Here is a 71,728-nt window from a genome sequence, read left to right on the forward strand (position 1 = left end):
TATGGGTTCTACTAGTATGTGGGTTAGGTATGGACTTGGGTCCAAAGTCACAGACTAAGCACATTTTTTTCTCAAATTTATTTTTTTTCCTGCCTACATTTTTGTTTTCTGTAAACATTGAACAAAATATCAGTTGAAATAAGGTTAGAAAGAAAAACCTTCACCGGGCGGTGGTGGCACACACCTTTAATCCCAGCACTCAGGAGGCAGAGCCGGGCAGATCTCTGTGAGTCCGAGGCCAGCCTGGTCTACAGAGTGAGATCCAGGACAGGCACCAAAACTACACAGAGAAACCCTGTCTTGAAAAAAACCAAAAACAGGGTTTGGGGATTTAGCTCAGTGGTAGAGCGCTTGCCTAGCAAGCGCAAGGCCCTGGGTTCGGTCCTCAGCTGCAGAAAAATAAATAAATAAATAAACAGAAAAAAATAACTTTTATTCCAATACCTGGCCTATAGTTAGGCTGGCTCCTCCTATACAACCTGGAAGCCATTGGCAGAGTTAATAATTTGCATTTGTTAAAATGCCCGTACCAAAAGATGTTAAATCAATCCAGGTTGTCCATTTTCTTTGAAAATCACTTCCAAAAGGACTTGGTGTTCTTTCTAAAATATGATTTAAGCTCCCCGATGGTTAGAACATACTAGTTGAACATCTATTGTTTACAAAGCTAGGTGCTCTGGATTCAGAGGACATAAAGCAGGAAGGGGTCCCTTTTAGCTCAAAAGAAGATATAGTTAGATAAGTTTAATCAAAAACAAACTGACACCTGTTACAGAGGTTGAAAGGGGTAAAGAGATAGATTCATTCCAGCTCAGGATGACTAGGCAAGGCGCCTGAGAACATGGGGGACTTGAACTGGATTCAGCTAGTTAATACTGACAAAAACCGCATCCCATTGTCTCTTGACAGCAGCCAATTTCTTTTGCTGTTTGAGGATAGATTTGGGGACCCTGGGGAATGCTGATTAGTTCTATCACTAAGGCTGATTAGTGACAAATGTTGAATCATGCTGACTAATGTGTTCTAAATGGATTGACTCAACAATAAAGGGAACGTTGAGAGTCAAGAGTTCAGGTCGTGAATCTCACCCATGGGATGAAATGCAAATCACTTCGCATCGTTCTCTTCCTCTTTTCTTTTCTTTCTTTCTGTTTTTGTTTGTTTTGTTTTCTTTGTGTTTTTGGTTTTAGTCAATTAAACTGTGTTCATCCTGAGAATCCAGTAAGTTACCTTGACTAGTAAGTGCTTTACAGACCTCAAGAGTGACAGAAATGCTGAGCCACCACCAGCTTATGCAACCTTAGTTTTTTTGTAAGCCATGCTGAATGGGACTGTCGTCCATCACACGCTGCTCCCCAACCACGCAAAACCTCCATTTCCCCACATATGCCATGAGAACAAACGAAGAATGAACCGTTCTCACAAAACCTGACACGTAGAGGAGCTTTTGAAAAATCTTCCATCTACCTACTGGGGCGCCTGCGCCTCTGGACAACAAATGTCACCACAAAACTAAGCGCTTGCATTACACACACATAGCTCTTTCTCTCTTTTGACATTTCCCCAGCTAGACTGCTTGAGAACCTGGCCTTCCATGTCCAGATGTTTACTGAATTCTGAAGGCCCCCCAAAGGGCCCAAATTCTTTTGTTGCTCTTCAAATCATTTCCCACAGAGACTGACCAATGTCCTGAAGGAGCCCTTCAATAGAGAGGATAAATGAAGGCAGATGAAGACATGACCCCCCGAGGCTTGTCCCCATCCATTCTAACAAAGGGCCTGAGGCACAACCTTGTAAAGAGTGTTTTGGTCAGCAGCGTCCCTATGAGAGGCCAAGTCTCCCCCACAGGGCTGCTTTCAATGGCCATCCTCATAGTGGAAGTCCTGGGCATTTGTTAAGGGTTGTGGTGTGCTAGGTGTAGCATAAAACATCTAAATCATGGCTCCCGGCCTTTGTGAGAGTTTCCTGAGGCTACAGATGGCAGCTGGCTTTCTCAGGGGAGTCTTGGGGATAACAGAAACCCAAAAGGGGGCTCCTATGTCTTTGGGTGATCCTTTCCCAGGACAGATAGACTTCCCCTTTTGTATGTGGCTCCTGGCAATCAAGCCAGAGTTCCTGGGCCTTAGCCCTGACTGGGCCATTTCTGGATGTCTCAGGGGCATGCCATGGTTGGCTCTGTGGGAGGGAAATGCTGCTGCAGAAAAAAAGCTTTATTTAGATTACTAATGGGAAGCTAGTACATTTCATGACAGCATTTTCTTTTTAACGTTCCTTTTCTTTCTCTCTCTCTCTCTCTTTTTCCTTTCAGGCCAAGAGAGGCCATAGGGATACTGTGACCTTTGTCTGGAGCTGATGGGGGTGTGATCTGTGAAATGAAACAAGCCCAAGACGGGGGCTGCTTGGCAAAAGCAACCGGAAGCCAACATAATGAGGATTAATTGGTTGATTGCTGCTGAGATGGTAACTGTGATTTCAGACCCGGAAGGGAAGGTGAAGACGATGAAGCCTTTGTCCAGTCTCTGATGTGGAGGGCTGGGGGCTTTACCACCATGGGATGTCAGCGGCCAGAATAAGAATTTGCACTTACATAGCACCTTTCAACCATGCACCTCAAAGCGGTTTAGCCACATTAATTAATTAAGCCCCACAATCCCCCTGGGGAGAGGAGGAGGAGGACTAACAAGATTTGTAATTACAGAAGGGAACATTTCCGAATAAAGTATTGTCCGGCAAAGAAAAAGAATAGGTGTGAAAGAATTGGGGTCTCCAAAGAGTAACTGACTCACAAAGAAAACGGTGAAACCATGGGGGAAGCTGGAGGCGGGCATGGATGTGGGGGTCTGCTCTTGTGTCAGAGGGAGGCCGAGGCCCCAGAACTCACTGACAGGCTCGAACCTAACTTCGAAGCGGAGCAGGCATGGTATTAGTATTGTCTGGAAGGTCGTTATAACTATTGTAAGCGTGCATTCATGTTCCACTGGGATAGTGTGGAGCCTTGCAGAACAAAGAGCGAGATTCTCGCGGTACTTAATAAAGGATGAAGTGATTTCTTTGGAGTTGAAGCCCAAAGCTGGACCACTCAATTAGCAAATAAATCAATTGGTGACCCATGGGATAATCCCGTTCTTTGCCTTGGATGCCTGGCCCACCAGGTCCCACTGCCCTGAGGCTCTGAGGCAAAGTATCAGATTGAGCTGGTTCCATGCAGTGTTTGGGGGCTGAAGCCCCTTCAGAGTCAAGTACTGAATCTTCCTAGGGCTAGTAAAATGGCTCGCTGGGTAAGGATGCTTGGGTAAGGATGCTTGCCACCAAGTCTGATGACCTAAGGTTTGATCCCTAGATCCACATGTCAGAAGAAAAGAACCAGCTCCGCAAAGTTGTCCTCTGACCTCTACACATACACATTGCACACACCAAAGAACAGGAGAGGAAGAGGAAGAAGAAAGAAAGAAAGAATAAATGTAAAGTTGTTTTATTTTTATTGAGACATGGTCTCACTATGCAGCCCTGGCTGGCCTGGAACTTGCTGTACAGACCAGGCTAGTCTTGAACTCTACTTCCTAATTACTGGGATTCAAGACACACACACACCACCATGCCCAACTATAAAGTCATTTTTTAACAACCATCTTTCCAACCCCTGGCAACCTATCCTTAAAATTATTGGTGAGCCAAAGCTTTAGACTCACTGCCGGCTGACCCTTCAGACTGTAAATGTCATAGGCGGTAGGATAAGCATTATAGCTCATTCCCTGCCTCCGGTTGGTACCCAATAGGGTGCTATGCAAACGGGGAGGGGAGGGGACGAGGGACTGGCTCCGCTAACGACTCCGTTCGTAATTATTGAGTATAGACCAATATAAAGCGATAGAGCATAGAATCATGAGAAAACTCATTCCAATGACTATACTACAAAACAGAACCAAGTCTCGTGGTAGATGACGGTGAACACACACACACACACACACACACACACACACCGCTGCCTCAGGGGACAGGGAAGGACATCTTACTGGGCTAGAAGCGTGTTCCCAGCAGGCATGCCGGGCATGAGGGAGTCAGGGGCACTTGTGTAGGTCTGGCAGAAGCCGCCCAGGCAGCCGCTCCAGTCTGAAGCCGTGTGCTTCCTCTCAGCGAGGGGCATTTTTGAGAACTTGTGGTTTTCCATAGAATGCTTATGCAAACCAAGCTGATTAAATGTAAGTTTCTCGTACATTCTTATGACACAAATTGGCTAGCTTAAGACAACCAAAGGAGTATTTGAGATGTGATGAAGTTTAGTGGGCACTAGCCCCGTGTGTAAGGAAACAGCAGGAGGAAGATTGATGGCTTCCCCTCTCTCTCCCTTTGCCCTGTTCCCCTGAACAGGTCGTAAAACCTAGCCAGCTTTCCCCTAAAATCAGTCGTAAAGAAGTCCTCCCAGAGGTGCCCTCCCTGGGCCCGGAGGAAAGGAATGCTCTTATCTCTCAAAGGCACTCTGGTGAAGAGAAGACTATGACTCAGCCGGCCAGCTGTATCTGCCCCTAGCTTGCATTAGATCACACCTGCTTCTCCTCCAGTCAGACTTCTGCCCACTCTCTTTAAAAAGAAAAAAAAAAATCCACATGTTTTCCTGTTTCTTTGGGTCTCTGTGTCATATAGAGCACATTAGATAAACATCTATGCTTTTCTCTCCTTTTTTTTTTTTTTCTTTCATTCTGTCTTTTGTCATAGAGGTCTTGCCATGGGGAAAGAAAAAGTACCCATGTTTCTTGCCCACAGTTTCCGGTGCCCAGCACAGGGAGGCTGAGACACTTTACTCCAGCCTGTAGGTAAGATCCTTGGACAACTGTGACAAAAAGCCAGTTTGCATAAGAATTCTTATTGAGCCGGCTCCCCCAGATCTATCTGCAATGCCTGGTTGAGAAGGAGGTAGAGATCTCTTCTCATATGTCCCCAAATTGGTATTAGCAGAGCAACAGCATGTGTTTGGACTGACTTTCTGGCCAGAGCTAGCTGGAGCTGCCTATTCATGATGGCCCTTTCCTTCCCAGCAACACCTCTCTGCCTGTCTCCTTACTGCCTTTTCCAGTCCACAGTACTTGGCTCCACTTCCACTTATCAGGGTACCCAAGTAAATCGGTTTTGCATATGCAGGCAGCCATCTTCAGCCTGGAGAGCCACAAGAACATGGCCTAGTGATGGGAGCTCTCAGGAGGGTCTCTCTGTCTTCCCTCCTTCCTTCCTTCCTTTTGCCTTTCTTTGGGGGTGCTCCTGGGTCTTGGCAAGAGCTGCATCTTTTTGTCTCTCTTTTGAGGACACACTTCCTCCGATGTTTACACACACACACACACACACACACACACACACACACACACACACACACACACATTTATATATATTGTTTTGGGTTCTGCATCACCTAATAGATATCTTGGTTTGGAAGAAGAAAAGGGTAAGAACATATCTAAACCTTTCTCGTGTCGAGCTGTGCTTTTTTAGAGGAGAGTCAGCCACGAACATTGTAACAAGTGAGGAAAAGATAGCATTCTGTGCAGTTTAGGAAAACTGTTGTTTATTCTCTGCTGCTCTTACTTGGGTCGCTCTCCACTTTGACTGAATTAAAGGAGAAAAGTGAAGCACTCCATACATTCCAGTGGATCACTCAACAGTGCCTGGGAAGATGTTACAAAAGAAGCCATCCCCCTGACCTAAATGTGAATGACTGACCAAGTGACTTCATCCTGGAGACTCCTGTGGACTCCTTTAGTTAGTTGGTTGGTTGGTTGGTTGGTTGGTTGGTTGGCTGGTTGGCTGGTTGGTTGGTTGGTTTTGACCCCAAAAGACTCTGAGAACTCTATACTCAGGGGTTGACAAATCCACACAGTCCTCTCCTGCTCTGAGCGTCCCCCGGACCTTCTGCCACATGCTGCTGGGACAAGCCTGGGCACTGTGACAGCTCACACCAAGCAGTGCATGGTGTGTGACACACTTCCCACACTCAGTCGCAGTGATCCCTTCTGCAGTCTGGTGAGGTGGGTTGTCACAGTGTGTTCCCTCTGTACTAACAGAGGAGGGGGCAGACACAAAGATTGGGTGGGGATTTGGACCCAAGCCCTTTGCCCATGGAGTATTTCTGTTCACAGCTACTACAGCCTCTTATTCCTGCCCAGGTCACTAAAATACCCGGCACAGCACTATACATACAATTCTTTAGAAATAGTTTTCCACATAATTACAGAAGAAACACTGCTCGTTGGATCCTGTGCTCTGAGTAGTGGCTGCACAAGCCTGGGCCTGGGGCTGAGGAAGATAACGGAAGTGTCTCCGTTGCCTTCTTCATGCCCGTCACTGTTCAAATACTAGGAGACACGTGCAGGAAAGACACACAGAGAAGGCAGAGCTGAGAACGTGCCAGGCTGGTGCTACCCAGGATGCGCCAGCAGGACATCTCGTATTAGTGTTACTTTTTTTTTTTTTTTGGTTTTTCGAGACAGGGTTTCTCTGTGTAGCTTTGTACCTTTCCTGGAACTCACTTGGTAGCCCAGGATGGTCTCGAACTCACAGAGATCCGCCTGGCTCTGCCTCCCGAGTGCTGGGATTAAAGGCGTGCGCCACCACCGCCCGGCTAGTGTTACTTTTATTGATGATGTCATTCTATGGATACCTCTCTGTGGGGAGGGGTACTTTTATATGTCCTGTTGAGGTACTTCAGTCCTGGGGAAGATTCAGAAGCTCTAGATTGACCCAGAAATGCTGCACACTGTGCACACTGTCTTTTAATCTGTGTGCTGTGAGCAAAACAAAGTTGCCTTAGTCAGGATTGCAAAAGTTTGTCTGCTGGAACCTCAGATGGCTCAAGGATAATTCTAGAAACAGAGGATAAGGGTAGGGAAGAAGCGAGGACAGAGCATCTGATTCTGAGGACTGATCTTGGGTGTTAGCACCACCTGGGAGTATCCATCATTGCGCCTTTGGTTTCAGCCTCGTGGGCATCACTTTGTTCCCATAACTATGGAAGGACCACCCTTTCCCCTCTAAAGAGTTCACACTTCAACCCTGGAGGTCTCTTTGCAGAGGAAGGAAGGACCCATCATAATTCTCAGCCGAATATGCCAAGAGTGAGGAAAAATGCAATGCCTGGTTCGTTGGAACATATATTTTCTATCACCTCATACAGATCTGGGAGGAAAGAAAGTCAACAAGTCAACCAAGTATAAATCATGAGAGATTTGATTTTGCTGCCCAAATACCAGTGACTTAAAGTCTGTGTGAGCCTGGGAGACTCCGGACATGCTCCCATCCATGTGGTGACTCCATGTTGCACTTCAACATCCATGTGGTGCCTGTCCACGTTGCCACTTTGGTGGGGGATGGGGATTGAAAAGGTCATCAGGAGGCCTAGAAGATGGCTTAGTGACCAAGAGCACTTGCAGCTCTCCCAAAGGGATGCAAGTTTGGATCCCAGGGCCCACAGCAGGCAGCTCATCCTCACCTGTAACTCTAGCTCCAGGGGATCCCCCAATCTCTCCCAAGGGCACGAACACACACACACACACACACACACACACACACACACACACACACACACACAAACCAAGCACTGGCCATTATGTTCTCCCCACAAGAGATGACACACCCCACCCACTTTTCCCAGACTTCATGCTCAAGCAGCCGCCCCAAAGGGAGCACTCTTGGGGACAAACTTCCCCTAAGAGAACGCCACACTAGTGATGGTGCAAACATCTGCTTCCCTGTACTGACAAGGGTTTCCTTCCTCTCAAAGTCACTCTTTATGTAGACCCTCCCCTTGGATCGAGTGGCATACATCAACCATCTCTGGGGAGCAGAGCTGAGGGAGGGAGACCTCTTTGGAAAAAGAGACATAACCAAAGAGGACCAGTTAACTCGGTGCTTTTCTCTCTATGTTTGTAGCTACTAATAGCTCTGGGAAAGAAGAGTGAGTTAAAAGGAGTCATGGCCTGCTCTGCCTGATATTCTGAAGATAAAACAGCTAACTTCGAGCGGCCCCAGACAATCTCACTTCATGTGCAAAGGCTTCTGGAAGGTCTCCACTCCTTCCTTCTTACCAGACATGATTCAGATCCCCTCTGAGCCCTGTGACTTCCAGAAAGCAGCTCTCCCGGGGGGGAGGGTGGATAAAAACTTTCCCTTATTATTCCCAATAATGAATCCCTGCTCTGAGCGGATTCCGACCATGTGTTTTCAGTCAAGTGCCGATGGCAGCCTTGCCGGGGGACATTTCCAAGAGGCTGCGGACATAAGAGATGACGCCTTGTATTGACAAGAGCTGTCCTTAGTTTTCCATCCAGTTCACCCTTCCTGAGCCCTGAAATCAGAGATGAGAAATGATGAACCCACACAGTTGCCACACCCCTCTGCTTCCTTTGGGTAAAGAGATGGTTTCAGGGCTTCCCTCCACCCCACCCCAGAGTCATGGATCCTAGTAACTTAAGAAAGACTTCTTAGGACCCAACCATTTTTTTTGTAGGTGCCAAGACTTCCTTTCTTCAGGACCTAAGCGCGGTTTTAGCTTACTCTGACATCCCAAGAACAAAGAGAGAAATTGGGCCCTAACCTTTTCCTAGAGAAAGCCTCATTTCAAGTACACAAACAGCTTCCAAGTAAGCTACAGTGTTGGCTGTGTCTCTTAAGATAGCCAGCCTATGCATTCTTCGCAAAGCAACCTACCTCCGTAGACCGCATACACTCGTTGAGATAAGCTGGGCTCTTTTCATTCGGAAAACAAGTATAAATTCCCTCAGGTAAAAAGTGTACCATGTGTTGTTAAGGATATGAGTGACCCCTTTGGGATTGGAGGCATCCTGAGAACGCACTGTCCTGCCTGAGTGTCCTGCCGTCTGTAGTTCGGCTTCCCTGGGGCTTCAGTTTACGTGTGGTTGCTGTGCTTCAGCCTTTCAGCTGTGTCCCTCCCCTCCAACCCCCCCATCCCCACCCCCACCCCCCACCCCCCACCCCCACCCCGCAACTTGGTTAACATTCCTAAGAAAGAACTTGATTGCCCAGGCTCCTCTTATTGTTTCTCAGTACCACTGGCCACTAGCTAGCCTCAATTGTGGGCTGGAGAAGTTAATTGTACCCCAATAAAGCTTGCCTTAAGGATCAGAGGACATAGCCGGCCACTAGATTAGACATAGAGGCCAGACAGTGGTGGCACACACCCTTAATCCTATCACTGGGGAGGCAGAGATCCGCCTGGATCTCTGTGAGTTCAAGGCCACACTGGGCTACATGAGAGAAACAGCCAGGCAGTGGTGGCACACACTTTAATCCCAGCACTTGAGATCTCATGCCTTTGCTTGGGAAGCACACATGCCTTTAATCCCAGGAAGTAATATGGCAGGACACAGAAAGGTATATAAGGCGTGAGGAAACAGGAACTTGCTCTCCTTAGACTGGGGATTTGGTAGAGGTAAGAACTTGTGGCTGGCTTGCTCTGCTTCTCTGATCTTTCAGCTTTCACCCCAATATCTGGTTCTGGGTTTTCTATAAGACCTTTTAAGATTCGTATTACACAACCCCTTCTCTCAGTCACTTCTTCCTCCCCTTCCTGTCCCTGTAGACCTGTCCCTTATACCCTGTCACGGCCCAAAAATTTTCATCCTTCCTCCATCTCTCAACCCCAGATGTCCATATTAACATGGACCCTGTTAATATAAGTTATATAAGAATACAAGGAAATGGAGACGAAAATAAAACGCTTTCTGCCGAAGAAAACCCTGTTTCCCTCCTGAGGCCCCATACCTTTCCCCTCCCAGTCCTTAGAGTGATTTCCAACTCCTCAAAGTCACAAGCAAAAGAGAAGCTTCCACTCAGGAGCCCTGAACCGAGCAAATGGGGGATATCCTTGTCTCCATTCATCTCCCAGATATCTAGTGCCAGGTTCTTCACTAAAATCACCCAAACAATTTGCTTTCTGACTGAAGTCTGGAACACAACTGAAGGACTCGTTTTGGATAAAGTTTTTGCCATTTGTTTTCTTCTAAAATGCCCAAAACTCTTTGAAGTTATTCTCACATCTTCATGATTTTGGAAGACTAGTCGTGTGTGTACCTCTTTCAACTGTTACCAACTGTTCTCTGTGTGAATTCAGAGAGCCAAGGACTAGGGGGAAGTTGAACTGCAAGTCCTCAGTTTTCCCATTTAGTCTAAGCTAGACAGGATTATCTTTTGGACCTCAGCGGATCGACGAAAGTCCACTGCAGTTCGGCCTTCAAATTCTAGTATTTCCATATACTTGCAGTGTGGCCTTGGAGTTAGGAAATAGAAGTCGACCTAACCGAGCCCTGTCCTGGGCCATGGGTATGTCAGCACTGGTCATCAGTAAACTCTTCATGAGACTGACGCCTTATCTACCCACTAAAACGGCAGCATTCTCCTCACGGAGTATGATGCCAGCCAAGGGAACTAGCTGTGGGTCAAAAGCTGCTTGCTGCTCTGGGTTTGTAGAACCAGAACCTCTGGACCACTTCCAGATCCCTGCTCATCCCATTTAGAGTCTGGGGTTGATGTCTATTGCCATTGGCTGTCCTCCGGGACCCAAGAATCCATCTGGGCTTTGTCCAGCCTCTCATGCCAGAGATGCACCACCATCCAAACTGCACAGTCGTTTCCAATCTGACAGCGGGGAGGTTGATGCAGAGACAAGGCAGAAGCCAGCTTGGCTTTCTCCCAGTCCTCAAGGCCCCTCTGGGGTTAATCAGCAACCACCTATCTTTGTATTGATAGCATAAGCCTAAATAGAACACCTGGGAAGACCCACAGGAAGGGGGGAGAGGAAATGAAGTGTTGCAGTAATTATCCTGACCATCACTGTTTAAGCTAGACTCTGAATCTCTGGATTAAAAACGATCTGTTCAAGCCAATCAACCAGCTCTGGAGACCCGTAGCTCTGAGTATTCCTTCGATACGTTGGGCTTTGTATCTTTCATGCTCCATAGGCTCCTTATGCTGGGAACTTTAAGCCACGTCTCCCCATCGGCACACTGGGTTTAGTGAGAGGCTCCGAGTTCATGTTTCTTTATTGGCATCTCAGCCTTTCCGCCATCCTCAGCCCAAACTGGCACAACTGACCATTTCTCTTAGTAGCTCATCCAGAGAAAGGGGAAAGTGGGAGGGAGGGAGGGAGGGAGGGAGGGAGGGAGGGAGGGAGGGAGGGAGGGAGACACACACACACACACACACACACACACACACACACACACACACACACACGGATTGAAAGCATATAAATGGTAGCTCCCTGCTGTAGTTTATTCAGGCTAGCCTGGGCAAGTACCACAGACTGTGTGGTTTAAACATCAGAGATGAACTTTCTCAGAACTCTTGAGACTGGTATTCCAAGACGGTGGGGGTCTCCTGAAGCCTATGACCATGGTTTGCAGACAGATGAAGGCATCTCCTGAGGCCTTTAACCTTAGTTTGCAGATACATTGTTTCTCTTTGTGTCTTCAAATGACTCCGCTGTCTGTGAGTTCCCATTGTCTCCACCATTTAAAAAAGCACTGGTCCTGTTTGATTAGAACCCTACCTTTCTGACTCATTTACCTTCTTTTTTAAAAAATATTTTTTGCCAAGTGGTGGTGGTGCATGCCTTTAATCCCAGCACTCGGGAGGCAGAGGCAGGTGGATCTCTGTGAGTTAGAGGCCAGCCTGGTCTACAGAGCAAGATCCAGGAAAGGCGCAAAGCTACACAGAAAAACCCTGTCTTGAAAAACCAAAAAAAAAAAAAAAAAAAAAAAAAAAAATTATTGTATAATTATTTTAATTTTACATATCAGCCACGGATTCCCCCGTCCTCGTCCTCCCCACCCAAGCCTTCCCTCCCCAATCCACCCCCCATTCCCGCCTCCTCCAAGGCAAGGTCTCCCCTGGGGAGTCAGCCCAGCCTGGTAGATTCAGCTGAGGCAGGTCCAGTCCCCTCCTCCCTTCACCAAGGCTGAGCAAAGTTTCCCAGCATAGGCCCTAGGTTCCAAAAAGCCAGCTCATGCACCAAAGACAGGTCCCGGTTCCACTGCCTGGGGGCCTCCTAAACAGTTCAAGCTAATCAACTGTCACACTTATCCAGAGGGCATGGTCCAGAAAATATCATCCTGAGTGAGGTAACCCAGACTCAGAAAGACAAACATAGTATGTACTCGCTCATAAGTGGATACTAGATGTAAAGCAAAGGATAACCAGACTGCAACTCACAACTCCAGGGAGGCTACCTAGTAAAGAGGACCCTAAGAAAGACATAGGAATCGCCCCACAACAGAGAAATGGATGAGATCTACATGAGCAAACTGGGGGGAGGGGGTAATGGAAGGCAAGGGTCATGAGAAAGAGAGCTTAGGGGAATGGGAGATCCCAGCTGGATCAGGAACAGAGTGGGAAAACAAGGAAAGAGATACCATGATAAATGAAGACTCCATGAGAATAGGAAGAAGCAGAGTGCTAGAGAGGTCCCCAGAAATCCACAAAGATACCTCCACTGTAGACTACTGGCAATGGTCGAGAGAGTGCCTGAGCTGACCTGCTCTGGTGATCGGATGGCCGAACACCATGGCTGTCATGATAGAACTCTCATCCAGGGTCTGATAGAAGCCAAGCCCCAAGTGGAGCACCAAGAGTCCAATCAGTGAGAGAGGGGAGGGATTATATGAGCGAGAGATATCGAGACCATGATTGGAAAAAGCACAGGGACAAATAGCCAAACTAGCGGAAACACATGAACTGTGAACCAATGACTGAGGAGCCCCCATGGAACTGGACCGGGCCCTCTGGATAAGTGAGACCATTTACCTTGTTTATCTCCTTTAAAAAAAAAAATTCATTCATTTATTTGAGTGTTGTTTTGTTTTGTTATTTGAGACATGATCTCACCATCCCTGGCAAGCCTCCCACTATATGGCCCACCCAGGCCTCAAACCTGTGGTAATCTTCCTGCCTCAGCCTCCCAAAGTACTGAGGCCCCCCTCCTAGCTTATTTATCTCCTTTTAAAGATGGAAACTCCAACTAGAGCCACACGTGACGTTAGTGTTTCAGCATGTGAATCCTGAGGGGATGTAGTTTGATCTCTAGAACCATTAGTCGCTCTCTTCAACAGATTCTCCTGTCCTTGGACGCTGCCCTTCCCTAAGACGTGAAGGCGGGGCTGTGCAATTGGAAGACTGCTGGGGGCGGGGGTGTGTGTGCATGGGCAGGAAGGATGAAAAAATGGATGGTGGATGGCTGGATGAAGGAGGTTGAGTGACGTAACGCTAGTGGTATATGGATGGGAGCAAGGCAGAAGTTCCATGCTGCTGCTTTGGAATTGTAGCTTTCCAGGCACTATGGCTGAGGTATCTATGGGGTCACGGAGCTGTTGCAGACAGAATGGTGGAGGCTGACGGTGGAGAGAACATGCCTTGTTCAAGTCTACATCAGTACTAACGAAGACCGCCTGACCAAAACCACGTCGTCATGCTCATGGGAGCCTTCTTGGTACCTAGGCCCTAATGGTGGGTTCTGTCCTTGGTCTGATTAACTGTTTTACTAAGAATAGTGCAGTGTCCATTTATTAGAAGTTCCCTTGCTGGGAAGAGTGGCTCCCAGTTTTTCAGAGGCTGAGACAAGAGGATTGCTGTGCATTTGAGGTCAGACCCGGCTGTATTGTAAGGTCTAGGCTAGCCTGGACTACAGAATAAGACCTTACCTTTTTTTTTTTTTTAAGTTGCACATGGTAATTTTATTGTTACTCCCTATAGTTCTCAATAAACCTGTTGTATTTCACAAATAAATAAATTAACCCCTACCCTTGCTATCCTGATTATCTAATCAAATTCCCCATTTCCCAGCCTTGTTAGGAATCATATGCCTACTGCTTTCGGTAGGAATCATATGCATCCCCCACCAAGTCTCTTCTTATTAACTTTTCATCAACTGACCCCACTCCTTGGCTGCAAATTCCCACTTCTCTTTATTACATTTAATCTTTCTCGTCTACTGTAAAAACCTCACTACATTGTCCTTTCTTGAATAAGACCCTCCTTAAAGTTTCTAATAAGCGTGACTAGAGAAGCTTTTAACAGAACAAAAGCCACATACACTTTGTGGGATACTGACTTAGGGTTGCCCAGACATCTGATTTTATGAGAAAATTCCGAGATCTGAATGTAAATATATATTCAGATTAAATAAAATATCTCTTAAGTCTTAAGTAAATTTTGAAATTCAAACATTAGAAGAGACTGTGCAAGCCAGGTAGGGTTGTGCACACCTTTAATCCCAGCACTCTGGAAGCAGAGGCAGGTGGATCTCTGTGGGTTTAGGACCAGCCTGGTCTAAAAATTTGAGTTCCAGGACAGCCAGGGCTACACAGGGAAATTCTGTCTCCAAAAACAAAAACAAAACAAACAAACAACAAAAAAACCCAGGCAAAAAAAAAAAAAAAAAAAAAAAAAAACATGAAGACAAACAGACCTGTTCTCCTACTGAATGCACCCTGGAGGGAGCCAATTGTCTTCTCTTGGAAGCTCATGTGCCACATTATATGTGAGGATGGATAGATGTGGCTATTCAGGTCCTGGTCCACCACTTACTACTTCTGTACCCTTGGCCATTATCTACGTCACTCAGAGTTGTTGGACGGGTACAATTAATGGATACATGCTGGCACCTGGAACAGAGTCTCTCTGCCTAGTAAGAAAGTCAGAACTGACAGTTAGTGTTAGTGGCTAGTACCATAGACTTTTGACGTCCTCATCTATAAAATGAGAACATTGTCTTTCCCACAAGACTGTTGTGAGGGCAAAAGAAGAATGTGTATGAGAAATAATGTTCTCCAGCCATTGCTTCTCTCTGGCAGTAATGGGGATGGGCCCAGGGTCCCACACAGTCTAAGAAAATGCTTTACCACTGAACCATGCACCCACTTCCCACCCCACCCCCAATGTCCCCTCCTCTGTCAGTCATTAGCATTGTTACTGTCCCTGTGGGTGGAGAACGGTCTTCTGTTGTATGGTGTGACTCTCTCCTCTCCCACTGCCTTCCTGCGGCTGTTGCTAACACCTTCTCCAGAGCATGGCTGGGCAGCCCTGGGAAGACAAGGGTTGCGTTATAACTGAGACTCTGCCTAGACTGGTCTCTTAGGATGGCTTCTTCAAGGTTGGTGAGGGCCCTGAATGGTGCCACATGCCTTTAATCTTGGAATTTGGGAGGCAGACACGGGTGATCTCTGTAAGGTTGAGGCCAGCTTGGTCTACTTAGAGATAGTTCCAGGACAGCCAGAGCTACATAGAGAGACCCCAAAGTTAGTGAGTTTTTCTTTTCTTGCTTTAGTTTACTGTGAAAATTATAAAGAGAAAATAGTGTCATGAACACCCAAATATCCTTACCTAGATTTAATTATTGTTAATATTTGCCATGTGTGTTTCTGTTGGTGAATTCTCCTGGCAGATAGATGGGCTAGAATATGGCGGGACATGGTAAGATGTGCAGCGAGGAGAAGGACAAAGTTATTGAACCAGAGGCTAGCCACTAACTCCCTCAGCTACCCTGGTCTTTTTAAAAGGAAACCGAGAACAAACCAGGAGGGGATAAGAAAGGATTTTTCTTTTTAAAGACTAGTTTGTTAGAAATAGTACATTGTTACTGCTTTCAATAAAGTGATATAAACAGGATAACAGAACTGGCTTTATTATTTTTAAGATTTTAGCTTGGACATTGAGGTGCATGCCTGTAATTATAGCACTTAGGAGGAAAGAGGCAGGGATATCAGTAGTTCTAGGCCAGCCTCAGCTACATGGGTTAAGGTTAGAGTGGACTTTATGAAACCCTGTCTCAAAAAGCACTTAGTATTTTAATTTAGTGTTATTTCTAAAGTTTTAATTTTTCACTCATGGAATTTCTGGAGACTTTGGAAGGAAAAAAATGTCTCTATTGGGAAGATCTCAAACTAATACTGGTGGATTGTGCGAAGTCTGGTAAACTCAAGAGTGATAGAAATAAAAAAAAAAGAACAGCTTTGGAAATACAAATACTACTATTCAAAGAAAGTATATGTTCACCGTCAACAACTGCTTCCTGGAAAAGCACTTAAAGGGGTCTCTATTCTAATCCCGTGGCCCATTTCTCAACATCAGCTGTCACTGAATGTGAATGTTCCCACTGCTCCCAGGAACTGAGGCTGAGAGCTACTAAACTTAGCTTTAAAATGCTGTTCTTCCGAGTCCTCATTAATTTCAGTGGACATTCCTTCTCAACTGGGGCAGATCATCAAAGCTCTATTGTACTGAGAACCTCAAATCCAGCACAAAGGGTGTGGTATGGAGGAGGGAAACGTGGCATGGGACAGCGTGCTCCCGGGGTTGGGAGGGACCTGGGGAGGAAAGGATGCTGGAAGGACCACAGAGCGAGGCACTAAGGTATGTGGAGTGAGAAGACAGAGGCAGCGACAAAGTAAGCCTTCCACTGAAGGGAAGGGAGAGGCGAGCCCAGGGCCTTGAACTGGAAAACCATCCGCCTAAGGCTCATCCAATTAGCCTGGGAGAAACAAAGCCAGGTGACCAGTTCTTCTCCAGAGCAGAACTAATAAAAAAAGCAGCTCGTGAACAGGGAAAGGCAACGCGTCCTCTCTCTTCCTTCCTGGAGCTGCCTCAGGAATCTCCTTTCCTCTGGCCCTGGCCCTGCCAGGAAGCCCATCCCCAAGGCCCTCTGGCCTGAGCCCCAGACCTGGCTGAGGGTCTGTCTGTGTCTGGTCAGTGTCTGGCCAAGTCTCCACTCTACCCAGAGCCTTTTCAGGTGTATCCTCTTTCCCTGGGTGACTGGATGTGGAATATATGGTGTGGGATGCGCTAAGTGGAAAGCATCAGTCATTGTTGAGGTACAAGGCAGGGAAGGATCTTTAGAAATGTGAAGACGTGGTCTACGTCCACATACTTTCACTGACCAGCTATGATTTATAATTGGCACACAGGAAGATTTAGAAAGTGATTTAAGCCTAAGGAAAACTTTTGTTTTCCCTCAATGTATACTCTTAATAAATAAAATATCAATTTCCCAAAGTCTCTCCAGATGGTCTTTTTTGTTTTCCTCCATAAGAATAATCCTCAAGTACACAGGAAAGCTGCACAGCCCTTAGTGTCCAGCCACATATCGGCGACCAAGCGCAGGCGCTATAAGGACATAATGCGCAGCCTCCTATGGCCTAGCTCTGGGCCTTCAGATAATACTGTAACTCCCCAAGGAACAGTTCTCAGTGGTACAGGATGGAAGTCACCTTCCTCATCTGCCAAGAAACCCAAGCAGACCACAGTCCAAAAATTGAAGTTTCTCAGAGTTCCTCCAACCTCCCCTGGAGGTCGGAGCCTGGGTTCTGGGTTCTCACAGCGACCCATTCTGTTTTTTGACGTGACTCCAAAGGCCTTGTTCCTCTACCCTAAACACTGAAGTGACTACCTTTATACTCAGTCCCCAAAAGGGCACTCACCAGCACCTTCTTCCTTGTGTTTTTTTTTTCCCTGCCCAGACACTCCATGCTTCAGCCAAATAAATGGCTGCTTGTTCTTCCTCTCCCACCGTCTCCCCATCACTCCCCTCCCCTCCCCAAATGCTGGGTGACTCTCTCGCCTCTGTTATCTTCTCTGAGGAGCCCACCCTGCTTACAATCATTGCTCCGTGTTTATGTTCTGGAAACACTTATGGCACACAAGGTAATAAATAGCTTGCTGTGTTTACCATTCACTGGGTATCTCCCATGCTATTTATTATACAGGCTCTGACAGCAGCCATCTTCGATCCATTTGCTGATGTACCCGAGGGTCCTGCAGCCTTATCAGACATGTTAGGAACATTCAGCAAATCAGCTGGATCTGTCTTAGAATGCAGGATAGAAAGCCAATACGAGAAAGGTTACTTTAGTTGAAGGACAATGTAAGCTCCAGATCCTTCACCCCATCCCTGCGTGCTCGCCACAGAATGCCTGTAATTCTGATGAGCAGCTATGAAAACTCCAGATGCTGTCCTGCTGTGTAAAGCCGTTTGTGAGGCTCTGAAGTGCTGTGTAAGATGAGGTCTGAAGGCCTGGAACAAGGAACGGCACACAGTAGGTTCCCAGGTGGCACAGATATGGGGGGGGGGACAGACATGTGTTAGCAACTCCAAGGTAGAAGAACTGTCCCCAGGGTATTATATAAGTGACCTCACAAAATTGTCACTGTCTTCCCAATATCTTATACCAGTTACGACAAATATTAGGTGCTAGTCAGTGTGCATTTATCACCCTAGCAAACTTCTTTGAGGCAGGAATTAGCTCCATCTCAGCAGCCCCAAGGTTCAAGTTTAGGCAGCTTGTTCAGTTTTGTTCAAGTCTGTCTGGTTAATCTAGATTTGCGGGGGGGGGGGGCGCGGGGGCGTGGGGGGGGGATTAGACCATCTCTTGACGATTCCTCCAAGCAGACCTGTCTCTTGGCCTCACAGGACACAAGAAAAAAAACATTCTTCCTCCACCTGGGCTCACTGCCTCCCTTTGTGTGGTTGGCTCACCTGGAGGGCATCTCCTGTCTCCTTTTGATTAATGGCTCTCCCTTTCCCACCCCCACCTGGGCAGGACAACCCTGGAGTTAGAGCAGTTCATCTGGAGTCCTAAATCAAGTTCTAAAAGTCCTCGAAGCTTTGGGCTCAAATGTCCCCAGAGGGGCTGGGAAGATGATTCGGTTGGGGACTGAGTTCAGGCTGAAGAACTTACATTTAAAACAAACAAAAACCTGAGGTGGCTGTAGTAAAGCAAGTTTGTTTCCCCAGCCCTGGGAAGGCAGAGACAGGTGAATGATCTCTAAGGCTGGCTTAATGGACAACTTGGCAAGTTCTAGGCCAGTCAGAGACTCTGTCTCGAGAAACAAACAACAAAAAAAGGTGCTGAGAAATGACATCCCATCACACACATGCTAACGAATATTCACAGGTGAACACACACACACACACACACACACACACACACACACACACACACACGCAAATCTCCTCCAGACTTAAAAGTTTCTGTGAAGGTTATTTGCTTCATCAGATCTCTCCTTTAAGAAAAATCCAAGCCAGGTGGTGGTGGCGCATGCCTTCAATCTCAGCACTCGGGAGGCAGAGCCAAGCGGATCTCTGTGAGTTCAAGGCGAGCCTGGTCTACAGAGTGAGTCCCAGGACAGACACCAAAACTACACAGAGAAACCCTGTCTTGGAAAAGAAAAAGAAAAATCCAGATGGTATCTACCCACCCTAAAACCAGAAACTTCAAAGGGTCTATTTAATGTAGTTAGAATTCCTTCAGAGCCTTCACACTGAGTTTACACTCTGGCCATACCCAGGAAGCATCCCACTTGTATTTCATGTTACATGGATTGAAATCATTCATATCCAGCATGCTCACTGTGCTTCCCACACACGCACTGCTAACTGTGAGTTTATGTCCTCACTTTTGCTGAAATGTCCCATGCCACCTATGTACCATAATAGAGACAAAACAACCTAACACTTGTCCTTGACCCATCCCACAGAGGAGAGGCAACATTTGTAGCTCACCCTCCTAGAACTCCAAGCCCAGGAGAAGGCAGGTCCAAAATTTCATCGTGCAAGATTCAGTTCGCTCATGTGAAATTTAGAGTTTGTTTCAGGGTTACCTTTTAAGTCAAATGATGGTGTGCAGATGTCACATAAGCTTTCTCTTTGGGGATACTTATTCCGTGTAGAACTGTGTCCTAAAATTTGATTTTCTGCTTGATATTCCTTCCAGAGATTTAATGTTCAAAGACTCTAGATTGGGTCTTGCCAGATGTTTCATCATGTAAAGGAGCTTGTCACCAAGCTTTATGACCTGAGTGATCCCTAGAATCCATGTGGTAGAAAGAGAGAACACACACACACACACACACACACACACACACACACACACACACACCAAACACACAAATATATTTTTAAAAGACTCTAAGTTAGGATGCTTGAGTTTCAAATGACTAGTTCCATCCAGATTGCCTTATTACTGAAAAGCCGGGGTTGTTCTTTGGTAAATGTGGTTGTCCTGTGTAGGGGAAGACAGCCATCTTTCCAGAAACATTAGGTACACACCCCAGTCACTGTAATAGCCAGAAATGCCAGTAGACAATATTCCAAATCCCCTTCACTGATACATGGTGAACTGGGGTCATATAACCCTAAATTCCACCATCAGCAAGAGAGTCAGCCACCCTGGGGACACCTCTCCTCCTCCTGTGAGCTGCTTCCTGTCCTTGGCACCCTCAATGACCCTTTGCTTACTGTCAGTTCTCGTCCTAAGGAATATTCATTTTCATCTCTGATTTCTCTCTCATATACAGTGGACAGTGGGAACAGAAGAAGGAATATGGAAATATTCCCTAGGCACATATACTCCTAAGAAGAGTCTTGTTCTCTGAATGACTCTGAACTCTCTCCAGGTCAATGTTTAGGAGGGCTAACTACATATAGATTCCCAAGCCCAGTGATCAAAATTTGGGATAAGAGATAGAAAGGCGCAGAAATGGCAAGGCGTGGTGGCACATGTTTTTATCCCCACTGCTCAGGAAGCTTGGACAGGAATATCACAAGTCCAAGGCCAACCTCGTGTACATAACAAGTTCCATGCCAACTAGGCCTATGCAGTGAGACCCTGTTTCAAAAGGACAAAAAGAAAGAAACGGGGAAATAAATGGATTCCTCAAGACCCATGCCTGGGCTGCAACCAGCAACCAGGAGACTTCTTTTCTACCTTCACGCCATCCCTTGGGGCATTCCTCTAGATTCCCGAGTGCTGCTCTTCTGTCCTATGAGGCAGAGTGGGTTCTCTGTGATATCTAGAGATGCCACTCTCTCTGAAAGGTAAATGGCCAGAATCCTCACACCAAAGGAGAGCAGGAACCCTCTAGATAGGCTGTTGGCTGAGTCCCTGTGTCTATCTTCTCGTTTCTCAGGGACACAATTGCTACGCGTGCCAACACCCCCAGGCTCCCAGGCCCTCCCTCTCTTCAGCCCTGCATCCTGCCTGCTCCTCTTGCTGGAGAGTGCTCTCTGTGGCTCTGGCATCCTGTTTGTTCAAGCCCTTTGTCTTCCACTGGAGCAATGGGAAAGAAGATTCCTCTGCGTCCTTTACTTTTGGCTTTGAAATCAGATCCTGGCCCACCTGATTACTCTCAATAGCTGGAAATGGCAAGGATGTCCGATGGCAGAGCGCTCTTGTTTTAAGCGCTGGGGGCCAGGAAGGCCAGGGGTTGGGTCTCCTCCTCCTCCAGGCTGCACCAGAGGGGACAGGATGCTCTAGGCAAAAAAGCAAACTGTGGAACTGAAGGGAAGTTCACTTGAAAAGGAACCAGAACCAGCTGTCAAAGGGCATAGAAACCATCCCTGGGGACACAAAGCTGGGCCACACTCACACTCCTTCATGCGTATCCCAGAAAGGAACCATTGGGTTCTAGAAAACCTTGTCTAGGAGCTTGTGGGTTCCAGTGTCTTGCCTCTCATTGTGGTAGTTGCCTCAACTTTTTGGAACCTCATTGTTCTCATGCATATGAAAGTGGCTACTGAAAGGACCACAGGAAGCGATGCTTGATAAATATATGGCTGTTGTTCCTATGAAAAGGAAAAAGTCAGCACAAAGAATTAGGTTGAATGCAAGGCCCTTCCCAGCAGGGCCTTGCCGTGTAGTCTCCTCCCTCCGTCTTCCCGCCTCCGGGCTGGTATGGGTGCTGAGATCATCCCCTGTATGGTTGGCCCTCTAAATCTATCAGCTTTCAACATCGAACTTAAACATCCCCAACTCTGAGAGGCCTCTCCCATGCCTCAAAGCTCCCACAGCCAGGATACCTTTGTTTGAAATTGCGGTATGGCCACAATGCCTCTGCCCTGTCTGTTGGCTTTGCACTGAGCTGCCTGAATAGCAAGACGGGATCAGGGCTCTTCTGTAGCTGGCAGGCTCTGTTCAGTAAGTGAATGAAATGGATGAGTGCATTGGTGAATTCAGTTACCAGACTCCGACTTCGAGCCACAGCTGATTCGACAGCCCCCATACCCTAGTTCACATTCTGGGCATTTTGCTCACTGAAGTCCCAAGTCTCCTAACTAAAAGGTCTCAAAACTCCTCAAACGAAGCAGAGATGGGAGCAGAGAGAGCCTAGATGTAAACTTTCTTCTCACCAAACTTCCTGCAATAACAATTTCAAAGAAAACCCTGGGTGGTATTATTTCAACACAGTCCTTTCCCCCCCCTAGGTGTCCTGTTTAGTTGCATTCAGTTTCTTCTTGAAGCCTGCTAACATTCTTAAAGGCCTGTGCTTCTTGCCCAGCAAATCTTCTCTACTGCTGCGCGAAAGCCAATGCTGAGAAACAGCCATCTGGCTCAGGTGTTCTCACCCACACCCATTGTTCTCTCCTGGGGATGTTGACTTGCCACTGTGAAGACTCATCTTTAGTCACTGGACTTCAGGGAATGGGGCTTAGTGATGCTAATCTTCTGGGTGTGACTGTAATCTTCACTCTGAACTGGTTTGGTGCATGGTATTGAAAATGGGCACACAGGTACCCCAGTCAGAAAATGTGAAAGGCATTGGGGTGTCTGAGAGCACACAAGTCAGATTATTATTATTTCTTTTTGACATTTAAATTGTACCCCCTTAGAATTCACATATTGTGAAACCAATCATTTGGAAGAGCACAGTTTGATGGCATTTAGCACATTTACATCCTCAATCTACTTCTAGAATATTCTCACCACCCCTAACCATTGCACAGCTAATCCCAGCTCTAAGAAACCAGTCTACTTTGTCTTTTGGGGTTACCTGTTCTGGATGTTTCATATAGGTAGAGCAGGTCCAGCAGGTGATATTCTGTGTATGGCTTCTTCCACTAACAAGATTCATCACTTGGGGAGGGACACACAAGCCCCGCCCCTAGTGGAGGAGCTGCTGATAGTCGATGGCTACTAGGAAAGGAGAGGAAATTGTCTTTAGGGGTGTGATCCCTGACCACGTTCCAACGGATTTGCTCACACCCGTGTGGATATGGGCAATGCTAATTGAACTCTGTGGATTAGTTTGTAAGAAAGGAGGAAAGGAAGAAAGGAAAGGGGGAGAAAGGGAAAAATGGAAGAGAGAGAGAGAGAGAGAGAGATGAGATGGCTCAACAGTTACGAGAGCTTGCTGCTCCTGAAGAGGCCTCAAGTCTGGTTCCACAGCAGGCAGCTCACAACAGCCCATAACACCATTCCAGGAACTGGTACCCTTTGAGGTACCAACTCTCATTTGCATGCATGTGTGCATAAAACACACATAGATAATTAAAAATAAAATAAAAATAAAATTTAAGAGGCCATAAAAATGGGATAGAGATGGGGTTATTTGGAAAGAGTTGGAGGAGGAGTGTGGGATGAATATGATCAAAATATGCTATATGCGTGTATGAAATTCTCCAAGAATAAATTAAAATACTTTAAAAAGACATCCACACTGCAGCATAGATTCATGCAGTATTCCTTTTACAACTGAAAACTATTCCACTGTGAGGTATATTACACTCATCCATTCATCCATGAGTGGACACTGTGGGGCTGTTTCTAGCTTTGGGCTCTTGGGGATAAAGCTGTTATGAGTTTATAGAGGCATATTTATTTGAGCCCCTGTTCTACATTTTTTTTTGGGGGGGGGTATGTACCTAGGAGTTAGTTGACTTACGAGGTCATGTGGTGATTTGGTTTTTTTCAGTTGCTAAGAAACCAGTCAGTATACTATCTTGCACACTGATGGAACCATTCACATTCCCACCAGCAAGGTCGGCTCTTATCCTTCCAGGGGCTACCTCCTAAAGTGACACTCTCCAAAGGGCTGGCTTCCATGCGTGTAGAGCACACAATGTGTGTATAAAGACACAAATATGTGTACAGAAGGGAAAAAAGAGAATGCGGCCTTCAGCAAGAAGTGTCACAGTGGTTCAGAGAGGTAGCAACCTTTCCCATCTCCATTCTCTGCTAAGCAGGGGACAGACCTGAGATGTCATTGTCAATGTATGTGTTAGATGTAGCTATTATGACTCTCCAGTTAGTCACCAATACCACCTGTTCTCAGGATTGTAGGGTCAAAGCAACCTCCTTACCCTTAGGCAGGTCCCAGTGAACATGGGGAGGCAGAGGGCAGGGGTGGAGGGGTGACTCTCTTAGTGTATGATCCAGAGAGGCCAAATGTGTGTGAAGACTGAATTCTACACAGGATTTGTTGACATCTGCAAGCCAGAAATAGGAGGAATGCCGAAAACAAAAACAAACAAACAAACAAAACCACTGGAAAAAAAAGTTATTGTCTTAGTTAGGGATTGTATTGCTGTAACAAAACACCATGACCAGAGAAACTTGGGGAATGAAACGGTTTATTCAGCTTATGATTTCACATCACAGTTCATCATCAAAGAAAGTCAGGATAAGAACTCAAGGACAGGAACTTGAGGCAGGAGCTGATGCAGAGGGCATAGAGGGATTTTGCTTACTGGCTTGCTCCTCACGGCTTGCTTAGCCTGCTTTCTTATAGAACCCAGGACCACCAGCCCAGAGGTGGCACCACCCACAATGGGCTGGGCCCTCCCACATCAACCACTAATTAAGGAAATGTCCTACAGGCTTGCCTATAACTCAATCTTATAGAGACATTTTCCCAGTTGAGACTTCTTCTTCTCTGATGACTCTAGCTTGTGTCAAGTTGACATAAAACTAGCCAGCACATTTATTAATAGGAGTTTATTAATTTATTAATAGGAGGATAAAGAAAGGTCACCACCAGAGCACATTGGGTAAGACACATCAGAAGGAAGGGCTTGTCCCTTGAGTCCCTTCCAAAGGCATGGCTTCCATGCACACAGAACACTTTCATGAAACCCATGTTTCAGTCATGAAAGGAACTGAACCCCTTGTTAAAGTTTGTAGAATAGTATCTGACTGGAAGATTATGATTGTATTATAATCTTTTTACATCCTAGCTTGGTAGCTGCAGAATCATCACGGTGTGTGTGTGTTGGGGGGGGCAGCAGGTCATGGAATGGGGAGATGGCTAGTTTTATGTCAACTCAACAGAAGCTAGAGTTGCTTGGGAAGAGGGACTCTCAATAAAGAAAATGCCTTTTTAGCCTGTAGGCAAGTCCATAGAGCATTTCCTTAATGAGTGATAGATGTCGGAGGGCCTAGCCCATTTTGGATAGAGCCACCGCTGGACTGGTGGTCCATGGGTTCTATAAGAAAGCATGCTGAGCAAGCCATGGGAAGCAGTTCAGTAAACAGCTCCAGCTCCTGCCTTGAGTTCCTGCCCCGACTTCCCATAGCTATGAAGTATGACTTGAAAGTTGAAAGCTGAAATCAACTCTTTCCTCCCCAAGTTGTTTATGATCATGGTGTTTATCACAGCAATAGAAACTCCAGCTAAGGCAGGAGGCCTTCTAACAGGGGCCATGGATCTGCTATGAAAAAGTCAGTTCTAGTGCACATGGATCTCTGGGACTGAAAGAGGAGACATAAATGATCAGGCCAGAGCATGGGTCGGGAGACGTCTGCAAAGAGAGGAATCCTGGATGTCCAGACCTTTTCTAAGCATAGGGCCTGGGGAGGAGGGCGGATAGTGGAGAGAGGGTAAAGGGTCTGAACACCAGGCAATCGGTGCATCCTGGGGCCTAGCAAGAAGAGACAGACATAGCAAGTCCTCACAATCTGTTCACCAGCCTCAGGGGCAAAGCAGAGTTCGAAACCCCAGTGTATCTGGCTAAGAAAGGAGACTCCAGGATGCACCACCAGCTTCAAACCCACCCTTGGGTGCAACCTGCCCCTGTTCACAGGTTGAGAAACACTTATCTTCGCTCCCTGCTAATTGACAGTGGATGAAAAGCCAGGTTTCGCCATGAGGATGATGGGAAACTCCCTTTTTGGAGCCAAGTGGAAGTACAGGGATGTTGTCGTGGGGTGAAGAACACTTGCTGTGACTTTTTAGCCTTCATGTACCTGGATATTTTGTAGGGTTAGTGATGCATTCATTTAAAGAGTGATCCCCCTCCCCCAAAAATGCATCCCCCATCTTAACCCTATAACTTGTAAATGTGACCTTTTTGTATAAATGGTCATTGTCCTTGTAATCAAGCTAAGAGTCTTGCAGTTATATCATCCTGATATATGATGTGTCTTTGGTGAAGGACAAGTGCGCTTGTAAGAGACACACCAAGAGGAGGAAGAAGCTAGACCACAGAGGCAAACAAAGGCCTCAGTCTCAGGACACCTGGATCCACCAGGACCAGGAAAGACAAGAGTCTCTCACACCTCCAGAGGGAACGCAACCCTGCAGACACCTTGCTTTTGGTCTCTGGCTTCCATAACTGTAGAAGAATGCATGTCTACTGGGTTAAAACCATCTCGCTGGTGCCAATTTGTCCCCAAAGCCCTCGGAAACCAGCCTAGTGTGCCCATTCTGAGAGGTGACGTGGCTGGAGAGAGAAAAAAAAAATCTGGTTATGTCCAGATCTGTCCCAGGGTTTTCTGCTGGTGTCCCCAGTGGCCTTTCTTAATCTCTGTGCCACTGAGTCCGCTTCCCCCCACCCCTGCCCCTGGTGTTTGCTCTACAAGCGTGAGGACCTCAGTTCGGAACCCGACAGTTAAGTCAAAGCCACATACGGCCACATATATGTCCAACTAGGGAGGTCCGAGACAGGACAATCGTTGGACTTGCTGGCCATCAATCAGCCTAGTCAAAACACTGCAACTCCAAGGTCAGTGAGGGACCCTGATTCACAGAGAGCACTACAGTAGGAGATCGGACTTCCTCCTGTGGCCTTGGCATGTGCCCACAGTCAGCACACACACCTGTACACACAGGTGTATGTACTTTCGTGCGCTTGTGCATGCACATGGACACACACACACACACACACAAACACACAAACAAATAAATAAATAGCAACGCATGGCGGCAAAACATCTGCTTTCACAGGGAAATAGTCACAACTGGAACCAGCCAAGTTCCTCTTAGCCGCAATGCCTGAGGTCCTTTGTCCTTTCTCAGCCACCTGGGGAAAAAGACAGACTCTCTAGGCAAGTGACCTCTCTGGTGTGAAAAACTGGAGTTTCCACTGCTGTGTCTGTCCCCTGCTTTTCCGCTCACAGAGGACACGTCTGACGCGTCGTCTCTACAAAGCTCTGTCCCCAGTGACAGGAGTAGAGAGGACCCCAGCTGGAGAGGAAAGCTTAGGTTGGTCTTAGCCTGGGTACACTGACACTCTTTGGAGTCCCCTCCATGCAGGGTTGCACTCTGGGGGGGAGGGGGGGGACGACGACGACACATTTTCAGAGTCTTGGGAGACAGCTGGAAGTCTCCTTGCCATGGATGAGGCCGGGGTAAGGCCAACATGGCCGCTTCTCTCCACCCCAGGGAGAGAGACAAATGCAGCCCTGCCAGATTTCCTCCCACACAGACCTCTGTAGGAGATAAAGTCTGAGAGGGAACTGCCGGGGGACAACCACATGATAAATCCCCGTGGGCCTCCTCCTGGGTCATTGTTCTGTCCTGGTTGTTTTGAGTACAGTCAAAAGGAAGAGCACTGTGCTATCAGGCTGAGGAAAGAGGATGCTCCCCTGCTGCCCTTGGCCACCCTCGTTTTAAATGTGAGGAAACCAAAGGGCACCGCGCAGCCTTCCCCCATCTGCCGGGGAGGAGCAGTCAGCCGGCCTTCCAGGGAAGCAGAGCCTCCCTGCAGACCAGGACAGCACATTGGTGGCCCAGCCCTTGTCCCTTGACTCAACCCTGGGGACCGGTGGATGAAACAGTTCGGGGCAGGAGCTAGAAATAGGCTTTGGAGGGGCCGGGTTAGCTGTTGTCCATGCCCCGGGCTGAGAATTCCTATTAGAAATAATAGACCAGAAAGGGACATAAAGCCCTGAGTAATGCTGGCCCGCTGCCTGCCTCTCAAGTTAGCAGCTCAAGTTCCCGGGAACGGTAGTCAACTTTAGGAGCCCGGGCTGGGTCCCAGGTTCAAGTGCAGGCACAGGATGAACAGAATGCCGCTCTAACCGCCATGGCTGAATTTCTTCAAGGAACTGGAGATTTCGTGAAGCTGTGTGCTTCTGAAGTTAAAAGTGACAAAATGTGTGTTCCTCTTGAGTCGCCGGCTCATGCAGATGTCTGCCCTGCCCAATGCCCAGACTCTGACTGGACAGGTTCCATTGGCCAGGTCACCTTTGTCTGGGCTAGAAGGCCATGTCTGAGCCATCAAAGGGGCCTCAATGGGAGAAGACGGATGTCAATGTGCTTCCTCAACCAGAAAGGTGATTTCACTTTGGCCGCAGCAGTCCGACCAAACAAGCAAAAGCCTGTCAACTGAAAGATAGGGATTGCCGGGAGATCACACAACAACAAAATGGGAGCCATTATCAGGCTTGTCCCTGCCCGAAGGGGCAGAGCCTTTGAAGCCACAGACAGGCCGAACAGAACTTTCCACCTGGGAGACGCTGGAGATGGGGAGGTCAGGCTGCACACAGCCCCCACACAAAAATAAAAACTGATCAAAGCCTGCTGCAGAAGGGAGGGGGCACACAGCTGCAACCAGCTCCCCCCCCCCCCCCCCCCCCCCGCTGCCACGGGGCCGCCCAGGGCTTTCTGGAAGCAACTGGACTGCTTGTGCAGGGGCCTGTGGGAAAACCCAACACAGATGCAGTGTGCAGCGGAGCCGCAGAGCACGCTGGGAGAGGGAAAATAAACCCCTCAGTGGTCCCGAAAAGAAAAGCAGGGAATCAAAGCACAAAAAAACTGCCTAGACCACCCACCTGATGTGCGCCTACCTTTCGGAAACAAATAACTCTGGCTTCCAAGGCCCGTTTCTAAAGAACAAACGGGCTGAACGCTCGCTCGCCTCAAAGCTCTGTGCGCTGGGGGATTTGGAGGACGCGGAGGCCCCTCCGAAGCTTAAATTAAAGTGGTGCCTATTCAAGGACTTCCTTCCATCAACTCTGCTCTCCTCCCTGGAAACCTGAAGGGGGGAGAAGCCTCAGTTAGGGAGGGAAGGGGTCTTATGTGGATACCGGTAACTCGGCTCCTCAGACATCTATCTGTCTAGGTGCACCATCCATGCTCTGGTCCAGGGGAACGAGCCCATCTGTGAAAGGGCCATATCTTGGCTAGCTGTGAAGATCTTGCCCCTTCAGCTCTGTGAGAGCCTCCACACACCCTGCTTGCAGGACTAGCCCCCCGCTCCTGCCTGAAGCCCCCTTTGGACTGGCCGGCTCTTCACGGAGCAGGCAGTCTGATCTTTTTCTGAAGTGGCTACCACAAAGCCAAGCCACTTGCAATGGCCTTTCTCCTGCTCAAAAGGTGCAAGAGCTCTCTGCTTCTCTCTCTTAGGAGTGGGCTTGAAGGGAGGGTGGAGGCGGGGGGGGGGGCATCACTTGGAGGCCCTGGGATTGCTGGGTTGAGTGGGAAGAAGAGGCGGGGCAGGACGGGTTGAGTATTTGGGAGAAGCTGAGATGAGACCAGCCCAGACCCAACCAAGTGGTATTCTTATCAAAATGGGTTCAAGGCTAGACAGAGGACTTCGGGGAGGAGGAACAGAGGCCAGAAAGAGGTATCTCCTCTCCCCTATCTGGGGCCAGATCGTAAAGAGAAGAGAAGCCAGAAGCCACCCACTGCTCGCTACTGGCTAAATCTAGATCTTTATGTCACTTGACCTTGTGAGGCGAATAAGGTCACAGGCGACAAAACAGATTCAGAGGGGTGCCAGGGTCTCCAGCAACACGTGGGGCAGACTTAGCTCATAAGCAACCTGACTCTAAGGCTCACAGCCTTTTCTCCAGTCCTGATTGCTCCATTTCTTGGGGTTAAAAAGATATTACTAGATGCTCCATTAAATAAAATCAAAAGCAACTCATGGGAGTGGCCTCTCTTCCTCAGAGAGGGGGAATCCTTTCAGGTCTAGCTTCTGGAAAGGAAGTCTCTGAGGCAAGCAAATGAGATTCTGCTCTGAGGTACAAGGAGGCCTTTTTTGAAATGAATATCCAGTAAAATTTATGTAGCCCCCCCCCCCAAAGAGAGACAGAGGAGGTAGAATAACATAAAAAACAGGGTAGGTAGATAGTAAAATGCCACAGCTTTGCCTTTCATTCAGGAAATGTAAAGCCTTTGCAAGCTCTAATTACATCTTCATCCTGGCCCTTCTTTTTTTTCTTTTTCTTTTTTTTTTGGTTTTTCGAGACAGGGTTTCTCTGTGTAGCTTTGCGCCTTTCCTGGGACTCACTTGGTAGCCCAGGCTGGCCTCGAACTCACAGAGATCCGCCTGGCTCTGCCTCCGGAGTGCTGGGATTAAAGGCGTGCGCCACCACTGCCCGGCTCCATCCTGGCCCTTCTGAAGTTGCTGGTCCATGTAAACAATACCCCTTACATTAGGCCTGGCACATTCCAGTACCAAAAACTTCGGCAATTCTCCGCAAGTGTTCTGCAGACCTGGTGGGATGCTGCCTCTAGCCTAGGAAGCCGAGGTGTTTATTAAGATGCGTGGGGCCAGGGGTGTCAGAAGACCTAGACAAGAGTGTGAGCAGAAGTGAGCAGTTCGCTTTGCACTTTGGCCACACACAGTGTAAGTGCCCGCATGTGCATCCTTTGATCTGGGCGCGCTCCTCTGGGTGCGTCAGTGGGTTTGCTCGGGAACACCAGTGCTGAGGTTGAGTCCCTCAGTTCACATGATGCAACACTAAACAAGAAGCACCTCTGCTGAAAGCAGCTGGAGGAGGCTGGCTTGGGGGGTCCAAGTCCATCATGAAGGTTAAGAGGCCTCGGACCCTGGGATAAGGAGGCTGAGGATGCTGGAGGTGGAAAAGAGAACCAAAACCTTATTTTGCTAGATTCTCCTTCGATTTCAGTTATGTCATTTCCTGCTGGGGGCTGGGGAGGGGTGGGGTGGAGGGGAGAGGAAGAAGGAGGGAGGGAGGGAGAGAGAGAGAGAGAGAATATGAGTATATATATTCTAGTGGTTCTCCATTGCCAGATAACGCTGGGGTCCAGCTGTGGTATGGCTCCCCAGTGGGAGCTCAGTTTTGTTTCTTAGCCCTCTCCAGATTTCTCTAGTTATTCTCCATTGGTGAGCGGCAGACCCATGCAAGGCCAGGAGTGGGGTCACCAAGAAATCCATAACTACCTGCCACTCCAACACAAACACAGCCTGAACCAAGAGAATGCAAAATTCAATGTGATTTGAAAGGGTTATCAAGTCTCTAAGCAGGTTTTGTCACCGAAGTTCAGTACCCAAGAAAATACCTTCTGTGTGGTACAGGTTTTCAAACTAGTATCCAAGGGACCGCAGAGATTCCTTAATGTATGAGGGAAGGATTATTGTGGACCAGAAGCACATGGAACTCCCCTACACACACACACACACACACACACACACACACATACATACATACACACACGTATGCGCACACACACAGACACACACACAGATATGCACAGACACACACAGAGAGAAACATACACAGACACACACTAGACACATACATAGAGATACACAGACACACACACAGACACACACAGACACGTGTGTGTGTGCACACATGCAGATAGACACGCATAGATATGCACAGACACACACAGAGAAACATACACAGACACACACTAGACACATACACAGATACACACACACACACACACATTTCCTAACCTTGCTTTTGCCAAGCCTGTACACTACATTTTTTTTTTTTTTGCAAGATTTTCTTTGACCTCTGCTGGGGTGGAGAGTAGGGAGAAATTTACAAGCAAAGGCGGAGGGTAGAGTCCATGGACATCCAGCCAGCCTCTTGTCACACACAGCTCAGGGGTGTACGGGGAAGATAATCTGTCAGCAGCCCGGCCCCTGCACTGTGAGCAAGCTGGGCTGTGTATGGTACAACACAAGCTGTTACCTCTTGTCCGGATCGATACTGCAAGAACATGGACACATTAGTTCCATTAGGACCTGGGAGTCAAATCTCACGCGCACGGAAACCCAGCACGTACAGCATCTGCAGCTGTTGGGGAAGGGGCTGGGAGTTGTCTGTGTATCACTTTCCCTGTGGGTCCAAATTCCCAGGGTGGCAGTTGTCACTCGGAGCCCATTGTAAACTCTTCCAGTTTCTACCCAAACTCATCCTTGTTGTCTGCCTGGTGCCTGCCCACACCCAAGCTTTCAGGAGACAGTTTTCTCCAAGAAGTCTGGACCTATAAAAACAAGAACAGAAAAAGCCCAGGAAGTGTCTGATTGCAGAGATGCTCTAGCTGAGCCTCTGTCCTCCCAGCCTGGTCTCACAGAGGGCAAAATAAAGAGATCCTCCCAGCAGCCAGAGGGGTGCACGTAGCCTGTGGAGATGGGGTAGGATGCCATGTGACTGTCTGTAATCCTGAGCCCAGCTTCAGAAAGCCATCTTCTCAGACTCCAGGGAAGTGCCGCTAGCGAGGTTGGCAAACCTCTCCTGCCCTCCTCTGGGACTGCAGGCCTGTCATGGCTGTGCAGGAGCCAGATGGGATGTGGATCTGTGGGGGTGTGTATATGCGAGTGTGTGCGTGTGCGCGTGCATGTACACACATGGGGATGTAAACAGCCCTGGCTCCTGTGTGAGTTCCTTTGTACTTGGCGGGGTGTGTTTAGTGGGAGGAGAAATTCCATGTGTCTAAGGAGAAGAGGAGGGTGTGTGCACACTCGCTCGTGCAAGTGCACACATGCCATAGCAGTTAGGCATGTGGGAACTACGGGAAGGAAGTTCTGGAGAAAGGAGGTGCGTCCTGGTTAGGGGCAGTGGTCTCTGTTATGGGAAGAGGGGACCAGGGAAATTTTGTGTTTGTGGGTGTGTATGCATGCATGGCAGTGCCCTACAGGGAAGACACAGAGAAAGGTCTGGGAGCCTGTGAATGTTTTCAGGTAGAGGAGCCTGGCAGCTCCCCATCCCACAGGCTGGTACACACTGAGTGCGGGGTGAAGCTCATTTCCTGTGCTAATTACCAGCCCTGTGTTTACACAGGACACAAAATGCAGCTGATAGCAGAAACTCCAGGTCTCAGCAGTTAGAGTCTACGGTGACTCAGCAGGGCAGGAGAGTGTGAAGGGAGGTCCCTGCCTTGCTTCTTTTGAAGGGCACATGAAATCAATTTTCAACATGAATCTACAATTCCCACCCATCTGTGCCCTAGGGGGGAAGCTTGCTTTCTGTGGTGTGGGCCTGGAACTGAGGCTCTGGGCCCCCGTCCCCGGCCCTTTTTACAATCACATCCTCTCCCTTGCTCTGGAGCCATCCAAGCACTCAGACTGCTCCTTCGTGACAGCTTGAGGATTTTGTGGATGCATTTATACGCCTTTCAACTCGTCTGGCTTGCTCTGCTTAGAGTTGGAGTTTGTCAGCCCAGCCCCAGGAAGTGTTTATGAGCGTTTTCTCTGTTTCATCCTCTTTTGCTTCGTTTGGTAGGCGCAGAAGGGTAGAGCAGAGCTTGGCTAAAGTACCTTGTTCTTGGTGTGAGGGCTCGGGATCCCCAGCCTGGTAGCCCACACTGAGTGAGTAGGGAAGCTTGGCCACATGTGACAGGGACAGAGGACAGGGATTTCTGACCACCTCAACAGGGCGAGAAGCTGCATTCTGTGAACAAACTCATTGGTATATGACCTCTTCAGAGGCTGTCTTGCCGTGTTCAGGTGGTGCCCAGTTCACAGGGCACATGAGATGACCCCCCTTTAGTCACGGTGCACTGTGTTCCATGCAAGGGCCATGACTGCGATCCCAGCTCTGCACAGTACCCCCACTGTTTTAGCAAAGCTCTGGACCTTGTTAAATCAGGTGGCCCAAATGCCTACTTGGGTCCCTGGTTCTGCCTCTGTTCTTCTTGGTCTAGACTAAAAGAAACAATAGCAAACATTTCCTGGACACTGGGTTCAGTGAAACAGCCTGGAACCAAGTCTAGACAAAGTAACTTTGAAGACTGTACATGACCCTTGGTGTGGCCAGAAGCACAGGTACTAGAGAAGGCCCTGAGGGTCATTCAGATGTGAAAGCTGGAGGTGTTGTGGTTTATTTTCCAACATGCGAAACGCTAACTAACGCCTAACTCCACAGAAGGCCATAGCTAAGCAGAGTCCCAAGATGAGGGGGACTCAGATATTCTGATGGGATCATTTCCCAGGTTTTGCCCTGACCTGCTACAGAGCCATCATGGTGATGAGGGCTTCCTCAGTCTCTGCCCAGATGGAGTGAGTCCCTCTGTCACCCTTGGGCAGGCAATTCACAGTCACTAGTCACATAGAGACCATCAAACAATAGCAAGACTCTAAAGACTGGGCTTCTTTATTAACTGCTGGAACTCTTCTGCACTGATGCCTAAAGAACAAGGAGGAGTTTGCGAGGAACCCCAGGGGCCCAGGTGGAAACGGGTAGACAGTGAGGTCTAGAATGATGGCCTTTGGAGGAACGTCCAGCTCCTGTTAGCCCAGTTCCCTGAAGAGTCAGCCTGCCATGCAAAGCATTGTAGCGCCCTATTGATCTACGGTTCCAGGCCCAGGCATGAGCAGGGGACTGAAAACCACTGTAATGACAGCATGTGGTCCAGGCTGGGCTCTACCCTGCAGAAGTGGGCTCCAGGGCAGATGCTTGTGCACGCCAGACAGACTTTTCTTGTCCACCTGCTTGACTAGACCTGGAAGGATGCCAGTTAATTCCTACTTCCCTGCTTGTCCTCAAAATGATCCCATGAATCATTCGGCGCCACAAGCCTTAGAAGATCCTCACTGCCATCTGAACTGGAGTCTCCTCACTGGCGTTTTTGTTTTCAGGAAAGGCTAAGACTCACCCGCTCTGTCTGTCCCAAGCACCCTCAAGTGTACCTTTGTCTCCATGGCCATCCTAGAATCAAAATCTTCTCCCTGTTACCTAGGGGAAGACAGCTGCTTCTCCCTGAGATCCTGGATGCAGGAAGACCAGCATAGGACCTACAGATCTGAGAAGAGGATGCCCAACACTCACTCGCTGAGGGGCCTTGAGAGAAATGGTTTTAGGAGTGAGATCTGGCTGGTCTCATTCTTACCCCTAATCCTGCCCCTCCACCCCACCTCCCATGCAATAGCTGGTGCTATTTTCCTTTGCCTCTGAAATGAAGGCATGCTTGCCCAAGGCTGGCACCAGCACCAGGTCATTTGTGAACTGGCGTGTGTGACGGACACATCAGGGCTGTGCACCCTAGTCCCTGCATTATGTCACCTAACAAACAGGAGTGTTGTATGGCTCAGGGACCCAGCTCTTCCTAAGTGCTGTTTGCCACAGGAGCACTAGTCAGAGGTTTAAAGGGTGACTGTGTCTCCGAAACTGCTCTTCTCTCTGTGGATGCAAGAGGAGGGTTGTGAGGCCAAGTGCTCAGTGTCCTTACCTCAGTGGTACTGTCTTTCATTGCCATTGGTTAAATGAACACAGAGACATTTTCCTGCAGGATAATGTCTGGAAGGACCTGCATGTTGTGGGAACTGGAGGAATTCTAAATCTGTCCTTTGATGTCCTATACGCAGAGTGTCTGCCAGGGAAGAGTCAGCGGAATTCTGTAACTCCGGGTTGGCAAACTTTCACCGCAGCAGGGCGGAGAGTAAACATCTTCAGCTTTCTGCCACAACTATTAAAGCGGCCATAGACAATGCCTAAGGAAATTGGCACTGCTGTGTTCTAATAAAACTTTATTTACCAAGTCAGGTTGGGGGCCTGATCAGACCAGCGGACCGCGGGTTTGCTGCTCACAGCATTAACTTATGGTCGATGCCCAGCAAGAGTGTGGGGAGTTAATTTGTTGAAGGCTGGTGAGTAGAAGCCTCTGCTTATCCAGATCTTGGTTTTAGCTCTGTTTACACAGGCCCAAGTCCTGTGTGCCTGCCATGGGGTCAGCACAACAAGACCCTTCCTGCCTTTTAGCTCCCTTCCCCCAGCTTTGAGAACTCACAGGCTCATTCAAACTGGCTGCTTAATGGAGAGCAGAGATTCTGTACCTTCCAGGATGCGTTCCCCCGCCCCCGCTCCCCTCCCCCTCCGCACCCAGGGCCTTTCCCCTCCATCCCAACTTTGTGGGACACACAATTTGTAATCTCCTTAAAACCAAAGAAGCGAGGTTTCTGATTCATGTAGATTAAAATCAACTGCAACCTATTAATGGCCCAGAGCCCAAGACAGATTTTAGGAAACAAAAACACTGGACCAAATTAGACTGAACCAGCCTCTGTCTCCAGGGGAGGGAGGTGGAGTGCGAGGCTGGGGGTGGAGGGAGTGGCCATGTGGTTTTAATTAATTTGGATTCTCTTCCTAAAGCTAATTCCCCCAACACAAAGCATGTGTAGCGCCATGGCAGCCTCTAGCCTTAGAACCCTGCTCTCCCTGGTGGAAGAGCCTGGTCCTGTTGGGGAGCTGGGGCCAGTTGTGTGTCCGTAATTAACAAGTTTCAAAGTGGTTATTTTGGAAAAGAGAATTTCAGTGGCACGTTAAAGCCCCTTCATCAGCCATCAGCTGGTGTCCCAAGGCCTTCAGCAAGGCCCTTGCCACTTAAGGCTTCAGATAGCATGAGGTTCCCAGGGTCCCGTTGAGAACATGGAGGCTTTTGCCATGGTTTTCATGCGGCTGGTGGATGCCATGATTTTCTTAGGTTGTTCGGTTACTGGGATCATAAAAATGTTTCTCTCTAGAGTGAGGGAAAAGGAAAGCCCCTGCCTCATATATCCCTGTCATGGGAAAGGGGCCATGAGGCTGTGACAGGCAGTGCTTACATCCCACCTGGGGAAACTGAGGCCACAGGAGTCCTCATCTGAAGTGGTTCTGGAGTCCTGCACCCACTGAGACACCTCAGCAGATACTGTCTCTCTTCTTGGTGACTCTAGGCTGTGAAAAGTCGATACAAGTGGAAGAGACGTCTGAATTCTGCTGACCTGGAGCTTTGGGATCCTTCTGTGTGGGAGGAAATGCTGAATTCAGAGGCAGCTTTCAATCAAGTGGCCAGGAGAACGATCCAGGCCAGCACAGGTATCTAAAGACCTGGGAGGCAGTGGCCCTCTGGTGCTGGGGCCTTTACTTGGTACACAGAGCTCCAAGCTGAGCTATGGAGAGGAAAAAAGTGGACCAAAATCTCTCCACGCTATAGAGGTGATTTCTTCTGGGTTCAGATAAAAGGCATTTGCTGCAACCCAGTCAAAGACTCACCTGAGGAGTGGCCACGGGGGCTTCTGTTCAGGTGGCATCGTCGGATAAATTGGCCCCAGTCTGGTTTGACTTCCAATTCTGAGGATGACTCTCTTCCAGAACCTTCTGCAGTGGAGAATGTGGAAAATATTCTGGGGGAACTGCTGTTCCGTAACGATGCTGTGTCCCAGAGCAGCTGGTCTTACTCCCAGGGAGACACAAGAGCTAGTCCACAACAGAGCTGTGAAGGTATGTCCAGAAAGTTACACAGCATCAGAGCTGGGAGAAGAGTTACACTTTCCTAGTATGCATGGGGAAACTGAGGCATGCACAGAACCACATAGCTGGCGTAGGGAGTCCTGCCCACAGCTCCTGACCTTGGATGCAGGATTCGCTTATCTACATCATTCCTCCCCAGGTCAACATTCTCCTTTGGTTTGGCGTTCTCACTGACTCATTCAATATCTACTGCCCCTCCTGTGCGTTAGACACTTCTGGGCATTGCTAACCTTGCTGCTTGGAACTTACTAAAGGGAGACGGAGGTAAGTTTCTGCGATGCTCATCGAAGAGGGAAAGAGACCCCTCCACTCCTCAGGGAGGCTTGGCATCTCGGGAAACATTTGCCATCTCTGGTTGAGCTCTTCAGAGGAGTATGGGGTACCATTATAGATGGGACTTAACTGATGTTCCTACGGTTTGCGTCGACCCCCCTACTCCGAGCAGCCATCAAGGCAGCACGGCCCAAGGGGTTGTAGAAAGTGGAGGAGATTCTCTGGATGCAAGTTTGAGTGAGGTCGGGTGGGACCCTGGAGGCAAGCACAACCCTCCTCCGTCTGCTTCGCATCACTCTCCTCCCACGCTCGATTGTCAGTCCCTCGCTCTTGTTTACCTCCACGAGAATAGTTCCCTGATTATAAATCAGAGGACTTGGCACTGCGCTTTGGATTATCTGTGATCTTTAACTTTCCCAGGGCAGAAGAAATTTAAGCAGCAGCAAATCCTTTTGTTTCTCGTGGCTCGGGATCCAAATCACGGAAGTGCTGATCTGCACAGAGGGAGCCACATCCAACCTCTGGAGCCTCCACCCCGGTACTCAAGGCAGTCGGTGGGAGGTGCATGCCTCCGTTCCCTCATTTCACAGGTATCCAGTGAGTAGCCAGCCGTGTGACCGGCGACTCCATTCTAGATCCTGGACATACAGGGTAAAAATAAAGAAGACCTCTTTCTTCTCTATCCTGTTTACTGCAGGTGACAGATGTAACCAAACAAGCGTAGAGTCATACCTCGTAACCATGGGGAACTGATTCCAGGACACCCACCGATATCAGAACCCACAGGTAGCAGAACAGTGCTCACGCTTAAGCTATGTACAAGTTGTCACATACTGTGTGTCACCTCGACATTGTTTGTGATGCTGAACACAATGCAAATGCACTGCATATAATAGCCACTCTATTGTACTCTTTACAGAATAAAGACAAGGAGAGGGATCTGTGCCTGTTTGCAAGGAAGGGGACTTTCTTATTGAATGTTTTCCATTCACAATTGGTTGGATCCTCAGATTTGTGACCTGCCCATATGGAGAATGACTATCTGCTCGTGATAAGTGCCTTGGTAAATTAACACAGGCTAAGAGATGGTGGTACACACGCACTGTTTGACACACACTGGGACCTACCTCAGAGACCCCTCTGAAGAGAATAAGCCAGGTCCAGAGCAGGAAGAATATTCCAGTCAGAAGGGAAGAGTGATGTGTGAAAGCCTGGGCCTGGATGAGTTTGGCTGGTTTGGTGGACATCAGGGAGCTGGCGCAGAGTGAAGGGGACACAGGGTGAAGGGTCAGAGAGGGCAGGACCTGGCCGTGGAAATGGCGACTTCAGATTTGTTCCCAGCATCACCGATATCCTCAGAGGCTTTGGCGCAGGGCTGAGGAAGCAGAGATGAACACTGGAAGGTCATGGAAAGACTGGTAAAGCCGTGCCCGGGCTTGGGTTCAACGTTTGCACAGAACACATGATAGCTGTACCTCACGGGCAGTGAGTGTCTCAAGTGGAAGCCTTAGAGGGAGGCCACGTATTTTGATGGGTGAGGCTGAGCCTTGGCGCTCACTGCCTTGCTACCCATTAGTTGATTGGTAGTAAGCCCGGAAAAGGGAAATGCTGTTGTTTAAACAGTGGGAGTGGGAGCTGGGGAGTCACGGAACCCTCAGCCAGCAGGGCCATGACAGGCCCTGGCGCAGGGTCTCACCCTCCACCTCAGGGCCTCCAGCACAAATACAGGCCCACCTTCTAGGAGCTGGCTTTATCTTTGGCCGATCGCATATTGTCTGGTCAGTTTCCTTCCTGTGCCTTTTCCCTTGGCACAATGCCAGGCACTGGCCTTTACCCGAGAGGAGACAGGGAAAGGGAAGGTGTGCATTTGGAGCTCAGCCAGGCCTGAGATCGGCTCACCTTGTCACTTCACTAGCTTTCGGGTCAACTGAGCCACAGAGAACTCCACTGACCAATCCAACAGCCATTAGCCATGTGTAACTGTATTTCAATTGAGATGAAATCAAGTTTGAAAAATGGCTCCGTGGGCTCACTCACCACGTGCCGAACACCCAGTGGCTACACAGGGCCAGAGGCTCCTAGATTGGACAATGAAAACCCGGAACTTATCCTTCAAGATAAGAACTTGTGTTGACCAGTTTCCACAGGCACTGAACAGGCTGATGCAAAGTACAGAGTATGTGCCTAGCTCATGGAAGGTGCCGGAAAAATGGTAGCCTCTGAGACTTCCGTGACTCTCCAAATGTGACCCTGTTACTGGCATGCTGCGTGGTGAGTCACTCACTGTCCTGTGCCTCTGTGTTCTGACATGTGAAATGGGGGGGATAAGAGGCACTCAAGGTGCATTCCCCACAGGACAACATGATCCTTATTTTCCTTAGTAATCCCAGACCCTGGAGAACCTGCCCTGTCAACTCTCTGCTGACTGATCTAAGCCAGAATTCGGGAGCTCTGGTCCTGCTTTATTTAGTGGAAAGGTTAACATATTGTGGTTCAGTAAAGGAGTCTGGAGGTTTCAGTCATTGCTAAGGGCTTGACTATGGTTAGTGGTATAAAGTCCTAATGAAACACACAGTTCTAATCATGAAAATATGTCTTTTGATGCCAGGCATAATGGCACGGGACTATGAGCCAAGCTACTCAGGAAGCTGAGGCAGGAGGACTGAAAGTTCAAGGTCTGTTGGAGCAACTTAGTAAGACCTTGTCTCAAATTTTTAAAAAAAATTAAAACAACAACAAAAACACACAAAAAGGGCTGAGAATGCAGCTCGGCAGCGGAGCAGTTGCCTACTATGCACAAGGCCCTGGGTTCGATTCCCAGCGCTGCAAAGACGATAGACTCCTTTTGGCTCAAGCCAGGTGTTCAATCTCTCACAATACTCTGAAAGAAGCCAGGGCTGTGGATACGGGTCAGCTGGTAACACGCTTGCTGTACGTGCATGTGGACCTGAGTTCGATCCCCGGAACCCAGGTAAAAAATGCCTGGCATAGAGGTATGTGCCACAGGGAGATGGAGACAAAACAGATCCTTCTTTTTTTTTGCTGGCTGGTCAGCTGATCCTACTTTGTGAGTTCCAGACCTATGAGAGACCCTATATCAAAAAACCAAGGCATCTGAGAAACGCGAGTGCGCGCGCGCGCGCGCGCGCGCACACACACACACACACACCCCAAAAACAAAACCCTGAAGTCCCACCTCTTTTTTTTTTTTTTTTTTTTTTTGGTTTTTCGAGACAGGGTTTCTCTGTGTAGCTTTGCGCCTTTCCTGGAGCTCACTTGGTAGCCCAGGCTGGCCTCGAACTCACAGAGATCCGCCTGGCTCTGCCTCCCGAGTGCTGGGATTAAAGGCGTGCGCCACCAACGCCCGGCCGAAGTCCCACCTCTTGTGTCCCTTTGGGGAGCACCATTCTAGAGAGAGGCTCTCAAGCAGCCTTCTGGTATCTATCTGCAGATCAGCCTTCCTTTTCTCAGGTTGGGGGTTTGTTGTGAGAGCCCCTCTGACTACAGGCATCCGGAGGGTACAAGGTGGGGTTTGCCTGGGGCTGGGAGGAAGTCCTTTGCTGGGCAGGATACTGTGTGGCTTAAGAGCTGGAGTTGAACTTCTCCCCACCTGCTTCATGCATTTCAGGGGAGATTTGTTTTCAACTCCCAATCACCTTCCAGAATTGTTCGGCTGAGATCCTATCTCCACTGCCTGTTTTCTTTCATTTCCGATAAGAAAGACAGGGGAAGAATGAGAGGCCCAAGACTAACATTCTCACACTCCCTGAAATAAAATTTCACACAGTCAGCGGCTGGCTTTGGTTTTCCAAGAAGCAGGCAGTAGAGAACCTGACCAGCTGTCCCAGTCTCTGCCCTGGGGAGGTATGGCTGGAACCCGGGAAGCAAATGCCACTGGGGTCCCCGCCGGGGTCTCGGGGAAAGCTCAGGGAAGAACCTAACTCACCCAGTCCAATGAAAAGTCTTTTTTTTTTCCTGGAGCTGAGGACCGAACCCAGGGCCTTGCGCTTGCTAGGCAAGCGCTCTACCACTGAGCTAAATGCCCAACCCCTCAATGAAAAGGTCTTAAATCTCTCCTTTCAAACTACATCTTTTTCAATACAATGCCAGGCTTTGAGCTGTTCAGATCAACGCCTTGGGGTCCTCCTTGATCTCAGTCCTCTCCAGTCTCCCCCACTTTCAAGCTTCCGTTAAGTCCTGTTGGTTCCATTGTCAAAATTACCCAGAATCCAGCCCATCCTCATAGCTCCACTGGCACAGCCTGGTCTCAGCCACCCTAGTTGGTCTTCTCCACCCTAGTTGGCACATCCTGGTCTCTTCCCTAGTTGATGCTACAGAAGCTCCTAACTGTCTCCCTCCTTCATCTCCCACAGGCTGGTCTCCCTACTTCCAGTTGCTCTAAAATGTGTTCTCAGCATAATAGTGAGATTATTTCCTGTGTCCCTCAAACCCTTCCAAACAGGCTCAAGACGCACCCATCGCATTCAGAGTACAACCAATTTCTACCTCGGCCACCAAGACACTAAATCACTCGGCACTGTCAATGCTCAGACCTCTCCCCGGCCTCGGTGATTCTACTCTGGTCACATTGGCCTCCTTGCTTCCTTCAGAAGGCACCAGATGTGTGTCCACCCTAGGCCATTGGCTGCAACTGCTCCCTCTGGCTAGCTTCCTCACTTTTACATGTCTTCACTCAAATTTCCCTTCTTTGGTGAGGCTGACAGAACCCTGATCATCTGTGTTAACCTCAATAACTTTCCACAGGTCTTGCATTTCCCTGTCTTCATTTTCCAATTTTTCTCTCTTGTAACTTCCTAGAAGAGCGCAGAGCTTGCTTGTTTGTGATGCTTTTGCTTCTGTGTCAGCCAGCTTCTAGAACTGTCAACTCTGGAAGGGCAGTGACCTCACTTGGGCTGTTAGTTCTCTGCTTGCTCGCTCTCCCGGTGCCTACAAGCACTTCCCTCACAGCTGCTCTTCTTTGCCCATTAGTGACCCCACTCTTGGAGACTATGACTGTCCAGGGAGCCTGCCCCAGAAGGACTAACGATGGCGCAATCCCAGCTATCACTATGCGGAAACCAAACAAAAACAAAACACAGCAATAAAACAAGTAGGGTAAAGGGAAGAGTGAAAACTCACAAGGGGAGGTCCAGGTAGCTCACTCTGATCGTATGCATGGTGGTTGATATTCTGCATTGTGGCTACAGAAACCCGAGTTTGAAGCAGAGTCATGGCGTTGTGGGAACAATAGCATAGTCGGGAAGTTTCCCTTCTTCGGGGCTGGCGAGTTGTCTCAGCAGTTAGGAGCACATACTGCTATGACAGAGGATCGGGCATCGGTTTACAGCAACCACATCTGGCAGCTCACAAACCTATAACTCCAGTTTCAGGAGATCTGATGCCCTCTTGTGGCCTCAGCAGGTACCTGCACTCATATGGTACACATACAACGCACATAGGCACACACACACACACACACACACATTTAAAAAAAAAATCTTTGAAGACTCACAAAGGAGTCTTCAATAACCAGCTATTAAGCCAGACATTAAAGGAATTTTCAAAAATGTGCAATGCTGTTGTTCTTTCTCACCCAGTTTTGCTTTGTTTTAGTAAGTGTAAGCAGTTATTTTTACAATAAATGGTTATCTTTCATTCAAAAGAAACAGGGCCTCAGCTAGGGCTTGGGGAGGGCTAAGTGACTGAGACGCTGCCGAAATGATGGCCTAACTGTCAACCATAGGAGACAATCAGTAAGTAAATAGCAAAGACTTTAGGGATATAGACCAATTTCTTCAGGCTAGCGATCTCAAACCACTGCATTGTGCCCTGAAGTTTTATTGAAGACCCCTAAAGAGTCTCCGTTTGTGTGGATTCTATCTATTGGTAAATCCTGGAGTGACAGTCTCTGGATTCTCACCAACTAGAACTCATGCTTGTGTTTGCTCACCCAGAGCCAGTCCATGTCACAAATAGTGACAGGAGTGATGGTGTGCGGTTCAGAAGCAGGGTCATAAAAGGACCTGCGGGTTCTAACCCGTCTCCTATGCTCACTCTGAAGAAGGCCAGTCACGGTGGTTTGAGTAGACTGGGAAATCTCACGGAGAAAAGCCAAGCCCTGCCATCAACAGCCAGCAACTGGCCAGGCTGTGAGTCAACTGTCTCAGGAGAGATCCTCCAATCCAGTGCTTCCCAAACTTCCCAATGCTGACACCATTTGATACAGTCCCTCATGTTGTGGTGACCCCTAACCCAAAAATTATTTGTGTTACCACTTTGTAACTGTAATGTTGCTACTGTTATGAATCGTAATGTAAATATCTGATATGAGACACCAAGGGGTCCCGACCCACAGATTGAGAACTGATGCCTAACCTCCGTACAGCTTTCTGATAGCTACAACCTCCTGAGACCCTGACCCACACAAGGCATACCTGGGTCTCAGCAGCTATGGGAAACAACCAAGGAGTATTGTTGCTTTACTCTAATGGGCTGGGGGGTACTTTGTTATGCAACAATAAATAATTAAATGATTTTTATTATATTATAAATGAAGACAGAAAATGTTAGTGCATTTATACTTATTCATTTAAATGAATAAATTTAATATTTAGTCATTTGTTAAAAAATTAAACCATTTAAAATTGAAATAACCATTCATTGCAAAAAAAAAAAAAAAAAAAAAAAAAAAAACCCCTGCTTACTAAAACAAAATAAAACCTGGGGAGAAGAGCGGCAGCATTGTACATTTTTTGCAAATCTAATGTCTGGCTTAATAGAAAACAGCTGGGTTCTCGTATCTACTTCTGCAGCCAATCAGTTGTACCGATGTTGTTTTGGTTGCAGTCTGGGAAGAAAACACAGCCTCCCTCCACAGACACATTGTTGGAAAAGAGAGGAACCCTTTAATGGCCTTTTCAGACGATTACAGGTCTTCATTGACATACTGAAGGTTATTTGCGATGTGGACTCTGAAACCGAGGCAGTGAACTCTGTGTACTTGAGTACGTTAAAACCACTGGGTCCGGCTTGTACTTTGAATAGGTCTTTGGGGTATGCTTGGGTCATTTGGAAAATATTGCTTCATTAAACTATGCAGATCTCCCCAGTTTGATATATTCCGTGATGAAAACTAAAACTTTGTGTTTGTTAATGACACTGTTGATTTAATCAGAAAGGTCTGTAAGTGTGTGTGGAGGAGGGGGGGAGTGCCAAGCTCTCTGGGGCACATAGAAGTTTCCAGAAATCCTAAGTTTAGCTCCAAGCTTCTATGTTGACCTCATAAACTGTCAATTATTTTTGTATGGTAATCTCAGGTAGTTGTTTTGCTGTGCGTTTTTTTTTTTTTTCTTTCCATTTTTCATTCTTCAGAAAATGTCTACCAAATAGTCTGCCGACTGCCCATGGTTATCTGGCCTTTTGCCTTCTGTGAAAGGGGCTTGTTTCATTGACAGCACCCCCTTGTGCTTCCCTAAGACAGTCAGTTCACAGCAGGATTTCATAGCTAGGCCCCACACCTCTGTCTCAGCTCATCATACAGAATAGGAAACAAGCGAACTGTGGGCAAGCTTTCATAAACTGCTTCATCTAGAACATTCTGGAGTGAACCTGGTATCCATGTACCTACCCCAAAAGTCTGTAGCTCTGAAGAGTACTATGATGGTCAGAATAGTCTGGCACCAGCAATTTTAACCAAATGTCAGCATGGTAAGAAAGGAAACAGCATCTTGCTTTATCATGAAAGTGTTTGTAGCCTTGCAGACACCCCGGTAGTGTCTCATGGGTTGCAGAGGTCCTTCAGACTCACCACGAGAGCCAGTGCTTTCAGGAATGTGTGCCATTGCATTAGGTGTCCCGTTTCAGGTGACTATGCTATGTGCTAAGTCATGCATGTACCAAGCCTCTGCGCACAACTGTAGTAGCCGCCTTTCCTATAGCTAGAAAATTTATCACTAAAGAGCAGCCTTTTCCAATGGTTAGATTGGATATGAAACAGGTTCTTTATTTAAAGTCAATTAGGGTCATCTTCATGCTTTTGTTTGTCCCACTGGTAAGTCTGAGAAATTCCTCAGACGATCAGTGTTGAATAAATAGAGCAGACGAGGAAGCCAATCCCTGCTCCCTTCCTATGTGGCTCTGATGCTCCCCTTCATCTGAAGTGCGCTGAAGCTCAGTGGATGCAGAAAAGACCCCTTTTCAAACCAGTAGGTTTCCTTCTTGCTCCAGGCCCGAGCTGGCGAGGCTCTCATGCCAGCAGTACCTGCGAGGTCTACCTAGAGAGCAGCCGGCCCGCAGGCTGTGTAGAAGGGCCGGGACCTTACCTCTTCCACAGTGCCTACAGACTCCTGCCACAGAGCAGGGAGCTGCTGTTTTCTCATTCTTGCTCAGTTTAGCTGGCAGAAAGGCAGAATAGGCTTGAACCCTACACCTCACTGGTCCATCGGTCTATGGTTAGTGACTGTGTGGCTCTTCTGTCTGAGGGCGGGCCCAGGTCTGCAGGCAAGAGCAGCAGGCAGCCGTGTCCTGAGCCCTGGGAACTGGAGACCTTTACACATCTGTTCGCCTGGTTGGGGGGCAGGAGGAAGTCACCAAAACCTTCCAACATGAGACCAGAGCCGGGAAACAAAGGAGACGCCTTAAGAGGCCAGTGACCTTGGGTCCTACAAGTACCCCACAGACCTCCTCCATCCCCTTTTGTACTTTCGGGTCCCCGACACCCAGTCTTTTCATCATCCTCCAGGTCAACAGGATCGGGTTGACGGGAGATGAGCAGAAAGCTTATCGGATGAAGGTGTTGGATGAAGGTGTTTGAGATGCCCTTCCCGCTAGAAGCCAGCTGAGTAAGATGAGCAGCGAGGCCAAGGCCAGCATCCCATACTAACTGCACTCCCCCCCCCTTTTTTTTCCTCTTCCTTCTTCCTCTTTTTCTGGTTTGAAGCCACACGGGATCATTGGAAACCAGTCACCGGAGCAAACCATGAGAAGACTTGAGGATTTAGGGAAAGACTTAGAAGACATGCATCCCATACTAAATAGTGACCTTCTGCACTAAGAGTGGGGACCAGCACCCGGAGCCTTCCAGAAGCTTCCACGGCATGCCGCCACCCTATGGTATGCTGGAACCGTGGGCTTGCACATACTTTCCCCCATCTTCACAGCTGGGACAAATCTCAGTGACATGGTAGTTTGAAGTGAGAGCAATGGGCATATTTGCACCCCAGATATTGGCAAGCTGCAAATCAGACTCCCTTGCTGATTGCCATGCATTTACCGACCCACCAGGGCCTCCACCATAGCAATTATCTATCCTTCTCCATATTATTCCCAGGGGGATTGCATTAGAATTCCAGAGAGATGAGATGGAGTGGGAGTGTTGCTGTTTAACATGTAGATTTCCTGGCCATCCTGAACTAAGGAGGTCTGTTTCTCTGGAGGCAGAGCCGGTAGGAAAGCTCCCTTAGCAAACCCCTAAGGCTATTAATAAATTCAATAAAATTTGAGACTTCAGGCTTAGGGAGTGGGAGAGGAGAGTGGGTGTGCATCTGGCTCTGGCATCTGGAATAAACAGCTGGCGTCAGTCCCAGTTGGCTTGAGAAGCGGCAGCTATTTTACCTCGAGATATAACTCCGTGACAGGAAAAGGAGGTGGGAATTCTGGGATTCCAGCTACTCACTGACAACACAATTGGCTCTGCGTTGGATCTCAGGATGTCTCCACTTTGCAGCCTTGAGATTTTGACCCAACACAAGCACATGCCCAGATAGATGCATGCCCCATCAAGAAGAAAGTCCTCCCAGTTCCATCCTGCAGTGTGGCCAGTAGGGCACAGGGAGCCCTCGGCCAGCCTGAGACTAGGAGAGTCGTCCTTTCAGAAGTGTACAGGCAGAATCAAGAACTTTCAAACTAGGCTTGCTTTTCAAAGCAAAGACCCATGGACTGCCTCCCATTGAGCCAGGAAGAGAAGGCACATTAAGGCGGGAGGAAAAAAAAAAAAAAGGAAAATGAGAGACAAGGAGATGGCAAGGTGGTTCAGCCAGTAAGAACACTTTCTGCCAAGCCTGAAGACCCAAATTCAATCTCCCAGACCCACATGGTGGGAAGAGAGAATGGTCTCTGGCACATAGGTACAAATGTATGCATGTACACACACATACACACACACACACACACACACACACACACACACACACACACACACACACATACATACACGTAATAAAAAAAAATGCTTAAAAAGAAAGAGAAGAAACAAATCTTTTCCCAGTTGTGAAAAAGAAGATGTTTGTGTGTGTGTGTGTTGGGGGGGGGGAGCCCAGCTCTACTGTAGACTGGTTGTGCATCCGACTGAGCGGGCAGTCTTGGATGGTAGATAGTGATGGAAAGAAAAAAAGATAGAGCTGGCACATGGAAGAGCTGGGGTCTGGACCCCCAGTTTCTGTGACTGAAAGGTAAATATGCTTCCTTCCCAAGCAAGCACAATGCAGTATTTCTTCTGCATGTACTGGGAGTCCAGGAGAGTCCTTACTAGGCCACCGAAGCCAATCACTGGACAGAGGAGCTCAAATGAATTCTTAAACTATCAGAGCTGCTCACATTCAATGCAAATTCAGAAACATAGTCCAAAACCACATGTAAAACTTTCCGGGCTGTAGGATATTCAATTGTAAACTATTAGATTACTGGCTATTAGATTATGCGCTGGAGTAGATAACTGAGCGTCAAGCATGTTGGTGCCTACATTGCAGGCACGCCCTGTTTCAGGCATTTAAGCTTGCAGTTGTTCACGACTGTGCCTGGTGTGTTTATCCTAACAATTCAGGGCTGTTATTAAACATGAAACTTCATCAACTACAAGGCAGGCAAGGTCAAAAGGCCCACTTGAGGAGAACAAGATGTGATTTCAAGTGTTTTTCAGTCTCTCTTTTGTACCCAGAGACTCTTCTTGACTACAGGAACTGTGTCTGCTCTGGAATCATGAATTCAGGGCTTGAGGATATAGCTTCGTGGTAGAACATTTGCCTAACATGCTCAGACGCCCTGAGTTTGATTCCCAGTACTATAACTACTCAGAGAAGGAGATAGATAGATAGATAGATAGATAGATAGATAGATAGATAGATAGATAGATAGATAGATAGATAGATGGATCACTCATTCAGCAAATATGTGGAAAGATCCTACCAGATCCATATTAGATCACTCAGATCTGCATAGACAGAATAAAGGAAGTTCACAGGCAAGCAGGTTAGAGAAAAAAGGACAAAGAAACTTGGCCTCATCCACATGAACTTTAGTTTATCGGGAAACAGATATTAAACAAATAAATATACAGATAAGTGTGTGCTTATGCATTGTCTTTAGGGCCCTGAAAGCAGAATGTGTGGTACAAACAGAAAGGCCAGCAGCCTTGAAAGGTCATCTGCTTTGAGAGAACGTCCATGGAGTCCTTGCTGTGATGTGGCTTGATTGGTCAAGGTTAGAGGACATTGAGAGTTCTGAGTAGGACGTTGGAGAGGGAAGTGTCAGCAGCTAGTGACAGCGCCCTCCACCTGGATGAGGTCATTCAGGATGGCGAGTAAGGAAGGGCAAGGGTGAGACCCAGCTCCTCCCTGCATCACCCAGGGCCCCCAGGCTACACTTGATACAGTCCTGTCTCCTGCCTTCCCATAAACCAGGACAGCAATTTCTGGGTCTCAGAATTTGAACAGTCTCTAACTCAATCCAAACCCGTTGCTTCTCAGTGCTTCTAAGCGGGGAGGGGAAGGGGAACACAGCTATTCACATTTCTTGAGATATCCAGCCTGGAGTCTCAGGCAACCGGATGTTTAAGACAGTTCTCTTGGGAGGGAAGACATCTTGGGTTGGGGGCGGGTACCTCTCTCTTCCTGCTTCCTTATGTTGTTCTCACAGTGGCTTCTTTCTCCAAACTGTTCAGACTGGCTCCTTTGGCAGCAAGAAGCCCTTCCCTGGACCAGTTAACGTTAGCTAACATTTATTGAACACTTAGTATATACAGGCCCCAAACCAGGCACTTCACATGGACCTCTTACACTCTTGGAGGTGGGGTCAACTCCTGCTTGCACTCCATGGGGGAGGTCCTGTGAGTCAGCTGATCAGAGGTAGGCTGTGATTTAAGCAAGGTCCTCCAGGTCCCCACGTGGAGCCTAAGGGAAGTAATACAGAGATTCCCCACATTTGGGTCTACTGTTTTAAAAGCACAAAATGAATCCCTATTCTGGTTCTTCGAGGTGGGTCTTAGCCTGGCTGGGTTGAGCCCTGTTCTGAGGTTGGGCAGCCTAGGTCAGTCTATGATTATTAATTTCAAACAAGAAGGGAGTTATGTGTCGGGTCAGCTCCTGTCTCTTGAGAGACAACAAAGCAAAAAAGCAAACCCCAAACTTCCAAAATGGAGCTGAAGTCATAGTCTCTTCAGGCCAAACCTCCCAGGCAGTCTGGAGGGGGACAGCAGAAGAACATGGACGACTCCTCTAGCATTTCTGAGATGTGTGGATTCTTCACTCTCTGGAGCAGAGCCTTTGTGAGCTCTCTCTAATCCTCCTGTAGCTCAGAGGCCTGGCCACCGGCTGTAAAGCAACCCGGAGCCATGTGATTTGCAGCATGTACCAGCTCGCGGATGGAAGACAGTAATTACCTCCAATTCCAGTTTGGAAAGCTGAGCCCTGCCTTTTTCGTGCCTCAAACAATTATTGAAGTGCCTTTTGAAGGACTGGCTAGAAGGGAAAGAGCAAAACAAACCAGAGCCAATTAGAGCCTGGGATTTGAGGGTGGCTTAGGCTGGTGCGGTGGGACTTGGGAGGAACTGTGGGAGAGGGTCAGAGGTCACCTCAAAGCTCCAGCTGCCAGCCAACTTGGCCTGTGCCAAAAGAGCCATTACTTTGCCTTTAGAATCAAGGCCCTCGCCCTGGCTGGGGAATGTTTTGCAGGAACAGCTCTGCAGGGCTGTTGAAGAAGGCTCCCTGATTAGATAAGGCCTGGAATGTGTTTGATGTTGTGCAAAACAGTCTCTGACAGCTTTCCTAACTCCAAGGCTTTTCCTCAGCAGAAGCCCGCGGCAAGGAACCCAATCCCAGAGAGCGCTCATGTAGGGGTGTACCTTGGAGGAATCTGTGAATGTGTGTGCCACTGAGAGTCAAGGTCCTTGGACTCGGGAGCTCTTCTGGCATTTGGGAGGCAGCCTGCAGGGTGTGGAAACCAGGACACACTCCATGAGGGCTGCAAATGGCCTTGGTGTGGGGAGGTATCTGAGGGCAAGCACTTCTTTACAGACCTCAAGGACGGTCCCACGGCATTCAAAGCTGTGACCCAAAGTGCAGACTGGTGAGTTGGGGCACAGAGGGTTGAAAGTTGGGTTAGAGAGGTCTTGGCCAGGATCTGGTCATGAGATGGATTGCCTGGGAGGCATCTTGAGTTAATAAATTCAGATTGCTTGTCAGGGCAAGGTGGCGCCATCCCGGAAGTTCCGGTTTGAATTTGGGTCAGGATCTGGGTAAACAGTGGGCACCAAATAGCCCACAGAGAAACCACTGTGCCGAATGTCCCCAACTCAAGCTGTGCAGAAGGGCTTTATTTTGTCCCTGACGTAAGTGCCTCCCTCTCCATCTGCCTATCATCTACTCACTTACTATACCTCCATGTCTGCCCTTTATTGTAAGAAACAGTCCTTGAAGAATATATTATTCTAGGAATAATATTCCTAGAGAAAGAACAAAAGGAGACGTTGCTTTGAAATGTGTTCACTCGGGTGGCTTGAATGTCAACATTCTGGTGATATCAAAAGCTGGCTCCGTCCAGCATGGTGGCGCACGCCTTTAGTCTCAGTGCTTGGGAGGCAGAGGCAGGTGGAGCTCTGTGAGTTCGAGGCCAGCCTGGTCCATATAGTAGGTTCTGGGCCAGCCAAGGCTATACAGTGAATCCCTGTCTCAAAACTAAATTAAACAAAACCAAAACAACAACAACTAAAAAAAAAAAAAAAAAAAAAAAAAAAAAAAAAAAAAAAAAAAGGCTGGTTCTGTGGTTGGGAGAGAAGAGGTTCATACCGCATCTCCCGCTTGGATAAGAATAGCAGCGGAGAGAGTCACAGCTCTTCTGTCCGTGGGCTGCTACCTGATGTACCCTTCCCCACTCCAGCCCTGTTGGGAAGTGCTGTCACTAGCCTTATCGCAGATGGGGGTGGTGGTGCTAGGAAAGGTCACCAACCCTCTGAGGACCCACAGAGGGAGCAGCTGTCACCATCCGGAAGGGGCTCAGACATACCGAAGTTCTAAAATATGCCTCGGTTTTAAAATGAAACTTTTTCAGGCTCCCACAGGCCAACATAGAGAGCTGACCAAAGCAGAGTAGGAAGAAAAACATAGAGAGCCCTGACTGGATGAAGTGGAGGGGTGGGGGTAGGGTGGGGAGTCAAGATAAAGCTAGAAAACTGAGGGACTCTCACGGCTCTGGTTTGAAGGTGAATGAGCCCGCAGGCTAACGTTGGTTTTAAATAAGGAGTCCCTAACTGATCGAAGACATATGATCAGGGAAATGCGCTAGATTTTAGAACTGGGTTAACAGTGGCGATCGTCCATCTTTCCCTACACACCGTCCCATGCCGTCATTGTTCAGGAGGAATTCAGACTCTCTCAGGCAGGCCACACGGAAGGAAGGCCCTCCCTTCTTCCCTAGGTTCTAACAAGGACCAGACACATTGCAGATCTAGTCCTGGGGCGTTTCCAAGACACAAGAGCAGAGACCAGAGACTAGGGCTGACCTCAACAGTGCAGTGCCTGCCTACCAAGCATGAGACCTGGGTTCGATCCCCCCGAGACACACACACACACACACATACACACACCACACACACACATATACACACACATACACACACATACACACACCACACACACACATATACACACACATACACTTACACACACACCACACACACCACACACACAAACACACACACATACACACCACACACACACATACCACACATACACACACACACACCACACATACACACACACACCACACACATACACACCACACACACATATACACACACACACAGAAAAAAGATGAGGACGGCAGAGACAACAGCAGTAAAGATGAACTAGAAGGAGGAGGGTGTGTGTGTAGCTTTCTGGAACAAATCATGTACCAGGTGTGATGGCACACACCAGTGTAAATACCGGCACTTGGATACCGAGGCGGGAGGGTTATGCGTTGACCGCAGTGAGACAGTGCCTGAAACACACTTCCCCGATGTTCTCTCTAAAGCAGGTCCCCACTGTGTGCAGCAGAGACCACCCACTGCTTAGCCTACCCTGCTAAGACAAGAGTGTCATGACAGAGGACCGTCGCTCTTGCATGTGAGGCCTGTGCAAAGCAGAGCAATGGCATCCCCATACCGTTGACACCCGAATCCATATGTCGTGTGATGGGAAGCAATCACGGTAGGAAATGGGGTGAAGACCCAAGCTAGTTGACTTGAGACGATCCTAGACTGGGTAAGTGCCTCGTGGACAGCAGAAACGGTCACGTCAGAGTTACGCGACATAAGAAAGACTCCATGAGCCATGGCTGGCTTGAAGGCGGAAGGATCCAGGAGCCAAGGAAGATGGATGGCTTCTAGATGCCGCCAAAGGCAAGACAGTGGATCTTACCCCTGCACCTCCAGAAATAAGTGAGGCCCTGACTGGCTTAATTATAGCCCCCAGACTTTTGACCCCAGAAGTATAAAATAATGTTTGCATTGCCATAAGGCGCTCTATGGAAACTCACTAGAGCAGTAACGGGAAACCATTTTACGGTATCACAGATTTCTACTCCAAGGTCATGGGACACCCTCCTACAGGTCCTCTGACCTGGAGCTTGAAGCCATGATAACCACCATGGCGTCTTCTTGGTGGAAGGCTGTAAGTCCTGGAGGTCTTCCTGGCCAAGCCACACCTGAGTGTGAGCAGTTCAGCCCCCCAGGGTCTCCCCAGCTGGGGTCTCTTCTTGGGGAGTAACTTCCCTGTCTGGAGAGATGAGCATGTCAGGGTCTCTCTGCAGTGCGATCCCCAGACCCAGTGGCATGACAAGGAGCTGGTCACACTCACCCCAAGTACCAAACAGTGCTGGACAGTGCAGGAGTGGGGAGGACTTTCTCCCCTTTCTGGAAGCCAGCTGTGACTTCTATGGAGTCCACAAAGCTGAAGGGTGACATGACAAGTGTCAGTCTCCAAGGGGAGCCATCCTTGGGTCTGACAAGCTATCTGATGGAGAATACGTGGGACTTGTGATTCCTCCCAACCCTATCACTTCCGTCACGTGGACTTTCAAACTGTTAAGAAACTAGAATTCCTGGAGCTCTGTAACGTTGGGGAAGTCATTTAGGACTGGGGATACAGCTCAACGATGCAGTGCTTGCCTAGCACGCATGAGGTCCAAGATTCAACCCTCGGTCCTGAAAGGGAGAGAAAGAGTATCATCTAACCTCAGGTCTCAGTTTTCTCACCTGTGTAATGGGTAAATACATGAGCCGTCATAGCCAGGTACGGAGAAGGGTGTGTACCAAGCGTTCAGTGCTTTATGTGTTTGCCCTCACTGCGCTTGTTCTCTGTCCTTGAATATTTGTTTGCTGGTCGATCAGTTTGTTTGTTTGTTTGTTTTGAGACCAACCAGGTCCTGAGATGTAGCCCTAGCTAGACTCAAGCTCATGGTCCTTTTGCCTCATCCTCCGGAGTGCTGGGATTGCCGCCGCCAGCCGGGGTCATCACAGCCGGCGGCCACTGGGCACACCAGAAAAGCCGTCTTCACCCTTTGCTGTGTCTCGCACCGCCAGGACTAGAGAGGAAGTACTGTTGCCGAGGGGGTGCTGTGGTAGCCTGGGTGCCCACGCTGCTTGGAAAACATTTTTCCCACGCGCACCTCCTTCCGGAAATAGGCTCTGGTGCGCCACCGCCACATGAGTGGTGGTTGGGAAGGCCAAGCCTGTGTTTAGAGTTATGTAAGTACGATGGAGAGAGGGCATTTCGGTCGCTGACTCACCCACCCACCGGCACCCCAGCCTGGCTCACCTCAACGGCGGTGGCAGAGTGCCTCGCACGGGAAAACATTCGCCTTGTTTCGAGGCCCGTGGGAGTTGGGCCACTTGACTGCTCAGGACTTAGCTCACAGGGCCCCTAAGTGGTAAAGGATAAGGGGAAAGACACCCTTACTGTCAGCCAGGGGTGGCCCTGACTGGCTGGGTGACGCCGGTGCTGAACAGAAGCCGTTGACAACAGGCTGTCCCCTTCGGAGGGAGCAGCCAATGTTCCCCCAACCCTTGGGCCTGGATCTGCTTGAGGAAGTGTCTCCCTCAGTGGCTGCTAGAGAGCGGATCAGGGTGCTCCCGTCATGACTTGTCCAAGAGGGAAGTTTCTATGGAGAACAGAGGGCTGGGGAGAGAAGAAACCGTATCTGCACCAAGTTCCAACTGCAAACCACAGTGTGAGCAACAACAACAAAATTCGACACCCTCTCTGGCGCTGCTGGATCTGAGAACAACAGGACCGAGTTTTCCGACCTCCTCTTAATTTGATCCCCCTGCAAAAGGTTTGAGTTACATTATTTTATCAAAGCAAACCCCCACCAGGTCCCTGTGGGCTAACCTGCCGTCTAGCTAGTTCAGCTTCTTGGCTTCTTGCGTGTGGAGAAGGTGGGAAGGAGAAAGGGGGCGGAGAGAGCTCCTACCTCTCTGTCCTCACTGGCTGACGGGCCCGGGCACTGCTCAACCCCCATCAGACACTCTTCCTCCAGGGGTCACAGCTGGCCGGAGGGAGCGGCCTGCGTTTCTGAGAACCGAACATCTGCTGAAGGGAATGTGAGCCCCAGACACACCCAGATTTGTGGGTTTGTTCTTCCTTTAGTGCTGTGTGATTTAGACAAATTACATAACTCCCTGCACACAGGGAAGATGTCTTCCCGCCCATTGGAAAAGACACAGAAAAACTGAACTAGGAGATGTACTTCCCGGGGCGGCGGATGGATAGAAGCTACTTTTATTATAAAAAAAATAAAATAAACACCTGAGTCAAAGATCATAAACTTATAGAATCGTCTAGATAGACAGATAATTGTAAGAAATGAGCTGATGTAAATTTTACATGAAAAAAACCCTGGAAATTAACTTATTAATAATCACAATTGTTTCTGAATGGGATTGTTAAGTAGTACAATTTTCTCCTTTATACTCTTCTATGTTTTCCAAATCCTCAATAAATACGTGTTTCAATTTTACTTGTGTGTGTGTGTGTGTGTGTGTGTGTGTGTGTGTGTATGTGGCACGCCCATTCATGTGCATGTGTACGTGTGAGTATGAGTACATTGTGTGGAGGCCAGAGGATGATATCTAATGTTCTCTTCTATTGATGTCATCTTATTTTTTGAGACAGTTTCTCACTGAACATGGAGCTATCCCTTTGGTTGTACAGGAAGGATGGCCAGGCAGCTCCAGGATCTACTTGTCTCGGCTCCGTCAATGCTGGGGTTCCAAGCTGATGCCACCACACCTGGCATTTAAATGGATGCCAGGGATGTGAACTAGGTTCTCCGACTAGCACAGAAGGCAAAACCACCAGATACCTATGAGCTAACCTGCAGTCTAGGCAGTTTAGCTTCTTGGACTCTTGGGGACTGAGCCGTCACGCCAGCCTAAATATGTATTTCATACTTGAACATTTCAAACGAGGTTTTCTTAAGATTTTTATCTCATTTTCAACTACGTGTGTCTGTGTGGTGACAGTGTGCATGTGAGTATAGTTGCCTGCGGAGGCTAGCAAATGGAATAGGATCCTCTGGAGGTGGAGTTACAGGCAGTCATGAGTTGCCTGCTGTGGGTACTGGGAACCAAGCTTGGGTTGTCTGCAAACACAGTATGTGCTCTTAACTGCTGCGCCATCTCTCCAGCCCCTAAAAGGTGTTTTTATTTAAGTCTTCAATCTGAGTGCTGGGTCCGGTCAGGTTTGCACTAAGCCATTTCAAAGCAAAGTTGTCCAGCTTGTTGCTAAAGTTGGGGAGAAAGAAGGGCGGGACATGGATGGGACACAGTGTGGCAATCTGCACAGACTTCCGCCCGCTTTGTGCTCCCAGGATGCAGTGGAAACCAAGGTTTCTCTAGTCCACTGTAGCCTGGTAAAGTAGTTAAGGGCACACTGCAGCCATCGAGTTACCCTTTGCATTTCCTCTTTTTTCCTTTCAGCTGCCAGAAAGCCTTGAACAAATTTAATGCTCAATTACAATAGCAATTAACTCAGGTTTTTGGCATAATTATTTTCCTCTCCTCCCTCTGTGATTTAAATTCTTTCTTACTCAACCAACTTATTGTACATATGTCTTTTATTGTAAACTGTCTAAAGTACACTTTGAAAATTGGATGTAAATCAAAAAGAATAAACAAAATAAGTGGAGTTTTACCTGATTTCTTATAGGAGCTCATGACTGGGCTGTTAAAATTCCTATGACTGAACACCTTGACCAGTAAGTGGAGGGGAGGAGGCATGATGGGCATCTAGAAGAAAACCTCAGAGACAAAGTCCTGTGCTTAGTGGGGAAAATATAAATTAACTATAAATGTTTTCAGAGTCTTAAGGATTTTTGGTGAACAAGGCAAGCACACTTACACCACCCAATGGACATTACCTCTCCCTTCAGGATCTTTCACTCTTTATGTTAAACTTCAGTTTTGGTTTTGTAGTCTGTTGATGTCACATCTCTGAGCCTACTATCACTTCTGTCCCTTGTCTTGAGACTTGTTTTTCTTCTTGTTATGCAGTTTTTAATGATTCATTTTGTGAAGATTCAAGACTAGTGTTTTTTTTTTATTTGTTTGTTTGTTTTTTTAATCTTTGCCAGGTGGTGGTGGCACACACCTTTAATCCCAGCACTCTGGAGGCAGAGGCAGGTGGATCTCTGTGAGTTCGAGGCCAGCCTGGTCTACAGAGCTCATTCCAGGACAGCCAAAGCTACACAAAGAAACCCTGTCTCGAGAAAAAAATAAAATAAAACTTCATTAAAAAATTTAAAAAAAAAATGCTTCTGTTTTTAACCTGCTCTTTAGTGCTAGTTTAGCTGGGTATAACACTCTAGATTAGCAGTTTTATATCTTTAGATTTTTGAAGACACTTTCATGCTCCTCTGGAATCTATTATAAGTGTTTCTTAATATAGTTGTCATTCTAAGTAACTTTTCTGGCTACTGTCTGGGTTCTCTCTCCCTCTTTCTCTCTGTATCTCTCTCTCTGTATCTCTGTCTCTGTGTATTTGTGTGTGTCTATGTGTGTATATTGTGTGTGTGATAGAGAGAGAGACAGACACACACACACAGAGGGAGAGAGAGAGAGACAGAGACAGAGACAGAGAGAGAGAGAGCATGGCTATAGCCACCTGTGTAGAGGCCAGGAGGAGGAGGATGTCCTGTGACTTCTACCACTCTCTGCCTTGTGTCTTTGAGACAGGATCTTTCACTGAACCTAGAGTTAGAACTGTGGCCAGCAAGCGCCAGGGACCCTCCCGTCTCTGCCCTGCTTAGCACAGGTTACTTGCACAACTTGCTTTTTCCACGGATGCTGGCATCCAAACCCAACGCCACATGTTTATGCACTGAGCTCTCTTACTCACTTAAATATCTCTTCAGATGTTCCCTTTTTAAAAGTTAACTTCTATTGTAGGAGCAAAAGTTACCTTAAAATATCTACTAAATAACATATTTTCTTATAGACTATTTCCCAGGGGTTGTAAGTCACCTCATCTGCTTCTCACCCTCATCATAAGCTTCATTAATAGTGTCACACAAGCCTCAAGAAAACATAAAGGTTTCTAAATGACTTTCAGAGTTCTGCATAGATGCCTTAATTAGTCCAAAGTTCAGTAAGAAATAAGCTGGTGGGTAAATTAGACGAGAGAGAAACAGTTAACAGCTGGTTCTAGAATGACGGAAAGGTTTTCTCTATTTGAACCTATTGTTGTTAGTTGCTTAGTGGATATGTTCCTTCCCCCTCATTATTTGTCTTAGTATATATTCAGTCAGAGAGGCTAAGGAGATGGCTCGTGTGCAAAGCACTTGCTGTGTGTGAGAACTGGAATGGCCTTTTAAAGAGAGGGTTACAGGGCCAACTAGGTGCCAAGAGCCTGGATGTCTGGGGCAGGGTTCTCCAGTAGCTGTATATATTCTGAGTCAATGCCCAGTACATGGTGTTGATTCTCCTATAGTCAGGATTCACAGGTCCAGGAATCAAAGGATGGAATTAGAAATGGAATCACTTAACATCTCCCCTAGTTGCCTGCCACCCAGCTCCCAAATTAATACACAGAGGCTTATTCTTTCTTATGAATGCCTGGCCTTAACTCGGCTTGTTTCTAGCAAGCTTTTCTTAAATTACCCCGTCTACCTTTTGCCTCTGGACTTTTTTTTCTTTCTCCATTCTGTATACCTTTCTTTACTCTTACTCTGTGGCTTGCTGTGTAGCTGGGTGGCTGGCCCCTGATGTCTTCCTCTCCTCCTTTTCTCACTCCTTGATCTTATCTTTCTCTCCTTCTATTTATTCTCTCTGCCTGCCAGCCCTGCCTATCCTAGCTTCTGCCTTGCTATTGATCATTCAGCTCTCTATTAGACCAATCAGGTGTTTTAGACAGGCAAAGCAACACAGCTTCACAGAATTAAACAAACGCAGCATACAAGAATGTAACACATCTTTGTATCATTAAACAAATATATATAAACAGCATAAACAAATGTAACACATCTTCACCTAATATTTCACAAGTGTGTTTGGTATGTGCACATGTACACATATCCTAAGCAGGTATCTGTTTCCTTTCTTCTATTACTTTATCATGTAATGTAAACTGAGATATATCAATGGCTGAGTGCTATAAATCTATATGATCATATTTAAGTTCTGGGACACTAAAATACTAAGTGCTTCTCAAAAGGCTATTCTGGGAGAAGAAAAGCTTATTTTCAGCTGAGCATGAGATAGTTATATCATGTCAGGAAGAATTGAAACCTTGTTGTCGTCTTCATTAGGAAATTAAGCATGACATAAGGAGATGTGATTGGGTGTCAACTTGACAAGGGGGAACTTGTGATGGTTAATCTTGATGGTTAACTTGACTGGATCTGGAATCAACTTCTTTACATGTCTGGTAGAGTTTAGTAGTGAATCCATCTTTTCAGTTGGGAGACTTTTTTTTATTACTTCTTCAAATTCATTGTTTGTTATAAATGTTTAAATTGTTTATCTTATCTTGATTTAATTTTAATAAGTTATATGTCTATAGAAATTCAACCATATCTTGTATATTTAAGGTATATTGTTATGATTTTCTGAATTTCATTGCTATCTGTTGTAATGTATCCCCCTTTTCATCTCTAATTTTATTAAGTCTTTTCTTTTTCTTGGTTAGTTTTGCTAAGGGTTTGTGTAAATAGCTTGTCAAAGAATCAACTCTTCATTCCATCGATTCTCTCTTTATATTGTTTGTGTCTGTATGAGGTAATGTATGATTATGTTTGTATGTGTATTCTCATATGCAGGTGGTTATAGGTGCACACATAAGCACATATTTGCAGAGGTCAGAGGTTGATATCAACCGTTTTCTATATTTATTTACTTAATTAGTTATGATGTATTTTGAGACATGCTCTCTCACTAAACCAGGGGCTCATCAGTTCATCTATACTGACTGGCCAATGAGCTCTAGGAGCCTGCCCGTCCCTGCCCCTTCCATAGCAATGGGCTTATGTACAACACCATGCCTGAATTTTATGTTCGTTGTGGTGATCCAAATTCAGGTCCCCATGCTTGCACGATAGGTACTTTTATCAGCTGAACCACCTCTCCAGCCCCCTTGCACTGTTTTTGTTTGTTTGTATTTCATTAATTTATGTCTGAAAAGATTTTGTTTGGGTTTTGACTTGCTCTTGTTTTTCCAAAGCCCCAAGGCACATCATTAGGATTTTCTTTTTTTTTGAGCTCTCTAATTTTTTAGGCATTTGTAGATATAAACTTTCCTCTTATGTTGGCATTCCATTGTATCCCATAGGTATTAATATGTTGGGTCTGAATTTTTGTTTGATTCTATGAATTTTTTTTTGCTTACCCTCATGACTTCTTTCTTCCATGGCTCATTTGTTATTTAACAGTTTAATCTCCATGAGTTTGTATTTTTTTTATAGCTCTCCTTGCTGTTGATTCCTAGTACAATGGTTCCCATTGGAGATAGAATACAAGAAGTTATTTCATTTTTCCTATGTTCATTGAGGATTGTTTTGTGTCCTAATATATGCTTTGTTTTAGGGGAAAGTCCATGATCTGTTTGATTATGGTGTCATTTAACTCAAACGTTCCTGTTTATTTGTTGTTGTTAGAGTGACCTGTCTATGGGCGAGGGTGTGGTTCTATAGTCACCAACCACTACTAAGCTGGAGTTAACCTGTGACTTTACGTCTGGTAGTATTTGGTTTATGACACTGGGTATACTTGTTTGGTGCATATTTGTTTACAATGGGAATTCCCTCTTGATATTTGTTCCCCTAATTAGTGTGACTTGACCTTCTCCATCTCTTCTACCTAGTTTAGTTTGTCATCTAATACAACGGTGACATCTGGTTGTTTCCTCATCCCGATTGCTTGGAATGTCTTTTCCTAGCCTTTCACACTGAGGTGGATCCATCTTTGATAATCAAGTAGATTGCTTGGAAACAACAACTAGACAGATCCTGTTTTGTGATCCAATCTGCCAGTCCATGTCTTTTGACTGTGGGATTGAGGCTATTAATATTCAGAATTATCATTAAAATGCTTTTATTAGTTCCTCTCATGTTGATTTTGTGGTATTTTCTTCTCATTTGTTCAACTAGCATGATTTATTCTCTCCTGGAGCCTCTGGGGTGCATTTATTTTTTTTCGTCAGGCTGAAGAATTCTTTCCGCTGTCTTCTGTGGAGTTGGCTGACTGGTCATAAATTCCTTTAGCCTGCTTTTATCACCAACAGTTTTTCTTTCTCCTTCGATTATGACAGTTATCTCTGTTGTGTGTAGTATTCGGGGTCAGCAGACGTGGTTTTCAGAACTTGAAATACATCATCCCAGGCCCTTCTGGCCTTTATCGTTTCTGATGAGAAATCGGCTGCCATCTGGGTCATATGGGACGGTTTGGTGCTTTTCTCTTGCCGTTTCAATAATCTTCCTTTGTTCTGTGTATTTGGTACTTAAACTGTAATATAATGTGGGAGAGTCCTTTCCTGGCCTTATGTACTCGGTGTTCTAAATGCCTCTAGAACCTGGATGAGCCTCTCTTTCCTCGGATTTGAGGAGTTCTCTGCTATGATTTTATTGAAAATGTTTTCTATGCCTTTGACATGATCGTTCTCTCCTTCTTCTATCTCCATAATTCAGGAAGTTGGATTTTCATAGTGTGTGCCCCCAGAACTTGCATGTTTCATTTATGTATTTTTATTAATTTATATTTGTTTTTGACTGGCTATTCCAATTCTTCTACCTTGTCTTCAAGCCTTGCTGTTCTACCTACTCCATGGTCCGTTTTATTTGTGAGGTTTTCCATTAAACTTTTTATTTGATTTATTTAAGTTTCATTTGTACGTTCTCAATTTGGCTTCTTCCTCTCTCTCTTTTTTCTCCCTTTCTTTCTTTCTTTCTTTCTTTCTTTCTTTCTTTCTTTCTTTCTTTCTTTTCTTTCTCTCTTCCTTCCTTCCTTCCTTTCTTCCTTTCTCTCTCTCTCTCTCTTCTTTTTTTTTTTAAAAAACAAGATATTGCTATGTAGCCCTAGCTGACCTGGAACTCACTACGTAGACCAAGTTGCCCTGGAAATCGAAGCACTTCACCTGCTTCTGCCTCTAAAGTCCTGGGATCACAGGTGTGTGCCCCTATACTCAGCCTCGATCTTTGGGATGTCTTCAGTATTCTTTGTTGAATTCCATTTTCATATCCTGGATTGATTGACTTCCTTGATTCATTTAGCTATTTTGTGTGCTGTTTGAACTCATTCAGGAGAGTTTTGTTTTGGTTTTATTTATTTATTTTTTCTCCATTTTTATTCTTTGAACATATTTATTATCATTATTTTGAACTTTGGTCTAAATTTTGTCTGTCACCCTCACTGAGGTCTTCTACTACTACAAGGCTGATCATTTGGGAGGAGATATGCTGTCTTTGTTTTTCACATTTTTGCACTAGGATTTGTACATCTGGAGTCAGGTCATTAGTTGAATTTTTAACATTTAAGTCCCTTTTTTTTCTTTCAGTGGTAGTGTTTGCAATATTCCAGAGGGACCAGCTTGTGGTAGGGTTGAGGTGCTCTCATCTATTAGACTGGTGTTCAGGGCTCCGGGTTTCATCTACAGTCTTCCCCTGAGAGTAGAATTCTGTCTGCAATGACAGTCTGTACCCACTATGAAATTACTGTAATAGTTAACTAAAACACCATCACCCCGTAAACACCATTTGTACTGTGTGTGTTAATATATCAGTTACTGTTTCTATTGCTGTTGACGAAACACCGTGACTAAAAGGGCAAGTTGGGGAGGGAAGGGTTTGTTTGGCTTACACTTCTACATCACAGTTCATCACCAAAGGAACTCAGGACAGGAACTTAAGCAAGGCAGGAGCTGATGCAGAAGCCATGGAGGAGTGCTGCTTACTGGCTTGCTTGCTCCTCATAGCTTGCTCAACCTGCCCTGTTATAAAACCCAGGACCACTAGCCCGGGGATGGCACCACCTACAACCTACAATGGGCTGGGCCCTCTCCCATCAATCGCTAATTAAGAAAAATGCCCTACAGGCTTGCCTACAGCCTGATCTGATGGAGGCATTTTCTTAATTGAGGTTCCCTTCGCTCAGATGACTTCAGCTTGTGTCAAGTTGACATAAAAGTCTCCAGCACAGAGTGGAAAACATAAGAAAAAAGGAGGGGAAAAAGAAGAGTGATTAGTGATGCATCGATAGGAAACAGAAGAGAGGAATGTACTAGAAGGGGAGTGTGGGAACACAAGGTGAGAGATATGAACTTTAGCCAAACACAGACTGAAAACAGGTAAAGATAGGCTACCAGGTAATGCAGAAAGTCCCATCTCTCAGGGGACTGAGCCACAGAGACCTGCAAATTAGGCCACTCTGTGCTTCTCAAACAAGAAAAAAAAAAATTAAAAAGAAAGAGGAAGCAAAATGGGCCAAAACAGAGCAGGGTAAGCTGACCTGCTAAAATGGCATGGGCAATTAATTAAACAAAGGAGAACGGGCTGTGGAGGGGAGAGAGTGCCGGGGCTGGGGGGTGGGGATACAGGATATGAAAACTGTGCAGCCTGACAGCGGGGTTCAATATGGCATCTCTCCGTGTTCGTCCCCAGCTCTCCGGAGTCCATCTCACTCCTGGAGTTCCTTTGTGACGGGCAATCTTGTTCTCCCCGCCAGGTCTTCCTTTGATTGGTTGGATGACAGATGTATCCAGTCTGTCCTTGGTGTTTCATTGGTAGAGTCTCAGATGCTGGTCACCTCTGTCCATTCCTTCAGAGTTTGTTACAAATGCTGGCCCTGCCCCTACGCTATCCTTTCCAATGTCCCGAGAGCTGCTTGGGGACTGTGTGAATGTTCATTCCCCTGTTGACTTTGGTTCCCACCAGTTTTCCAGCTCTCTCTGAATGCTGCCCCTTTCAGCATACAGTCCCATGACACTTGCTCAAGTTGCCTAACAGTTCAGAGTCTCGGGCTACCAATGCAGTTGGGGTCCTTTTGAAATGTCTCACTTCTGTTCCATTGCGTGTTGGGAGCCCAGCACCAAAGAGAGTAGTTATATCCCCCCCACCTTCTGCTAATGCTGCTGCCGCTCTAGATACGGACTTAGTATCCCCTCCCACGCTTTTCCTTTTCTTTTTTGGGGGACAGAGTTTCACTATGTAACCCAGGCTGGCCTAGATCTTACAGAGATCAGCCTGCCTGTGCCTCCCAATTGCTGGGTTTAAAGGTGTGTGCCATCACGCCCGGCTTCTGACTTGCTTTGTAAAGTTCATGGTTTTATATTTTTCTAATCAAGGAGAACTATTCAGTCATCAGCTACCCTTCTAATAGCTGTTTTTTCACTTTCCCTGGAGAACTCCCCAGACTCCAGCAGCCAGGACCCAGTGTCCTCTGCCAGCTTTTACGTTTCTTTTCTTTCTTCATTTTTTTGTTTTTGTGTAGCCCATACTGGCCTGGATTTTAGTACAATCCTTCTGCTTCAGCCTTCCAAATGCTGGGATTACAGGTGTGAGCTGCCACACGAGGCTTCTGGTAACTTTCAGTCCCCCTGTCCCCAAAACGGTTGAGGTCCATTAAGAGTTTGTTTATTTATCTGTCTGTCTGTGATAGGGTTTCCTGTACCTCACGCTGGTCCCAGACTCCCTTAGATCTTCTGCTGGCTCCCATGCCTATATTCTGGATTATCTGTTCTGGTGGCCCAGGTATTTTCTGACATCAGTTCCTAGATTTTCTTCTTTCTCCTCTACACACACACACACACACACACACACACACACACACACACACACACTTCCCTTTACATTATTCTCCTTCCTTTGACACCTGAAACCTTCTGTCTTTTCCAGTAACTTCTCTCAAGGAAAGCTGAAAACATTTGGAGCCCATTTACCTTTTCTTTTTTAAGATTATTTATTTTGTGTGTATGAGTGTTTTGCCTGCATATATGTGAACCACATTCATGCCTGGTGCCTGGGGTCAGAAGAGTACATTGGATCCCCTGTAACTGGAGTTACAGATGGCTGTGAACCACCACCATATGAGTGCTGGGAATCGAACCTGGGTCCTCTGCAAAAGCAACACGTTCTCTAACCGTCTCTCCAGCCCTGGAGTGTGCTTTCCAAATGTGTGATATTGATACAAGGACTTGACTGCAGGCCTTGGGAGCGCCAGGCTGACTCACTACAAATTCATCCTGGGAGTGCCCTTTGAAGTGTTGGGATTGTCCTGTTCATTTTTATGACCAGCTCATAGGATGAAGCCAAGGATGAAATGAATGTCCCAACATTCCAGGAAAATGAAGAAAGGAAATGAATATGTGTGACTGGGTGGAGGAAGCCTGGGATGGTGTCACTGCCTTTGTTAAGACTCTGTGTCCTGTCCCTCAGTGAGATATGCTCACACTAGGTCCGGATGCATGATCAGTCACCAGCACTTGGTAAGCTACTGGAGGTCAGTAATTGCTCTTAGGAGCCAGTTCTTGGGGTGAGTGCAACAGAAATATCCCCAAAAAGAAGGTGGATAGGATTAAGGGGAGGCTGAAGAATCAGTCTCAGAGATGGGTAACAAGTGGGGGTGTAGCTCAGTGATAGACTACTTTATAGGCAGAATTTTCTGTCCCTCCAGCCAGCACCCAAATAACCACATAGAGACACATTATTAATCATAAATGATCAGCCAATAGCTTAGGCTTGTTACTAACTAGCTCTTACAACTTTAAATTAATCCATATTTCCTATCTATGTTCTACCACATGGCTTGGTATCTTTCTTTAACATGACGTGTTCATCTTCTCCTGTCTCCTGGTGACTCCACCTTCCTTCATCCCAGAGCTCTCTCCCTGTCTGCAAGTCCTGCCTCACCTCTTCCTGCATAGCTATTGGCCATTTAGCTCTTTATTAAACCAATGAGAGCAATGTGTCTTCACAGTGTGCAAAAAGACCATTCCACAACATTACTTACCTAGTACCCATGAGGCTTTGGATTCAATCTCCAGCACTATAAAGAAAGGAATGAAAAGGAGAGGGTAGAAGAGGGGGGAAGAGGAGGAGAGGGGAGTGGAGAGGAGGGAGTGGAGAGGAAGAAAGGGGAGGAGAGGGAAGAAGTGGGAGACAAGCAAACTTTTAGAGGCCAGGAAGTATGAACCCTGATAAGGACCACAGAAGTCTGGTGAGGATAACCCACTGGAGCGTGATGGAATTCTCAATACACCCGTTCCTCTACTCCTCCACTCAGAATTCACTCTCTGTTGAGGGGGCATCTGATGGACCTAGCTTGGACAACAAGCCTTCCAGTTTTCAGCAATGTTTCCATCCCGATGCCCAGTTCCTCCCTGGAGATTTAAGGAATTGAAAAAACTCATTTTCAGGCTGGAAGGATGGAGCAGTGGCTAAAAGCTCTTACTGCTCTTCCAGAGGACTCAAATTCAGCTTCCAGAACCCATGTCAGGGAGCTTATAATCACCCTGTAAGTCCCAGCTCCAGGGGTTCAACACCAGCTTTTGGCTTCTGCAAGCACCCACATATGTGCAACATACGCACATACACGTTAAACAAAAGAGGGGGGCTGGAGAGATAACTCAGCAATTAAGAACACCGGCTGCTCTTTCAGAGGACCCAGGTTTAATTCTCAGCATCCGTATGGTGGCTCACAACCATTTCTACCTCCAGTCCCAGGGGATCTGAAGCCCTCTTCTGACCTCTGTGGGCACTGCATGCCTGTGGTACACAGACATATGTGCAGGCAAAACATGCATGCATGCATGCATGCATGTAAAAATCAAAGTTTCAAAAAATAAACTCAACTTTTACAAAATCTTTTAAAAACTCATTTTCTATACAGCTTTGCTCTTAGAGTCGGATCTAGATTGGTATTGCTCTAAGGATATCTTTGAGTATCGGGCCAGGCATGCTTATGTAGGATCGTCTATCTCAAACAAGACTCCCTCTGAGGAAACTCTTAAATTCAGTGTTCCACCAGTTCTTCCGGTAGACCGAGTTTCCCTTCATAAACCATGCTCTTCCTCTGTGGTGAGGAGTTAATGGTCCTTCTGTCCTGTCATGCCGTTGACTGAGACCTTATGGAAAGTTTTAGTATTTTCCTTTCTCTTTAAATAGATCCCCCTGTTGCTACCTTGACCACTGATCTTCATTCATTTAGAACCCAAGCTAAGCCAAGCAGTGGTGGCACACGGCTTTAATCCCAGCACTCGGGAGGCAGAGGCAGACAGATCTGTGAGTTCAAGGCCAGCCTGGTCTGTAAATCGAGGTCCAGGATAGCCAAGGCTGCAAAGAGAAACCTAGGCCTAACCTTTCTACAATGACCATCACAATCATAGCCCAGGTCCTTTCTTAATGTTGACTATAGGATATTACCCGTGGAAAAGAAGCACAAATCTCTGAAATCTGTTTCTGGTTTGTGCACATGCGTGTGCATGTATGTGCATATGGAGGCCAGTGCACAACCGCACATGGCTTCCACCTTATCTTTTGAGGCAGGTTCTCTCACTGAACCGGCCCTTACCCTTTTAGTTGCCTTGACAAACCAGCAACCCCCCAGGGTCTGCCTCACTCTGCCCCTGCCCCGCCCAGTGCTGGGATTACAGACAAGGACTACTGTAGATGTAACCAACCGTCTTGTTAAATAAGAAACAGAAGCCGGGCGTGGTGGCGCACGCCTTTAATCCCAGCACTCGGGAGGCAGAGCCAGGCGGATCTCTGTGAGTTCGAGGCCAGCCTGGGCTACCAAGTGAGTTCCAGGAAAGGTGCAAAGCTACACAGAGAAACCCTGTCTCGGAAAAAAAAAAAAAAAAAAAAAAAAAATAAGAAACAGAGAACCAATGGAAAGAAGAAAGCCAAGAGATCAGAGCTAAGAGCCTTACCTGCCTGCTGCAGCTAGCCAAGAGACCTCTGTGAAAAAGAGACCTACTTCCTGTGTGTTTGTCTTTATATAGACTTTCTGTTCTGCCTTCTCATTGGTTGTAAACCCAACCACGTGACTGCCTCATCACTGCCTGTATGTACAGCCCTCCAAGGTCTTCTATGGTGTTGAGATTAAAGGCGTGTGTCTCCAATGCTGGCTGTATCCTTGACCACACAGAGATCTACCTAGCTCTTCTACCAAGTGCTGGGATTAAAGGCATGTGTCACAAACGCCCAGCTCTGCTATAGCTTGCTATTAGCTCTGACCCCCAAGCAACTTTATTAACATACAAATAAAATCACATTTCAGTACAAATAAAATACCACCATAGACTACCACACCTGGATTTTTTTTTGTGTGTGTGTGTGGGTGCTGGGGGTCTGAACTCAGATTCTCATGTTGGAGCAGCAAGTGTTTTACCCTCTGAGCCACCCCTCCCAACCCCCAGTCTTGGCTTTTGCAATAGCCTTTTAAGACCGATTTGACAGAAGACGTAGCCTAAGAAACTGATGGAAGACAGGCAAAATCCTCAGTGAAAGATACTGTTGGGAGTGGAGATGTAGCTTAGTGACAGAGTGCCCGCCTATTGTGTGCAAGGCTGTGGGTTCGATTCCCGCACCAGGAAAGAGGAAAGAAGGGAGGGAGAGAGGCCAGGCTGTTGCCATTCTAGGCTTGGCTCATACCTGGGATTAAAAGAAAGATATATATGTGTGTGTGTGTGTGTGTGTGTGTGTGTGTGTGTATGGATGTATATATATATGTATATGTTTATTGAGGAGATAGATACAGTGAGTTCTTCACATATAGCTCCCTTGATACAATCTGTACCTAGAACAGTTGCTTTCTTGGCCACCCACTTTATTTCTCTGTCAGTATTTTTTTTAAGTATTTTCAGAGATATAATTGCATTCCGCTTCTCAGCTGGATTGGTTGAAGAAAGCACCTTACCCCATTTTATCAAGTAGAAATTTGCTCATTTAAAAAAAAATTGCACTTTCCCCATGATCACACAGTTTAGTCATAACACTAGGCCAAGCCAAGTGTCAAGACGCTGTCACTTCCAGGCATTTAATCAGGGAAATCAGAGATCTGTTCAAGTTGGGGTCAATTATGTACTTAGATCTTGGTGACTTGAAACCTAACCTTAAAAGACCTCAGAGTGGTCCTTTCAGTGCCATGAACCGGAGAGAAATGACCGACCAAGAACACGATCCTCCTTCTGAACACTCCAGAGTCCTCTCACGTGTGGTCAAGTCCATTTGTGTGTTTCTTTCCAGGGCAGCCGGCACGTCTCCCATCAGGCGGCTATTTACAGATGTAAAGGAACGGACAGTGCACGGGGTTTCCACTGGGTGCGCAAGGGAACACAGGATGGAGCTGGGAATGGGGAAAGAAGAGCCGGAGGCCGGGAACTCCGTTCTCAGCTCACTACCCGACCGTCAGACCCACAATGCCCTCTCTCTTTCAGAACCCCCAAGCTTTTCCAAACTCTGATGTCATGCCTGCCTTCCAAGGTTCTAAGAAGGCATTTTTTTTCCCACTGTAGGTAGACAGGACCTACTTAGCTTAACAGTTCATGAACTTCGTTTATATCTGTTAAATAGTTAAATGATATTCAGACCTCCCTTTGTCCTGAACAAAAAGTTCAGGCCCTGCAAATCTCAAGGGTGGGCTTGCAGTGTGCAGAGATTCCGTTTGACTAACACATTGGCCTTCTTGGATTAGTCTCTAATATTAACAACAGGATGATTTCATATAAGGAGGGGAGGAGGAACAGATCTGTGAATCCGAATGAATCCAACACTTCCCGGCCTGCCTACCCAAATGCAGAAAGGGCTGGGTTGGAGCAGCAAATGCCTGCTGTAGCCAGAAGCAGCCTGTTTCCTAATTGGTCACAGTTCCCACCTGTCTCCCTTCACTCATTTGGGTGACCTCTAGCCTCTCTGGCCACTGGGTGGCTTGAGTTTGTCACCTCTGATTTAAGGCCTCCGTTGAGATAGGTCCTTTCTATATAAAGCCACCGAACGGCCACACTTAACACCTGGTTTGCGCCCTCTTCTCTCCAAAGCAAGCTGGAAGCTGGTTTTCCCATTAGCTAAAACCTAAGTTCCTAAACTTCAAGATGGGGTAGATGCCTATAATTTTGGCAACTTGGTCGCTAACTTCTGAGTCTTAGGGACTCATTAAAACAACAACCTGGAATTTCAAGAGAGCAGCTTCTCGGCGGGGATCCTCTCCTTTCACCAATCCATGTGCACTGAAAACCCAGCGGCATGGATGCCTCACGTTGACCCCAGTGAGGGAGGCAGATTCGTGATAACCAACAAAGGGCTTTTGTTCAGGTTTGCGTCAGGAGAGATCAGCTCTCCCCCATCGTGTGGCCCCGTACTTCTAGGCTCATCTCCCCTTTCTGCCCCCCCAAAGAGCCCTCTCAGCCCTTCCTCATCAGGGCTCTTTTGGTCCAGCCCGCAGCACCCCCCGCCCCCGCCTCCACCCCGCCTCTCGGTCTGGAAAACAGCTTTGCACGTTAACCTCCAGGGGCATTCACTGGCTTTCCAGCGGGGTCCCCAGCCCCACAGACGGCCAAAATAGGCTCTTTACACTCTGTGGATGGGAGAGAAAAATATGCTTGTTCCGTTGCAACTGTCAAGCGAAGGACGTGCTGAGCTCAGATAGAAATAGCAGCAGGGTCAGGGCAGGGCAAGGCCCCAGCATTTCATTAGCTCGGCCTGGCCCAGGGTGATTAAAAGCACACAGCGGTCTATGAATGGGGCCATGGAGGGCAGCGCACTGTGCAAGACAGGAAAATCATTCTTTGGGCGCTGTCAGCTGGCTGAATGAGACTTAATCATCGGGATAATGAGAACCCATTTTCATTGTTTTAATTTGAGGGAAGGAGTGAGAAAGAAGGAACTTTTCCCCCTCTGGGTGAAAAGATGTTCAACTGTGGCCTCGGAGTCCCACATCCTCCACGCCGCTGTTGACTAAGCCCCCGGGTTGGTGGCTGTTTTTTGCCGCTGGATTAGAAGAGTGTGTGAGCTCGGAGTTCTTGTGGGTACTTCCCTCGGGCCCCGTGAGCCTGACGGTGGTATGTGTCCTCGGAACAGCGTGTCTGTGCTGACATCTGTGCCCGGCAGCTGCACCAAAGCGACATGGACAGAGAGAATCCACGGGGCAAACTTGACTAGGCTCTGCCCTACAAAGTGCTTCCGGCCGTGAGAGGAAGCATGCTTGTGCCTTTATCTCCCTTCTCTTTTATTTTTAAAAATTAATGTGT

At 47.3% G+C, this 71,728-nt stretch overlaps 1 protein-coding gene and 2 long non-coding RNA genes across 4 annotated transcripts in view; 2 read left to right on the forward strand and 1 right to left on the reverse strand.

Annotated features, from left to right (window-relative positions):
* Positions 1-2,740, forward strand: part of LOC114697777 (DNA repair protein RAD51 homolog 2) — a 513,000-nt gene extending 510,260 nt beyond the window's left edge. For both annotated transcript variants that reach the window (XM_028876125.2, XM_037210676.1), the window contains one exon: positions 2,309-2,740. In XM_028876125.2, coding sequence (XP_028731958.1) covers positions 2,309-2,325 — 17 coding nt within the window. In that variant the 3' untranslated portion in view covers positions 2,326-2,740. The remainder of the gene's footprint in view (positions 1-2,308) is intronic.
* A 29,886-nt stretch (positions 2,741-32,626) lies between these two features.
* Positions 32,627-38,885, forward strand: LOC119088997. Its single transcript, XR_005092765.1, has 7 exons — positions 32,627-32,789; positions 34,930-35,836; positions 36,902-37,043; positions 37,320-37,448; positions 37,618-37,742; positions 38,172-38,341; positions 38,449-38,885. It is a non-coding gene; the product is annotated as an uncharacterized LOC119088997 (long non-coding RNA).
* Positions 37,354-56,020, reverse strand: LOC119088998. The gene is made up of 3 exons (XR_005092766.1): positions 55,473-56,020; positions 38,879-39,126; positions 37,354-37,440 (listed from the first exon to the last, which is right to left on the reverse strand). It is a non-coding gene; the product is annotated as an uncharacterized LOC119088998 (long non-coding RNA).
* Positions 56,021-71,728: the final 15,708 nt, after the last annotated feature.

This window comes from Peromyscus leucopus, chromosome 14, assembly GCF_004664715.2.
Source record: "Peromyscus leucopus breed LL Stock chromosome 14, UCI_PerLeu_2.1, whole genome shotgun sequence".
Lineage (NCBI taxonomy): Eukaryota > Metazoa > Chordata > Mammalia > Rodentia > Cricetidae > Peromyscus > Peromyscus leucopus.